The sequence below is a fragment of the Bactrocera oleae genome, chromosome 6 (assembly GCF_042242935.1).
Source record: "Bactrocera oleae isolate idBacOlea1 chromosome 6, idBacOlea1, whole genome shotgun sequence".
Classification (NCBI taxonomy): Eukaryota; Metazoa; Arthropoda; class Insecta; order Diptera; family Tephritidae; genus Bactrocera; species Bactrocera oleae.
In genome coordinates, this window is record NC_091540.1 from 31,053,706 (window position 1) to 31,116,717 (window position 63,012).

The 63,012-nt window shown below is 33.4% G+C and overlaps 2 protein-coding genes across 2 annotated transcripts; both read left to right on the forward strand.

Moving 5' to 3' along the window:
* Positions 1-5,328: 5,328 nt before the first annotated feature.
* On the forward strand, positions 5,329-41,953 carry LOC106620706 (protein I'm not dead yet). Its single transcript, XM_070112055.1, has 14 exons — positions 5,329-5,730; positions 33,808-33,846; positions 33,916-34,054; positions 34,173-34,289; positions 34,347-34,495; positions 34,628-34,742; positions 34,806-34,879; positions 36,586-36,711; positions 36,784-37,116; positions 37,174-37,268; positions 37,327-37,413; positions 37,553-37,746; positions 38,361-38,498; positions 40,730-41,953. Exons 2-14 carry the CDS (start codon positions 33,830-33,832, stop codon positions 40,871-40,873), a joined length of 1,728 nt encoding a protein of 575 aa, XP_069968156.1. The 5' UTR covers positions 5,329-5,730; positions 33,808-33,829; the 3' UTR covers positions 40,874-41,953.
* An 8,853-nt stretch (positions 41,954-50,806) lies between these two features.
* LOC138857958 (protein I'm not dead yet-like) lies at positions 50,807-58,958 on the forward strand. Its single transcript, XM_070112263.1, has 13 exons — positions 50,807-50,851; positions 50,921-51,059; positions 51,178-51,294; positions 51,352-51,500; positions 51,633-51,747; positions 51,811-51,884; positions 53,591-53,716; positions 53,789-54,121; positions 54,179-54,273; positions 54,332-54,418; positions 54,558-54,751; positions 55,366-55,503; positions 57,735-58,958. The coding sequence occupies exons 1-13, from the start codon at positions 50,835-50,837 to the stop codon at positions 57,876-57,878; spliced, it is 1,728 nt and encodes a 575-aa protein (XP_069968364.1). The 5' UTR covers positions 50,807-50,834; the 3' UTR covers positions 57,879-58,958.
* The last annotated feature ends 4,054 nt before the right edge of the window (positions 58,959-63,012 follow it).

Here is a 63,012-nt window from a genome sequence, read left to right on the forward strand (position 1 = left end):
ACATAAATCTAAATAGGTATGCGCAACGATTTCTCATATAGGAATATTCGTTGTGTCTATTTATAGCATTTCGCATATTGTGTGGTGTATTTTTCTTTTTCGAAGTTATACTTTTCGATGTTCCCTCTTGTGGAATTACAAATTAGTACTCAAAAAGTTTTCATTTAACATTTGCTCCTTCTCTACTCATCAACATTCTCTGCTTCGGGTACAAGTTTTTCGTTTATACATATGGTATACATACATATACTTGTAGCATACATATGTATGTATACTTAATCTTCTTCTTGTACGTTTAACCAGAACAATCAGTCAACAGTGCAAATAAAACCTTGCATAAATGCAGTTTAAAATTGACTATTCGAACATATGTACATATGTTTATTATTTTGTATGTACAGACATTTCTTAGGACGAAATGCACCAATTTGGAAAAAAATTATTAATAGCTATTCGCACAATTAATATGGATTCGAAGTACGTATAAAATGAAAGAGAAGCCCAACAGGTGTTTCATACGAGGTAAAGGCAGAGAATGTTTATGAATAGAGAAGGAGCAAATGTTAGCAGTACTAAAATGTTAATTACGATGGAGGAACATCGAAAACGCGCAAATTGGAAAATAAAATTTCACCACAACTATCAGGGTACGAAACGAACTACACCACTCTATAAGCAAAATGTACATACATACATATGCGCAGATGTTCTTTGATATGCGCATAAACAAAAATTGAAATAATAAAAACGAAAGTAATTGACCTCCGACAAGAAAATATAAATAATGAGGGAAATAATACTAAAATAGAATTCAAATATCATTTAATAAAAAAGAGTTATAAAAATAAAAAATAGTATAATATATAAAAATATGATAGGATTTGAACTTAGGCAAAATATTTCACGTTGCAATAAAGAAGTCTGCTATACAAGCAGCACCACAGACAATATTCGAGCTACTTTGTCTAATCTGTGAACTCAAACAGCTATTGCTAATTGCCTTCCTTCATTCGCATGTCCAAATATATTTGCATATATGTACACATATGTACATATACATATGTATGTCCCTCAATATGTCTTTCGCAAAAAATCAAACATTCGCACAAGTGACAAAAAAACGTAGACGCACCATCATCGGCCAATAAAATTCAAGCGAAGTCGCGGCATATTTTCTAAGTATTTCATATTACAACGACAACAAATTCATTCATAAGGAACGTGCGTCTGCTTCAAAGCAAAGTGCGCTCGTTCATAACTCTGCGCCGCGCTATTTTTTCTGTGCGCCTGGTAAACCACATTTGGTTTTCATATAGAATTCCTACCGCAATGCAAATGCGCGAATGAATGAAATTGAATTTGATTGAATGTCTTCAGTAAAGTTGAAGAATCAGCAAAATTTCAATTTTACAATTTGTATCACTGAAAGTCCTACCATCCCCCTCGCATTTGTATGTTGCCCACAAGCTGCTTCCTCACAACATTTGCTAAAAATCAGAAATTGAAGAATTTGTCTGATGTTCACTTCAGAAAGGAGAATTGGCAACATGACCTATTAGCGAGTTTAAATAATATTTATATTTTTGCATATTATGCACTATATATGGCATTAAATTAAAAAATTTATATAAAATTGACATGTATATGAAATCATTAACTACTTCTATATACTCTAAGCACAGTCCATATAGTACTTTTATATGTTTACTTATTATCATTGTTTCATAGTTTTTCGATTTAGCCCATTTTATCTAAATACGACGCTATGAAAATGCAGCCCAATCGGTAATCGCAATATTTCAAAAGAGCATAAGTCAACTTTCAATAGCAAACCACTGCAAAAAGGACAAACAAGACAACATAGCCGACCGACATTGTCGTAAAATTGTCGATTCAAACAAATTTTGTCAACTCCGCCAAATGCGCAAAATTCGGCGTCAATATGTATGCGAGCTCATATGTATATTTGTATGTTTGTCGACAAAATCATCATTTGGTTTTTTTCAACAACACAATGTCCGCGCGAACTCGCCGTTATTTCGTTGCCTTGCCACCATGCACAGAGGCGTTCTAACTGAAGACTCTTAGTATATTATTATGTTGCTTAATTTGTATTGAAAAATACTGATGCATTTATGAATTATTTTCGTACTATAATATATATTATATATATATATATATAAATACCAATAAATTCATACCTATAATCGTTTTCAAACTGAATTCGATAAATAAAATATATATCTGAAATAATTATGTGGCGGTGCGCCCCAATCCCTCCTTGCCTGCGATCGTTCAACTCGCAAAAAGCAAAAAGCGTAGACAAAAGTCATTGCTTGTGCGGGGCAAGAAGAAGCAATCATCAGCGTACGTGTACTTATGAATGTATGTACTTATGGTATGTGTGATTATCACATTTGTGTAAATACGCATAAATAAGGGAATATGCAATAAACCAAACATATTATATTTTCCTGATATATTTTAATTATCTCAGGAAGTAAAATATGCTATTAAAGAAATTGAATTATGAAATGCTTAGACTCCAATTAATAAAATAAAAAAATTAAATAAAATTCGTTTTAGGATTCGAACGTATAGGCTCGTATTCGGATTGTGCTTAACCCCTTCCCACTTACGACCTAAGCCACCACAAAAGTGGAAACGTGGCCGCTTAGCCACCGTTTTATTATTATCATTTGTTTAATAAGCATATTGCTTACGCAACGCACATACATAAGTTGGAAAAATAGCCTACTAAATGTTTATTTTATTATGAATTCTGGGGTTTTTACAGGTAATACAGATTTTTAATTCAGAAGGCTTTTCATAATTATAAATTTGTCATATCATAGAAATTGAAAACATAAATCTAAATAGGTATGCGCAACGTTTTTTCATATAGGAATATACGTTGTGTCTATTTATAGCATTTCGCACATTGTGTGGTGTATTTTTCTTTTTCGAAGTTATATTTTTCGATGTTCCTTCATGTGGAATTACAAATTAGTACTCAAAAAGTTTTCATTTAACATTTGCTCCTTCTCTACTCTTCAACATTCTCTGGTAAAGGTCCACCAAATTAATTCAAATGGTTTCTCTAATCAGGTACATTTCCACTTAAAGAGGCATGTAAACTGGCTGTGATCCTAAAGTAAATAACGCCTTGAATTCACCAAAGGTTACTGATAGTACAGTAAAAAGTTAAACCCCTTCGAAACATTGAACTATGCTCAATGGACCAAAAATATTGAACAATGTTTTTCGCGAGAAAATGCAGAATATTTCACAAATGCCCGCTCTAGGTTACAGTAGCGTCAAAATAACCAAGTGGAATACATATGTATATGTATGCATAGTGATATAAAAAATATAAAATCGCTGTTTGTCTACTTGTTCTCTAAATAACTTTTTTGTCCATCTTGTATATAACTGCTTCAGTTGTAGACCGCATACGGATTTGGTTTAGTGGAAAAACTAAAGTTTTAATAATTTGTTACCAAATTTACAAATGTTCTTACATTCCTAAAGGGTGTTTAATCAAGTATTCGTAAAACAAGTAAGGGAGAACTAAAATCGGGTGTAACCGAAAATTTTATATTCTTGTTGGAAAACTTTATATTAAAAATTAGTGCGAAAAAATTCAACAATCATTGTTCGACGAAATATTAACTAACTTATTATAGGTCATAGATTCAATTATTATTATAAGTATATTTTACCTGTCGTCAGCGAAAATTATATTAAATGAGATATATTTGACATAAGCTCAACCCAAAAGGTAGAATTTGATATATTGTGTTGATGTGGAAAACGTCAACTAGAGGATCGGAATTCAATTTATTCGAGATATGAGGATTGGACCAAGGTCTAATCCAATTCCATTTATATTAACCCGTAAGCCAAATAATTTATAAGAAAACTTGTCCATTTAATTATAATGTCGTTTGACCAACCTAAACGATTCAAAGTCAGGTAAAAAGGAGAAAATCACTATAGGTATATGGTATATTGCACTAATTTTTTACACTGCTTAGGAATACTTGAGACCACATTTTGAAGCAGTTTATAGTTAAATATATAACTCATACACTGACCGAAATATAAGCTTATGGTTTGTTAGAATAACGAAAATCATTATACATATGTAGTAAATAGGTGTAATTCGTAGATGACAATTCACATATTTTCGGCATGAAACTATAGTACATATGTATATCCATTATTATACGCTTAGTTAATTTTGCTAAGATATCTTATATGTTGACTGATATAAACGGTATAAAGGAAAAGGAATGTTCAAAATATTTTATTAGGTACATAAGTATATGGGAAATAAGGGAAAAATATTGACCTGATTTTATTTAATATTGGCAATACCACATATTATTAACAAAAGAAGATGATTTCTAAGTTTCATCAAGGTACCTCACATACTATGGAGTAAATTCAGCCGGACGTTTCAAAATCTTGAACATCAGTATAGGGTATTTATCCATTATGTGCACAGAGATGCATCGTTAGGAGAAAAATACGCTCACACAATTTAGTTAAGATAACTCACATATTGGCTGATATATGGGAAATAAAGTCACCCGAAAATGTTTCTATTAGGTATATTGGACCTAAGGGAAATATAGACCCGATTTGAGCAATTTTTGACACAATATATGCTGTTATCACAAAAATATTCTCCCCGAATTTCATTACTAGACCTCGCAGGTGATAGTGTCAACCTATTTTCACACTGTCGAAAGGTGTCGAAAGGATTTATCCTGTGCAAATATGGTTGTTATAACTTGAATGGTTTAGGATATATAAACGATAAACCTATTAGGTCGTCTCAATTTTTAGATATCCGGGTTTAAACTCGTCTCGTCATCCTGATTATTTATATAACCCTATATCTATGTATCTAATTAGTATCGATTAGTTTAAGGTGATACAAACAACCGTTTGTTGAACAAAACTATTATACTCTGTAGCAACATGTTGTAAGAGTATAAGTTATCCAAAAAAAATACCAAGTTGCTTACACATAGGTATATGTATAGGTATTTTTTAATAAATATGTAGATATGTATATATGTATGCCGGTTTCAAGTACAAATATTCATACACAAATATTCCTGTACAAAAACAAACAGAATCATAACGTTATCAAAGTGACTCGAATATATGTACTTACGTACTTATACTATATGTAAGTATGTATTTTTTCTTTTGCAGCTCTCTTGTGAGAAATTTTCGCGCACTCTCGAAGCAACAGCAGTGACAGCTGACAGCAAATGCCGCGTTAATGTCATACCTCCACTGCTGGTTACACCAGTGCCACCAGTTAGTACTTTGCTAACTGTCATCGCCTTCGCAGTCGTTGATATTGGTGCCGACAACGAATCACCGCCACCATCGGCCAACTCGTCCGCGTCCGTTGTCTACCTGTACTTTTATTACGATTATTATTGCACTCAACACTCAAAAGATTTAATTATAGGGACATTTTCTTGTTTGCATTTTTCTATTCAAGTGGTTTAAAAGAGTGAAGCATTTTCATTGCTTTATTTTGGAGCATTCTGCGTTGCCACTGAAGTGAACGAAATTTTCATATTTCCTCTTTCCAAAATTTTAGTAAAATTGCATTTCCTTGTTTTCCAAGTTGGTCGAAATATTGTGAAAAAGTGCAGTGATATTTGTGGAGTACACATTCGTTAGCATCAATACCTACGCGACGTAAGTATAATTTGCAGGGACAAATGCTTAATATCATGACTAGTAAAGTTAAAGAAAACGTGCAGTTGATCTATAAAAATGTGTAAAAAGCTGTTCTTAGCTATGGGATGTGCTTCTTGGCCGCCCAGACAGTGTTGAATGTAAAATAATGTATATGGCAATAAATTCTTATTTGATGAAACAAAAGAAATACATTGCTGAGCATTTTCAACAAAACAAATATATGCATACATATTTACATATGTGTCTACATAGCAAGTATGGGAAGTTTTGATCAGATGCCATAGTTTATGTGTTATAATGTGTTGTAATTAATTGATATGACTATTCTTATTTTAATTGAAATATTACTTTGCATTTGTATCCTCTATTTATCTGAATGAATCATATAATGTGGCACGTGTATGCAGGCACATAACCACACAAATAATTATTTATGCATATCTATACATACCTATACTTGCATATCGTAAAAATTGATATACATATGTATATATATGAATATATGTATGTACATACATAGACCTACACCCAAATATACAGTAAAGAGACTTAGCAGCACATACTATAGAATACTTTGAATTCCGTTAAGTGCTTCCATAGCAAATGGATAAGTAATATGTGTGCATGTTAGTAAAAAGAATATACCTTTAGATTTAATAAGTTCATCCAACTGGTTACTACTCTATATTATTACAAATTTTTGTAAGCAAATACAGCAGAGATCGTTAATGTTTATATTTGTACATTTGTACATACACACTATGCAACATAATTATACACGCCTCAAACCACATACGTAAATTCTGGAAAAAAGTTATTAGAAAATTAAAAATTATACATCTTATTTACTATGTTTAAACATAGCAAAAGCAAAATCTTAGGAGTTGAGTTCCAGATTACAATTCGTTTATGCGATATATATTATTATCTTTTCATTAAGTAACCCAATTCAGTTATGTTGAAACTTTCTATCACGTTGGAATGTTAAATGTGTACTGAAATCAAACCGGAATACTGTAGCAAGTGTTATGAAGCTGAGGTAAATTTTGCATATGACATTGATATTTCAAGCCAGATTGCCAAGTCGTATTAGATCTGCTGGATATAATGGAAAACCCCTATTAGAGAGCCTTTTGTTTTGAAAAACATCAAAAACTTAAGCTTAAATGGGCACGAAAAAAAGCCACGTGGACTTTGAGAAAATGGAATGGAAAAAAATAACTTGGTCTGATGAAACCAAAATCATGTTATTAGACTCTGACAGCATTAAAGACCTGGAAGAAGCAAGGCGGAGGCGGACTGCTTGCCCCCTACGGTAAAACATAGCAGAGGTGAAATTTTAAGTTAACCAAATTTATAGATGGTATTATGAACAACAACTCGTCTCAAGTGTGAACGATATGGGCCTTTCAGAGTCATTTACGGTTCTACATGGTGAAAATCCGAAACATATACCCAAATCTGTCACCCAGCGGCTTTGACAAAAGCGAATCATTTGAAAAAAGAAGTTGCAAAACAAACGTCATTAAATATTGCTCATCTGAAACAAATTATACTTCGGGAGTGGAGCAATATTTCATCGGACTTCTTAAAAAAACTCGTGAAATCAACGCTTAGGCCCTGTGAAGCCATAATTAAAACAAAAGGAGGACATACGCGGTATTAATGAGATGATGTGAATAATTTTGTTGCAATGCAATCTCTATCGTGAATTATATTGATTTAATTTATTTTAAAAACAGATCCTTAGAAATATAGTTATTTTCTTCATTATAATGAAGTTAATAAAATGCAGTGCGCTTAACTTTTCTAAATGTTGCTGTTACAAAGTTATTTCTTAAACTGTGCTATCAACATACATACATACATATATAGGGTTGTAAATAGTAATGTTACAGAGTGTACTTACTTACAATTCTCCGATTATATTGAAAAGCGTTCTGCGGCGATTCGTGGGGTAGCGATACGCAAAAGTATTTAAGTTCATATATACTATCTATTTGCATATGTATGTATAATAAAAGTATCCCTGCAAGAAACTGCTGATGGGTTCACCAACACATTCACATATATTATGTCAGTACTGGCAGTCATATGAACAGTAAAATGACTGTCAATATTAACGATTTTTCCAAAAGCAAATTCTGTATACGTCGAAAAGAGACTGCATTTTCAAAGAAGTTTCGAGAAGTTGTGAAATACCTACATTCATCTATAGGTGTTATTTCGTGCGATAAACCAAAAGTGTTTTGTGCTCCTGTGCAAAAACTCTTTTTGTGTTAAAAAAACAAATAAATAACGAAGGAGTTTTCAAATATATATAATATACGTAAGTTATTAAGTTTCAAATAAAATTATATCTTTAGTTAATTTTCATTTTTATTTATACATTTTTAAATTTCTAAATGTTCATGAACTGGAGAAATACGTACAGCAGAGCTTTTGAGCAGGAACAAGCATGGAATTAAGTGAAAATTTCTTTTCATAATTTATTATTTAATTATATTTTTGTTACACTCTCTTTTTTATATTTATGTATATTATTATAACCAATTTATTTAAAAGTTTGGAATTTATTAAAGAAATAAAAAATATATTATCTACTGCGCAAAACATTTTTTTACTTGTGATAGCGTTTCAGTCATAACTGACAATTTTCAGTTATGATGGATTTATGGTCAGCAATGTCTCAGAAAAAGACATGAGAGTGAACAGTATAGATATATAGTGAATCAATTCCGAATACCTATGTGTTAAAGAGAGATGCAAACTCACACACATGCGTTTGTTTACATCAGTTTTTGTACAAGGCTCTCAAGAAAATGATAGAAACATTGTTCTGCGCGCTGACAAAATCTTTTCAGCTGTGATGACTGTCACTGTTCTTGTAGGGATAGTACAAACGTTAGCAGTTACGCATAATACATACAGTTGCCAGGCAAGTAGAAGATCATGGTGTGAATCCATGAACTGTGTAAAGAAAACTACTCCAGTATTCGTTGAACTTGCTTTGTTTCAGAGTTTAATTTTTTTTAATTTGTATAATTTTAATCGTTCATTGTGAACTCTAGTGCAATACTTGGTAAACATTTTGTACTTATTAATTTTAGCTCCATTCGTTCCATTGACAGGCATAATTTTATACAATAATTCGTTCCCGTAACTTACAGGGATCGATATCAAGGTCAAAAGCCGCTGAAGCGCTGACTTAGTATTTTATTAAAGCTTTTTAGTGATATTATTTTTTAAATTTTACAATACATATAGCTATATAATAAAAAATAACAGCGAGCGGTACAACACTTTAAAATATTATTTTGCATTAAAGTATGCTCAAGTATTTGCACACGTAATTTTAAACTTAAAGTGGCCTTAGACTTTTGTAGTATTTTGAACATTTGTCTTATAGGTACTATCATCCAACTTATTATTTTTTTCAATTATTGATCTTATTAGTAATGTGACTGTCATAAGCATACTCAATTACGGCAAGACTCATCATTAATTTACTTTATACATACATATGTACTTATATATGTAGGTTATTGAATCCTTGAAAAATATTCTGAAGAATTGTAGCCAATCTGTTATCTGTTTTAATAATTACACTGCTGTTTCAATATTTATCAGCAATAAACGGAATTATTAAGTATTAAAAAATTATTTTCTTAACGGTGGCGTAAAAGCGTTCGAAAACCACTGAGGTTAAACAGTGGATTAAATGGTTCTATAAAACCTTTCATACAATTAAATAAGAGCAGCTAAATTTGCAATTGGAAAATAAATATTGATGCAAATGTGTAGTGTTTTTGACATCAACTGTTTGTATAAAATTATAATATATATATGTTTTATATAAACATACTACGTATATTTACATACATTATATGGTTGCAAAGATTCAAGGTAACTGATTACATTTAGACATTTTGAAAATATTACTGATAATTCAGTCAAAAGTTTTATATCGCGAAAAAGCCAGTTTTTGACATTTGACCCGAGTAAACTTTTTCTATCTTATCTAACGTTGAGAAGTTTTAGTATGAACAAATTTTATTGGTCGTTCACTAAGTAATTTCGTTTTTTTAGTGCAATTTAAACACAATTTTTTTATTCTGTAAAACATTTTATGAAATTATATATTCTTTATTTTGATCCAATACCTTTTGCCATCTTTCGGGCAAGGGATTAATTACACGCTTACAAAATGTTTGATCCTTGCAGACAAAAAACTGTTCTAAGAGGTTTTTTACGTCTTAATTTGACGTGAAGGTTCTCTTATCGATCCATCGAAAAAATGGTGGGTGTGGTAGCATATCCCATTCAAGCTGCAAAACCTTTTGGCGAAACATCAAACTTGTATGAAGTCTCACTTTATGCTGATAAAAACTTACTCTTTTGTTTGAGTGAATCACTCAATTTGTAAAAGCTCATAATAATCGATTCTTTTGAAACAGACAACATAACATTGTTTTGGTGACTATCGGCCTTCGAAGTGGTTTGAACTGGTTCATCCTTTTTAGACCATGATTTCTTCATGCGCTTCACATTATTGTAAACAACTCATTTTTCGTCGCCAGTAACAATGCGCTTCAAAAAGAACATGAGGAACTCATATCGATATTAATCCTAGACTTTTCAATCTCTCGAGTTGTTATTCGACGATTTGCATCGACCAACGACTTTAACATATTTTATTCACAGCGGCTTCAAGATGCCTTCCAGGACGTGGTGTATCCTCATTATCGTAATTGCCGGAACGAAATTTCGCAAACCAATTTTGGCATTGTCGTTCGGTAAACACATCTTCTCCTTACACATCACATAATTTTCGCCTTACTTGAAGTGCATTTTTACCTTTTTGATAATAAAGCAGTAAAATATGCCGAATATGATGTTTTCGATCTTCCATATTTGATAGAGCACCAAACAAAAACTATTTCAAAGAATTTAGGAAAAATTTTTACAAACAAGCCATGCTATATCGGCTGCTCAAATATATAACAGTAAAGCGGTTAAGCATGAAGTTGGCTGCGAATAAATTCAATATGATCAGCTGTTGTCATCATACAAAATTACTTAGCGAACGACCCAATAAATTGACCCGACTATTGTAGTAGTGCTTTGCTTATACTTTTATATTATATACTCTTATACTCGTACAAGTATAATCATTATACTTTAAGATCAATTATGTATTTCGAGCAAATTATGATAATTCAATAGCTATTAGGGTAGGTTTAGGTAAGGAACTGTCCATCAACAATACTTCGGGTGCATATTTCAACGAAAACATAGCAAGCATTAGTGTTTAAAAATACATAAGTATGTATAGTTCAGACGTTGAACTTCAGTCGCGGTTAATTATATTCGCAAAGGAACTCAAACCTTTACAGTGCTTTATACATACATACATATGTACATAACAGGGCACAGCTTAAAGTATTGATGTGTTTGAATATTGATCCCTTAACAAAATGTTCATGAAGATTTTTAATGCACATACAATAATGAACGGTTTAATACAAACAAATGTGTAATTACCGCATACTTCATTCGAATTCACTATCAGAACCTCATCACTTTTTTTGTATATTCTTTATCAATTTTGTTTTATAAAAATAAAAAGTAAAGGATTGTAGTGTAATTACAGTACACAGCATCTGTTTGAGTGGATCTGTACATAATGCATACATATACATATATGTATGTATGTAGTGCATGCATACTACAGTTGCCTTCTTGATATTTATATTTAGTAAGGTTCCATGGATATGTACATTCCTGTACACATTATGCATACGTACAAATAACCGCTCAAATACATTCAGTGGAGAGCTATACTGGTCGGATGTTTGTCTAAATTCAACGTAATATGCAAAGTAGTCAATAATTGTTCAATTTGCTTCAAATTTTTATTTATTTCTTTAAACGTAAAGTAAAACAAGTAAGGAAGGGCTAAGTTCGGATGTAACCGAACATTTTATACTCTCGCAAAGTCAAATGGTATACTCGTTTGAAATTTCTTTGTGGATTGACTGATATTTTCGGTGAAAGGTCAACTATAGGCACTGGGGTCCACATCTTTAGCACTTAGGGGCTTGAACAGTTTTGGTTCGATTTAGACAATTTTTGGTCACAAGGTGGCATACTTTAAACGTATTATTCACGCAAAGTTTTACCCCGATATAATCATTATTGCTTGATATGCATAGTGGAAAGTGAAAGAATCAGATAGAATTGAAAATGGTGTTATATGTGCCACGCCCCATTAGTGCTTGATTTATCGGGGTTTTAGTAGTTTTTAACCGTACCGTTATATGGGGAGTGGGCGGAGTTGCCACCCGATTTCACCCATTTTCACACTGTAGGTAAAGGTTCTAAAACATTTGATTCCAGTGAATTTTGTTATTATTGCATTAGCGGTTTAGGAGATATGCACATTAAACCTATTAGGGACGGGACCACGCCCACTTAAAAAAAAATTTTAACTGCAGATGCCCCTCCCTAATGTGATCCTTTATACCAAATAAGAGTCTTGTATCTTGTTGTGGAGCTTAGTTATGGCAATTTATTTGTTTTTGAATAATGGCGTTTTGTGGGCGTGGCAGTGGTCCGATTACGCCCATCTGCAATACCAACCGTCTCACGGTATCAAGAAACATGTCAACCAAGTTTCATAAAGATATCTCAATTTTTACTCAAGTTACAGCTTGCACGGACGGACAGACAGTCACCCGGATTTCAACTCGTCTCTTCATCCTGATCATTTATATATATATAACCCTATATCTAACTCGATTAGTTTTAGGTGATACAAACAACCGTTAGGTGAACAAAACTATTATACTCTGTAGCAACAGGTTGCGAGAGTATAACAAAAAATAAAAAAGGCAGTATAAACCAATAGTTCATTAGAAAAGCAAACGAAACTCATGCGTCATTTTATCATTTCATCATTTTAATAAAAGATTTACTGTTATTTTTCCGAAGAAGACAATGAATTTTTAGTTTAGTTTAAGAATTTTAAGTATCGTACTAAAGAGCGTCGTTCGTACATTGTCAATTGTGCTATTTTTTTTAAGAATTAAGTTTTGGAAAAATGGAGACAATTTCAAAGGATTTAGAAAACCGTATCGTTTTGTTATCTCAAAATAAAAAACCATCCAGGGAAAATTAACCCATAAGAAGACTACTTAAGTCATTAACAAGCCAGCAAAGTGGATATCAAATTGAACAATTATTAAGATTTTTGTAGCATCTTACGTTGAATTTTGACTAACATCCGACCAGTATTGCTCGCCTCTACTTGTACAATATATTGCATACTGTTTCTAAAGAAAACTTACGGCTTACATATGTATGTACTTATATACATAAATAGTATAATTCTTAACCCAATAATTTGCCTTCACTTTGCAGATGTACAGAACCTTAAGTAGAACGCTCGTAAAATACTGGTTTCGCTTTTTATTTTGTGTTTAAGCACTTTTTTGGAATATTATTGTCATGAAATTTAATCATTAACGCTGAGCGTATCAAATCAATAATGATGAAATAGGGAAGCATTATCTCCCATGAATGTCACTCACTTCTGTTGTCATATGAGCCCAGAGGTACTCTCATAAGGTTGATGACACATTTGCTTCCATATCCATGGTGTTGATTGTCCCATTAGACAATTGTATAATTTAAGATAAAATATACTTTCTATGTACGTATATACATGAATCATCTTAAAATACATTAAACGGCCAGATTTCATCCAATATAGCATAATTACGCAATTCAATATTCGTTATTACGCCACACATTAATTTGTTGAGACAGATATCAGTATTTTATCTACCTTAGTTATTTATAGAGATGTTCTTTTTGATTTCATTATCTTTAAGGAACGAAAAATATGAGAGATTTTGCGTAGTTTTACGGAAGAAAGTTGTATAGTTCTGACTGCAAACTTTCTTAATAGAACTTTTAAACCTAATATAATTGCAATAATTCTATAGATAATTGTTTTTTGTTTTGCAATTTGAATAAAAAAATCTAAACCTACATTTGTCTATATTGAGAAATATTTTTTAGTTTATTTGCTAATTTTATGTGTTTTTTTAATTAAATTGCGTGATGACCTACCAGTGAAATAAATTAGACGAGCCGTTTGCAAACAAAATAAATTTAATATAATTTCGGGTGTAATCGAACTTTTCATACTTTTGCAACTTGCAAGGATCAAATATGGGAAAATTTCTTTAATTAATTAATTTTATAAATATATGTAAAACTTACATACTGATCGACATATTGAGCACTGTATTTGTTAGAATAACGAATTTCATTATATTGTACATACTTATTTGGTATATGAGAGTTAGGGCATTAAACTATAGTATGTCAATATTATCCGTTCAATTAATTTTGTTAAGATATCCTACATATGACCGCTATACGGTATTAAGTCAATCAGAAGTTTGGAAATCTTATATTAGGTATATGAGAAATAGGGGTAGTATTGAACAGCTTTTATCTATTTTTGCCATTACCACAGAAAAAGATGATGTGTGAGTTTCATTAAGGTACTTCACATACCATCACAAAAATGCGGGATAAAGTCAACCGGATGTTTTAAAATCCTGATATTGGTTATATGGCGGCTAGGGCAAGTTTTAAACCGATTTTATCCATTCTATCCATAAAGATACATTGTCATAAGAAAAATAAGCTCTTTTAATTTCATTAAGATAACTCGCATATTGCCCGATATTTGTGGTATAAAGTTAGCCGGAAGTTCGAAAAAATTTCAAATAGGTATATGGGGACTAAGGAAATTATTGATCAGGCATATTGATATAAGATAAAGATTCAATTTGAGTTTCTATAACATATCCCACAGATTGATAGGTATTTTTGATAAAAAGTTCGTAATAGGAGTTGGGGTCCATATATTCGATACCTAGGGGCTTAAACAGTTTCAGTTCGATTTGGAAAATTTTGGATCATAAGCTGGCATCATTCGTGCACGGTTTTATCCCGACACATTTATTGGTGTTTGATTTGCGTACTGGAAAAAAAAAGAATCAGATGGAATTTAAAGTTGTGTTATATAGGAAGTGGGTGCGGTTATAAACCGAAGTCACCTATTTTCGTACTATGACATAGGAATGACAAAGGAATGTTATGTTATGAATATAATTTAAATCGGTCGAGCGGGTCCCGAGATATTTAATTTCATCTAAAAGTGGGGGGTGCCACGCTCATCGTCCAATTTCGACCGCGGCTCCTATAAAGTCCTCTCATACCATCCTGAGGGTAAAATTTAATATCTCTTGCGGATTTCATTCATTTGTAAAGTGTTGATAGAGATGCATAAGGGATTTGTCCTGAGCGAATTTGGTTATTTTAGCTTGAATGGTTTCGGAGATATGAACATTAAACCTCTTATAACCCACAGTTCTCTAACTTAATTTATTGCTTAGTTATGTCATTTTATAGGTTTGTGTTTAATGGCGTTTTGTGGGCGTGGCAACTCGTTCTTCCTTTTTTACCAAGAAACACGTCTATCAAGTTGCATTGCTATATCTCCATTTTTACTTACGTTACAGCTTGTACAGAGAGACGGACCTTATATCTATCTCGATTAGTTTTAGGTGATACAAACAACCGTTAGGTGAACAAAACTGTTATACTCGCAAGGTAAAGTGATATACGGGATTTTCGTATATATTTTAATTAATACACACACCGCACAATCCCCCGATCGCAATCCAATTGAGAATTCGTGGGCAATATTAAAAAGACGATTGGGAAAATATGAGAGAGCACTTGAGAACAAAGACGAGCTATGGCAAAAACGTGTTAAAAACGTTATTAAAAGTAAAGGACTCTGGACTAAGTACTAAAAACACACAAAACTGAGAAAATAAGTATCTCTTAAGTTTCTTACTTATTATCTGTTTATATTTTAGTTTTTAAGTTATTTGGAAAACATTTCTTTACAAAATAATTAAAGAATAAAACACTCAAAATTTCATTGAATTTGGTTGGGTTTAGTGTTCTTGTACAGCTTTAAAATAAAATGTTTTTGTGGTTTTGCTCGGTACTGTATGTATCTCTGTATACTTCTTAGTTTTAAAGTCTTCGTAATCATCTGTAAAGAAATTAATTTACAATCTTATCAATGAATGCGTTGGCCGCATAATTAAAAGTCTTGAAAATAAAATACTTTGCTGTGTTAGCAACAATAGAAAAAATTGATTTATTAATATTTCGCCGAATTTATTATTGATTGCGTATGAGGTGATATTTCAATCACCAAAAATTTGCATGCACAACCTTTAAAAACTTTAAAAAATGCACGTGCTCAACTTTATTGCATAATACTTTGCGCGTAGAATTAATGAAGAAGATAATAAATTAAATTTCAAATGATTTTTTTCTTATCTCGTAATTTTATCAAAAAGAATTTATTAAATGGAGTGAGATATTTCTATGTTTGTTTGTTGTCTAATTTATTTTTAAAAGACTTTGGAAGAACGCTTTTGATCGGCATGACGGTGGCAATATTGCTTCTTAATTAAGGTATGATATAAATAAGAAGGCAATTCTCAATCTAAATTTTTCTACTGACTCGTTATCAATCAATAGTTTCTTCACATCGGTGAAAAGGTTAACACATTCTAAACATTTACTGGTCATACCATTATATTGATTTAGAATTTTTCGATTCTACAAAAAGTACAGACATTGGAAGGCAATGTTATTATTTTTCAATCTGCAGTCAATCTGTCTTAATTTTATTTCATAATAAGTGAAATAATATATGAAATTAATCATAACATTTCCGCTCGGTGTGCGCACTGCTCCATTAATAATTTGTGCTTTATCTCAATGGTATAATAATCCATCTAAAAGTAGCAGTTGGAGCCCAATTTGAAGAAAGAAAATTCTCACTTCGTAATTTTTATTTAATATAGTATGAACACATGCAAAATGCTTAGTATGGACTTCATTGATTTACGAAACTTAATTCCGGGCTTTTTTATACGTTTTTATCGTTTGTTAGCACAGCAATGTTTGCATGTTAAAAGGTAAGTACTCGGCAGATAAAAGTTACTACCAATGGCATGGTTTCAATTAGTAATTGTTTAACTTTTGAAGTGACTTGAAATTGCTCATTACAATTCTGTTACCAATGACCAGTATAAAGTTCAGATTTCGTATGAAGTAAACGTATGTATGTACATGTATATATAATATAATTCAATATAAATATTTTTGTAGCTCCATAAAGAAATATGAATATTTTATATTTTTGTATAAACATATGTTTGTACGTGTGTATATGTATATACTGCCAACAGACAGCAGGCATTTTAAATTCTTTCAAAAGCAATCAAAAATGTCGTGCCATAAAAGCACTCAGTTGGTTTTTAAATTTTAATGATTATTAAAGAGGTCGCAATTGAGACTGATAACTGAACTGAATTGCATATATGCCATATGTCTATAAATACTAATATTTGTTTGTGTCTTCGTCGGTATGCGCTGCCGTTCATCTGATTTCGAACACTTTATTTGTATAATAATATAATAAAACTTTGATTATGCTATATAATGTTATTATATATATATTACTATATAAAATTCATCCCTAGTTATTGGTATACATTTTTTATTGCCCAACTATCATTATTATTTTTGGGGGATTTGACCCCAAAACCACCCCGTCGATCCGCCACTCTAGTAGATCAAAAAAAGATCGTTAATTTCGTGAGACTGTAGATCTCTTACTAAATAAGGTATGAAAGTAAAAGAAATTTATGTGAACGATTGATCGCTAAGATTGGCGCAAAATTATATAATTAACACATGTAAGGACTTGCTAAGTTCGGATGTAACCGAAAATTTTATAACCTTCCAATTTGCGCTATTATCAGAAAAACATTCTCTCCGAACTTCTATTGTGTTATATGGAACGGAGGCGTGGTTATAGTCTGAATTCGCTAACTTTCACATTGTGACATAGGAATGTCAGGATAGTGTTAGTTACCGAATTCGGTTGATAAATTGATTCCGGAGATACGTGATTTCACCTAAATGTGGGCGGCGCCATGCTCATCGTCCAATTTTCTCTTTGGATTCTATAAAACTCCCTTGTACCATCCCGAGTGTGTGAGGTTATAATCCGATTTCACCTATTTTAACAATGTCGCAAGATGTGTCGAAATAATTTATTCTGTGCATATTTGGTTGATAAAGATTGAATTATTTGGCCGTTTATAAGTTTTCTATTAATAGCATATTGTGGGCGTGGCAGTGGTCCGATTACACCCACAAAAAATACAATACAATACTTCTTATAGTGGCTAGGAACATGTATAATAAGTTTCATCAAGCTATCTTAATTTTTACTGAAGTTTCAGCTTGCACGGACGGATAGAGAGACAGACAGTCACCCGGACTTCAACTCGTCTCGTCATCTTGATCATTTATATACATATATAACTCTATATCTATCTCGATTAGTTTTAGGATGCTTTAAGCATTTAGCTGCATAGTTTTAAGGTTATTTTTTTTTGCAGGGCCTATCAAACTGTGTGTGGTAGAAATGGATGAGTAACCACATACTAAATTTAGTTAAAATTGATCAGGTGGTTCCTGAGATACATATAAGATTTCTCCTATTGGTGGGCGGTGCCACGCCCGTTGTTCAATTTTTATACCTACTCCTGTAAAACTCCTCTGCACCATCCTGTCTGTGAAATTTAATATTTGTGGCGCCTTTATTCAGTGAGTTATCGCATTTTTAGAAGTTTTAAACATAACCGTTATGTGGAGAGTGGGCGTGGTTATAATCTGATTTTACCGCTTTTCACAGTGTAGTAAGAAGTACTACAAAGACTTCCTCTCAGCAAATTTGGAAGATATGTAGATTAGACGATTATGAGCTCGGAGCCAGCAGCTTTATTTTAGTACCGTGATCCCCTGTACCAAAAAAAAATTCGGTATCTAAGTTTAGTGCTTAGTTATGGCCTTTTTTTTACGTTTTCGTTTAATGGCGTGGCAGTGATCCTATTACGTCCATCTGCAATGCCGACCTCTCTTAGGTGTAAATGAAGCAAGTTTCATACTCAATTTTTACTCAAGTTATCGCTTGCACAGACAGAAGTTACAAACATCCAGAAGAAGCTAATAAAAGCGTTTTAAAAAAGAGACCAATTATGGTTACAATTAAAAGCTGGAGAGCGTTTCTTAGAGGTGTCTACCAACCAATTTTTCGGAGTACCAAGCGAAAAAATTCGGTTTTTTACCCACCCTAATGTACATATCTATACTTAACTATGTAAATACATATGTTTTCTGTCGATTTAGTTGCCCTTTTAAAATTTACAATAAAGTTATCATTTTTTATTATGATTTATCGTACGAGCTCACACTGACAAAACAACACGATTCGAACACAGAAAAATTCAGGTTAATTGAGCTGTCAATAATATGTCGAAATACTACTAGTGCGATACCTCACTAACTAAATACGTCAGAAGTATAAAATTTCACATCCTATATGATACGGATGGGCTTCATATCATCGCATATCAAAGTTGAACAATGACCTTGGCCACGCCTACCTCTATGTGAAATTCAATATCTTAGGAATTACTAAACCAATTTTAACCAAATTTGGTGTGTACCAATTTTTTCACGTTCCTATATTACGGTGATCGGACTACAATCATATATAACAATTTTAAATTCATCTGATTCTTTCAATTTACAGTATATAAATCGAGAGCCACAAATACTGCCTTCTAAGTATTTCATCCTACGCAATACCAAACTGGATAAAATCGGGTCAACATATTCCTTAGGTCACATATCCCTATATTAAAGTTTATAACTTCCGGTTGGTTTTACACCGTGTATTATGATCAATATGTATGATATCGTAACAAAATTAAGTAAACGTATAATATTTAATATACTTAAATTTAATGCTAAAAATGTGTGAAACCGGTCCACGAATTACCTCATATAATGATTTATGTTGCTCTAGCAAAATTTAATGCAAAATATGCCAGTCAGTGTGTGGATTAACTTCACGAAATTGGGTGAAAACATGCTCTCGATCCTAGAGTGATGTCCAACGTTAATGCAATCAGTTAGAGGTTCCCTTAGCCCCAATATACGAAATATAGTGATTTAGACTAATTTTTACTTTCCATCTGACTTACAGCGTTTATGTTGGTCAATATGTGTGATATTTTAGTGAAATAAAGTAGATAATTTTTCATAAAAATTATGTGGTTTAGCGTGAATATGAATGAAATTGGTCTAGATGGTCTGAACCTCATATACTCTTTTCTCTTATATTCCATACATTAAATGTAACCCCTTTGATTAAGTTTATATTATATCATATAAAAATATCTCATTTGAGTTAATTAGTTTGATTTTAATATAGGGTGATTCATTTCGAGGTTCCTTACTTTTCTAAAGAAAAAAACACAGAAAATTCAGATTTAATGGGGAATGGTTATTATCATACGAAAGAACATTCTTTGACATTTATTTTTTGAAGAGTATATCTTTTAAATATTGGCCGCGGCTACGTCTCAGATGGTCCATCCGTTGAGTCCAATTTTCGATGACTCGCGTGATGTTTTGCTCCAAGGCCTGCATCGAAGTGGGATTTTCCGCATAGACCTTAGACACATCCCTAGGCAAAAGTCCAATCGACCGGCACCAAATGTGAAATTATCTACTCATCGAAGTGTTCTCTCAATAAATCCATTGATTGATGCGATGTATGGGAAGTGGCGCCGTCTTGTTAAAACCAAATGTCCCCAAGATCACGAGCTTCAATTTCAGGCATCAAATAATCGGTTATCAATGCGCGATAATGGTCGCCATTGACGGTTATATGGATAAAATGGCAGCTCTTGAATCTAGAGCGAAGCGATGTCGCTTGGCAAGGTCGAGCGGCTTAGGTTCTCGTACAAGCTGTATTTTGTACGCTTTCAATTTAACACCTCGACGTAAAATGCGCCAAGTCGTTGCATACGTCAGTCCGAGTTGCTGCAAACTCTACTCTCTACGGTCTTCGTGTACAGTCTTAGCTATGGCCGCTATATTCTATTCACTACGTGCTGGACGTTGTCTATTCGGTAAAATATTTTCCAATCATGAAAGCTGGGTCTCAAGATGGGTGATGGTGATGGCAGTAGGCCGATTACGTTGACCATAAGTTGAGCGAAGCACGCGAAACATATTCTCAAAGAACGTGAATTTTCGTAATAAAGTTGAACGATTTTTAAACGATGTTCAGACGTAAGTCTTTCCATGATGAAATACCAAACAATACTGAACAAAAATAACATGAAAGCTTGACTCGACTTAAGTGTGATCTGTCAAAAAAAGGCTATTGAAGAACGCACCTCTACTTGGATAATGAATATTTGAATTATAAATATTGCAGACAAGCAAAATGAAAAATTCTTACGGAACATTTTCTAATAAAAAATTTTTCAACACCTGAAAGAATTTCCCAACTCTGATCTTTACAAAATTGTTTGGTTACACCCGAACTTAAATAGTCCTTTCTTACTTATGTTGACTATGTTTTAAATGAATATTGTTCAAAAAGTACATAACTGACAATTTCTCTTTGCATTTCGCAGCTATTGGTTTTCGTTTTCGTAAATATAATACAATATAATAACCCAACGATTACCCTCCTCTCAACAGCTAAGATTTAAAATTATGTTATAATAAATTGTTACAATTTTATTTATAAAGACAAAGCAATATAGTCTTTTACATTTTAAAAAGTGAGTCAGATAAATTAAATAAAGGTTCGTTAAGTTCAAAATATTATATGATCTACAAGATTTTAACAGTAAAGAACAGACAAGAGAAAAGAACTGCAAACTGTTCCACTCAGGCCAAATTCCAATATAGGCCTAACCAAAGTTGTATAAAAAAATATGTTAGTAACGTACGGATCTCTAAATTTTTTAGACCAGCGTTTAACAAAACAAAGAATACCTTTTGCTTTCAAAACCGTGGTATCAATATGAAGAATAAAATTAAGTTTAGGGCCCATAGTAAATCCCAAATCAGCAAAGTTAAAAACTTGCTCTGGTCTATAGTTTTTTAGTACATAGGGAGAGGAGTGCACAAATCTACGGGAAAAGCACATCGTTTAAATTTTTTGAAATTTACATTACGATTTTGAGATAACGTTGATCCATTTCTATCACAACAAGCAACCAAATTGTTTAATTGCATCTAAAAGAGTATCATAAATATCACTCGTTGTGTTCTAATATAAATATAAGAATGTCCATTGAAGAAATCTTGGATGAAAGCTAAGAAGATCAAGTTTATGTACAGAATGTATGAGGACAAAAAATTTATGAAGAAATCGATAAAGTTAATTGGTCTGCGATGTTAGCTTAAAAAGTTTAGGTATTGCTGATAGTTTTGCATTACTCCTAAAGTTTTCAATATATGACCTAAATCCACTTTTATGCTTATATAAATGACTGTTTACATATTAATGGAAATATTCCTTATTTAAGTGAGGAATTAAATATCCTTTTCAAAGGCAAGTAGATATGTATATTTGATTAATTAATTAAAAGATTTATTTAAATTAATAAGGCATACATATACAACAGAAATAGCTGGAGCGTTAGTTGAAGTATTCAGACTTCGGATTCTTTACTTTATTTATGTAAATGTTATATTGTTTTTTGTAGGTCTGAATACTGCCAACGCAATGCAGAATATTGAATAAAAATTAAGATATCTTGATGAAACATGGTACACATGTTCCATATAACCACCATAAGAACTTTGGTATTATAGATGAGCATAATCGGACCACTGCGATGCCCACAAACCGTCATTAATCGAAAACACATAAAATGCCATAACTGAGCCTTAATTAAGGTATAAACCTGTAAGTTGGTACGGGGAATTGCATTGGGGAGAGCCATCTATGATTGAAAAAAATTGTTTAAAGTGCCCATGTACCCGCCATCTTACAAGAATATAGAATACATATTTTTGACTCTTCCTTCGACAGTGTGAAAATGAATGAAATCGGATGATAACCTGGCCCCTCCCCATTTAACGGTTTTGTTAAAAACTACTAAAAGTGCGATAAATCAATAACTGAATGCGCCAGAGACATTAAACTTTACATCCAGGATGTTACAGGAGCCGATGGGCATGGTACTGCCCTCAATTATGTGAATCACATATTTCCGGAACTACTTGACCAATTCGGTATATAACATTATCCTGACGATCCTATGTTACAAATGGGCGAAACCGGACTACAATCACGCCTACTTCCCATTAAGCCATTTCCAGTTTACAAATCAAGCACCAAAGAACAGGTACACCATCTCAATTCAAAATTTCATAAAAATTCAAAATCAAAATCAGACCATAACTGTTAAACCCCCCAGTTACCGAATATGGTTAGCTGGTGCTAACTTTTTAACGGAAATACAGGACAGGTTCTTCTAAATGCCATTTTTTTTAATTTGTAAGAACATAATCACCACTTCTTAGTGCTTACAGTTATATTTTAAATAATAGGATCTAATCCTAGTTTATATCGTAAATTTACAAGCTTCAAAACCTTAAAATATTATAAAAATTTCACCAAATAAATTCAATATTATTTTAACTTACACTGAACAAATTTTATTTGCATTATTTGTGTAACCGCGGCTGCTGGCACAAATTTAGTTAATACTCTATGAATTTACTATTTCCAAGTTTCATTGATTAACTGAAGCTATAATTAAATTTCAGTTATTACTAAAATAAACAAAAATACACGCAAAAACTTACATATAAAATAATTCAATGCATTACTTTTATTTTTTTTAATGTATATCGAATTACATTTTATTTTATATAATTTTTAAACATTTTGGACCGCAAATGACCTCCATGCTCAGCCACGTATGTATATGCGACACCTAATTAATTTTTATTATCGATTTAATAGACTGCTTCAATTCAGTCAGCTTTCTGGGTTATGTTTTTTAGCCCTTATGCTTGACATATCCCCATAAAAAAGTCTGGTGCAGTCAAGTAAGGTGCCCTTGGGGCCCAGCGGAAAGTGGAATTTCTTGATATTAATTTGTTTTCAAATTTACGTTGGAGCTCCGCAATAATCGGTTTGGTTATGTGTGCAGTTATTCCATCTTGCTGGAACCAAACGCTATTGAAAGGGATACATCTTCGACACAGTTCTGGGTAAAAGAACGTATTCAACATCTTTAAATAACGGCGTCCATTGACAGTTCCTGTTACACCGTTTTCTTCAAAGAAGTATGGCCTAACAATACACCTTGATGAAACTGCGCACCACACAGTGACTCGTTCTGTCTAGTGAATTATTTCTCGATTTTATTCACTCAATATACGGCAATTCTGTTTGTTTAGATTTCCGTTTAGATCAAAATGGGTCTCTTTAGACATAAGCAAACAATTTATCAAGTTATTGTCTTCTTCGGCCATTTTAATCCTTTTTTGGCAAAATTCGTGGTGAATAGGCAAATCTAGAGGGTTTAACCGGCTTGTTATTTGAACTTTGTACGGAAGCAGGTTTAAATCATCATGAATTATCCGTTGTAATGACCGTCTGCTAACTCCTAATTGCGCCGATAAGTTGCGAGTTAAAACTCTTGAATTTGCCGGCATGGTACCGCTGGACTATCCAAACCTGCTTTCGGTATCCCAAGCAGTCATTTTTAAAAACTTAAATAAAAGCCTGCCAAATAAAAAAAACGTAAGTGGATTACTCACACAGAAAAAAAGTTATTACGGCTTGCTTTTGTAGCACGATTCGTGAACCATCCTCTATTAATAAATAAAAACTTTTTATTAAGTAACTCGCCAACTATAAATACAATTATATAATAATATTTAGTATATAAAATAGACCCCCTTATTTCACAAATTTTATTTTGTAAATTTATTTCAAAATAATTCTAGTGATATAATAATACTAAATAAACTATTAATAACTAAAAAAAATCTATAATTGAAATAATTATTAAATTACAGAATGAAAAAAATGAAATTAATGAATAGGAATTTAATTAATATAACAATTTTATATATTGTTTAATATATTACATTTATAAAAGATTAAATTTATTTATAAATATTCAATCAAATATATTTGTAATACTCTCGCAACATGTTGCACAGAGTATAACAATTTTTTTCACCTAACGGTTTTTGTACATATGTTCCTTGGCATCCAATAAGAATTCGTATTATAGATGAGCGTAATCAGACCACTGCCACGCCTTCAAAACTCCGTTAAACGAAAAATGTCATAACTAAGCTTATAATTAAGAAAAAAAGTGTTTTTTGATTTAGTACAGGGGAAAGCAGTGGTGAAAGGCACGTGTGAACTAAACATTTTTTTTAAAGTGCCGTGGCCCCACTCTCTAAATGTTTAAATATACATATCTTTTAAACTACTGAAGCTTACTCAATCAAACTTACTGAGAAGAAGTATCTTCAGCATCTCTTCACTATACACTGTGATGGGATCAGATAATAAATACGCCCACTTCCCATAAAACGGTTATGTAGAAAACTACTAAACGTGTGAGAACTAACTGAATAAAAGAGCTTCAAATATTAAATTTCACAACCAGGATGGCAGGGAGATTTATGAGAGCCGGTGTAAAAGTTGGACAATGGCCGTGGTAATGCCCGCTTTTAGGTGAATTCCTATATCTTAGTAACTATTTGACCAATTCCAACCAAATTGTGTGTGAAGTTATCCAATTATTATTATTGTAAACTATAGAAATGGGCGAAATCGGTTGACAACCACGCCTACTTCCTATATAACAAACTTTTAAATTCCTTATGATTCTTTCACTTCACAGTATACAGATCAAGCATCAATGAAGTTATTAGAGTAAAACTTTGCTCAAATAGTGTCTTCCAAAAGCTATCGAAATCGGACACCAGTGCATATGGTTTATTTTTTGCCGAGCATATCAGTCAGTCTGTGAGTTCTAGTATTGAAATTCGGGAATAATATTTTTGTGACAATAATATAATATTATTGTGGTATGTCCATGTGCCAAAAATGGGTAAAATCTGGTAAATTATACCCTTAGCCCCATATACCTAATATAAATATTTTCGAACTTCCGATTGACTTTATACCGCATCATCGGTCAGAATGCAAGAAATCTTATTGAAATTCCGAAATATCTTTCTAATAACAGTGTATCTTTTCTGGATGAAATCACGGCGATACTTTTTTAGTTTGATATAAAGTTTGGCCAAAACCTGAAGGTGTTCCTCCACCTTTGTTCCTTTCAAGTTGCAAGAATATGAAATGATCGAATACACTGGAACTTAGCCCTTCCTTACTTGTTAATTTATATAACTCTTTCGGGAACCAAGTATTTGTACATATACTTTTATCACCAATTAGTAACATATTTTTCAAATAAAAGCGTAATAGTTTTATTAAAATACGAGATTCTAAATTCAATATCTCCATTGTAATCAGGCCAAGTTAAAGCAGAAAGTTTCCTTATTAACTTTTTAAAGTTAGTTATTGCAAAGTTATACCGTGTACAAAAGATAGAAGTATGATTGATGACTATTATCCAGTACATTGCGCATGATTTCAGACATTTCCAATGCAGAATGATACGAGTCTTCTGGTAGAACAAGAGTACATTGCGCATGATTTCAGACATTTCCAATGCAGAATGATACGAGTCTTCTGGTAGAACAAGAGGACTGCTCTGAATAACGGAACACTATAACTATAACTAACGGTATCAACACATACTAAATCTAAGAATTTACCAAATTTGTTTGGAATTCAATAAATAAATTTCAGTTCAGAGCCGACTTTGGCATTATTTCTAAAAACTCCTTAAAGTATGAAAATGTTGTAATTAAAGAAAATACATTGTTTCGTTATAGCTGACATTTATTCAATACTTGCTATAATCTCCAGTAATGTTTATAATAGTTTGAAAATTTTGATGGCAACTTGAAACTAAATTTTCCGTATATTCCACAGGAAGCGAACTTCAGGTATGTTGTAGTAGCCGAATGAAATCTTTTTTTGGCGTTAAATGTTTTCTTGATATTTTGCCTTTCATTAAAACCCAAACATTCTCTATTGGATTTTCGTGTGATTACTGTGATGGCAAATCTAAAGTAACAGTATGGTTTTCTGGTTTCTATTGAGTACAGACGCTGCTTCTATACCTCGAATCATTGTATTCTTGCAATATCCACTCATGGTTATTTTTGCCGTAAAGCATTTCAGCTGACTGCGTTCAGATTTTCCGTAAAAACTCCAATTTCATTAGCAGAGAAGCATCCATAAACAAGCACCTTTTGAGGGTGCTGAACACTTTTTTGAATAAATGATTGTATTTTCTTAGCCTAACGCGTATCAAGGGATTGAAGTATACAAAAGTTGACTCGTCTTTAAGTATTGCAAAGTGGTTTCTTCTTAAAAAGAAGAAGCATAGCTTTGTCCTCAAGTTAAAGCAGAAATAGCTTTGTGCTCCATTTAAAATTTCCCGTCATTCATCCCGTTATCTACGTTTCCAGTTTCTCCATAAGCCACCTCTTCATAAATATACAACACGTATTTAAATACTTTGCAGTTTTTTAATAGTCCATTTGGGACCTTTAGAATACACTTCGTTAGAAAGGCTGCTCCAAAACGTTTCTTATACTGATCACTACTCATTTTTCCAAAAATAATATAATCTATTAACAGACCCCAACGCAGTTAAACTTATTTAGCATCTTATATACTATATCCAATTCGAAGTTTTCATAGATGCCAGATGAAAAGTCATTAAACAATTCTAACATAACACGTGTGGGCAGACGTACTTTAGTTACATACACCCAGGATACATTATGGACATGGAGATGAATGAGTTTAACACTCCAGTCTGTCTATATTCAAACTAGACATTTGATTGTACCAATAGAAAGAATCGAATATACATACATATATGTATGTATACTAATATATCTCCCATACAAACGATTTTCCACGTATGGAAAAATGTTCAAAGAGAAAATTCCACTGGTCCACATGCGCATAAGTGTTGATATAATCTTTAAACAAAATCCTCCTGCATTTTCCTTTCTTAATGCAGATCAACACAACGTATGTATCGCGGCATCAATTCCAGTATCATATACATATGTATGTATATGTATGAATGTAACACGTTTAAAAATAATTCATTACACTTTATATATTGAACCAGTATACAAAAAAATACTCGTACATATTTGTGCGCTGAATGCTTATGCATATGTATTGTATGATGCGAAAGAAACGTTAAGCTGGGCTTAAAGGTCAGCAGAAAATATGATTGCATTTTCGAATGCTAATTTGATTTTATATACATACATATTTGTTTTTCGAGACTTTTATAAAACAATGTACTTGTCGTGAGTATATTCATTTGGAATACAAGTAAGTTAACTTGAATTGTAAATATAAAAGTTGAATGAAGTTATAATTTCAATATCTTCAAGTCAAATTAAAGTAACTATACAAGTAAAGGAAAAAATGTCTTTTATGAAGATCTTTATGTTGATTTTGATCGGTCAGTTCGATTGGCAGCTATATGCTATATTGGTCCGATCTGAACAATATGTTCGGATATTGTAGCGCTGTCTTGGACAACATTTTTGAAAATATATTGTCAAATACAAAAGTTTTCTATACAAGGATTTGATTTGATCGATCGGTTGGTATGACAGCTATATCCAATAGTGTTTCGATTTCGGCGGTTCCGACAAATAAGCAGCTTTTTGGGAAGAAAAGAACGTGTGAAAAATTTCAGATCGATACCTCAGAAACTGAGGGATTCGTTTGCCTATATACAGACAAATGGACGGACAGACGGATATAGCTAAATCGACTCAGCTCGTCATTCTCATCATTTATACGTATATGTATATACTTTATAGGGGGGACGACATCTCTCTTTGGGAGTTACAAACTTCGTGGCAAACCTAATATACTCTTTTCAGGGTACATTAAGGGGTTACATGGGCTTCAAGGCTTCACGGCTTCAAAAATCGATTTGATCCGAGTAATAGTTTTGAAGATACAGCCTCGTAAAGTTGCGCGCTCGGGGACTTTATAAGCGCTTTTTTCGAAACTGTGTTTTCAAAGTCGGTTGTCTAACTTTCTCGCGAACTACTCTGCCGATTTTAATGAAATTTTGCACAGGTCTTCGAGATATAAATTACAAAATTTTGATCAAAGGATTCTTTTTTTTCAATTATACTTTAAAAAAAACATAGAGTTTTAAATATTTTCCTTTGAAAATTTCACAAAATCTTTATAAATATGTGTTGAACAAAAAATTTAATTTTTTTTATGAGAAACAAAATTATTGAAAACGGACCGTTTTTCGCTCGGGGAAACCCATATGACCCCTTAATACAATTAAGATTCCGTTTATTTATAATGATTATGAATACATAATATTTTAATAGTCTTTCTATTTTTGTTTTGTATTGTGACACTGTTGAAACCTGGGTCGAATAAGGGTTCGTGAAATGATCCATTCTTCGAGAATACGTTCTTTAATTCCCCAAGAGAGGGTTTCTAATGAATTATTTATTTTTATGGTATCTCTTTGGAGAAAAGTTTCCGCTACGAGGATGAGACCCTTTCATTTCTTTATTATCGTTGCTTATTAAGCGGCAAGCATTGAGTTAACGAAGACAAGACTTGCTGCATCCATCATTTTGCTGAAACCCCTATTTTTAAATAAATCGATAGAAAACATCTGGTAGTGTAGCAGAAAATGTCTAAATACATTTTTATTCGCTGCTGAAGTAGTTTTTTCCAAATTCTATACCCTTTCGTATATAGAAGGCTTTTCGTCTTAGCTGAATGATGCGATTAGCTGATCTTGCATTTGGTTACCTTTCCAATATCTCACTTCCCATGATTCAAATGTAAACGCACTTTTATTGCTATATACATATGTATGTATATATGTATAAGTTCTAGCCTTCTTAACACTTTACAGCGATCCGCACCTAATTGGAAACACTGCGAAGCAAAGTGCATTCTATTTTTAGTTTCTTTGCATATTTAACCGAACACACCCTCTGCACATATTAGCCTTTTTTGTATCGATTCATAAACCGATTTCCAAAACAATATCTTTGCATTTTTTAACAAGCAGACAACAGCCATATGTATTAACACATACTTATGTACATAAATATATATAAGCATGTATATTTAGTCATATGCGTATAGATGTTCCGATGGGCATTAGCATTCTACAGTTACGTAACCCGTTATGACGCGGCTATCTAAATACATTCACTATACCCCCAGCAGAAATATAGCAACTAATTGTCCTCGCTGCTAGCGGTGAATGTTCTTAGGTAAGTGTTTTCGATCTGTTTTTATACGTTTGTCCCCGTCGTCGATTGATTATATAACCATGCAAAATAAAAATAAAAATATAAGTGTACGTACAGTGTATTTTGTACACTTATATGAACATATTTATGTATATATGGTATACATATGCATGTGCATATAAATACTTCCATATTTATACCCTGATCAGGGTATATTAATTTTGCCACGAAGTTTGTAACACCCAGAAGGAAACGTCGGAGACCATATAAAGTATATATATTATATAAATGATCACCGTGACGAGCTGAGTTGATTTAGCCATGTCCGTCTGTCTGTCCGTCCGTCCGTCTGTCCGTCTGTATATACGCGAACTAGTCCCTCAGTTTTTGAGATATCGATCTGAAATTTTGAACAGTTTTTCTCCCCAAGAAGCTGCTCATTTGTCGGAACGGCCGATATCGGACCACTATAGCATATAGCTGCCATACAAACTGAACAATCGGAATCAAGTGTTTGTATGGGAAACTCTTTCATTTGACGAGGTATCTTCACGAAATTTGGCAGGGATTATTAGTTAAGGCAACAATGTAATCTCCGAAGAAATTATTCAGATCGGATGACTATAGCATATAGCTGCCATACAAACTGAACAATCGGAATGAAGTGCTTGTATGGAAAACTCTTTCATTTGACGAGGTATCTTCACGAAATTTGGCATGTATTATTATTTAAAGCATTAATTTAATGTCCGAAGAAATTGTATGGATCGGATGACTATAGCATATAGCTGCCATATTAACTGAACGATCGGAGTAAAGTGCTTGCATGGAACATTTTTTTATTTGACGAGATATCTTCACGAAATTAGGCACGAGTTATTGCTTAAGGCAACAAATTATTCTCCACAGAAATTGGTCAGATTAGATCACTATATCATATAGCTGCCATATAAATTGAACGTTCGGAATCAAGTTCTTGTAAGGGGCCTTTGTTTTTGTGAAGGGTATTATAGCTTCGGCGCAACCGAAGTTAACGTTTTTTCTTGTTTAATATACTTATATATATGTACATATGTGAGTATTTTAGTAGCTAGGGCGTTTTGAAAACTCACTCGTTATTAGAAGCGTAAGCAGGTGTCAACAGATATGCACATCTAAAATATATATATGCTTATACAATATATTGGAGCCGATGGGGCGACTATAATGGTCACGCGCTGTACGTATGTATATACACGTGTACGTATGTATGCATACATGTAAATATGTGCAAACACAAATGTGAATATGAAAGTGTATTTAGCTGACTTACCACTATGCCTTGTTCATATGTATGTATGTACATCTGGCAACTAGCACGAAACAAATAAATTCATATACATACATACATATGTACCTAAATGTAATGCATATAAAAGTGAAATATTCATTCGGGCACATCGGTTTTTTTTAATAAAATAGTGCTTTCAATTATCACTAAATGGAACCACATACGTACATACATACATATATTTATATGTATTTATGTATGTAGTTAAGTTTCTTAAACCTTATGCATACATTACATGTGCGTTTAGATTTGTTCTGATATTCTTTACCGCTGGTCGCAATTAATAAATTGTTTTGTGATTGAAAAAAGTGGCAGTCAATTGCCCAATTAAGACGACCTTAATGAATAATTGTGGGAATTTGATTTTATCAACACATAAAGCAACATATGCGTACATATGTATATAAGTATAAGTTTAAATATATAAGTATGTATGTATGACTCCGACGAACCTAACGAACCTGTTTGGTTTGTTTACTTCCTAATATGTGCAACAATTTTTATATACTTTGTTATTCTTCTTGCCAGTCAGTCAAATTAGTTTCTGCGAATTATGTCAAAATATCATTTAAACCATCCTAGTAGTCCATTGTATTTACGATAAATTCCAATATATTATTAATAATTTTTTCATGAAATATCTTATTTAACATTTTTTTTAGAATATGGTCTTTTCTGGGCATTCTGTTAATATTTCCGACAAAATCGAATAACAACTTCAATATTTGAAAGTCATACCAATTACATACAAATGTATGTATGTATTGTATGTAAATCTTTAAACTGTGAACTATTTTCAAACTTTTCTGGTTTTGCATTAAATGCCCATTTTTAAGGAACTAGATAAAAATCACCAATAATCAAAACGAAAAATCGAAAGAAAATTTACAAAACATTTAATATCCTCGATAATAACATCTATTGTTTCGCAAATTCTATTGAACACCATTTTTTGATTGAAATGGTGAAAACCGGGAGGTTTGCATCAATCTTAAGGAGTTAGGTAAGTCTGCGAGCAAAAAGGCGTAACTTTGATAATTTATTTTAAAAGTAAGCAAAAGGGAATCGAGTCCCTTCCTTTCATACATGTAAAATGGGTATATACATATGTATGAATAATATAAAAAAAATTGTATATTGCCATTTTGATTTAAAAAAAATGGTGGCTGCTGGCCCAATCTTCGAAACCATATTTTTTAAGAAGATCTCGACGAGTAACGATGATTATAGAAACTCGTGTCATCTAAAATAAGATAAAACTCAAGATCTTTATCTACCTAAGATTCGCTAGTACATATAGAGTACTTTCGTTTTTCGCTTTGTATCAACTGACGGACAGACAGCCACTCGGAATTTAACTCGTCTCCACTACTGCGAGTATTTCGGTCGAAAATAGCCAAAAATAGTGTTTTAGTGTTAAATTAATCATTAACTAGTAGTTAGTTCTTTTATTTACAATCAATATTAGTTGACAACAAATGAAGTTCTTTAACGCTGTCTGCGTCTTCTTCGAGCGGACTTCAATAACAATTGTAAGAATAAGATCGCAAGATTATTGAACACACAACACATTCTCTGCAGAGAGCATGTCAATCAACATTACTCGAAATTATAACTTTATATTCATCAAGTTTAACGTCAATGCAATGTTAATATTAGGCGGCATGATTTTGCATTTCAAAGCATTTATAAATACAAGATCTTGAGAGTTCACTTGCATTTTCAGTCAATATTAGGTTGTTACACGGTTAATAAAATTTTTTTTTTTGAAAAGTTATCTGATGGGGAAAATAGTTCTGTAGCAACATTTTCCGAGAGTATAAAAAGCAATAATAACAAAGAATTGTATTCAAACAGATGCGTGTGATAGTCTTCAAGTACCATCCTCACCCGATTGTGCCCGAAAAAATACGGTTTATTGTTTTATATGTTGAAGTTTACTGACTCAAACGTTTTGACACAGCAGCAATTATTAATGTTTTGCGATCCTACTGAAGTTTAGTTTATGCCAGTGATATTCTTGGAGTGTGTGCATTTAACATGAGAGAATGAGATATTTAATTTTGCCAAAATTCGTTTACAAAGGTCATTTAAAAAGTTGTTGAACACCACCATGTTTTAAAGTTGCTTTTTTATTAGTTTTTTTGTTAAAAAGAAAAGGAAATTGAAAAACTATAGTAATATTATAACTAACTCAAGTAATCAACTAAACTTTACCAACTACACAAATAATCATATGCTTTATATAAATTGCATTCAATATTTAATAATCTAAATGTTCTTTCTATTTTTAGGACCAGCACCTGGGGATTATAAATGCTCAAGATGGAAATGTAATTTTCGCTTTTGTTTTACTTTTATCTCAAATAAATATTTAAATGTCAATTACAATTTGTTAATAGTGAAGTGGGGAATCCCACAACACCCCCAACAACATATAGCGAAAATGCCAAAAATTTCTTCTCGTTTCACTGGAAGGGTTTGGTCGTATTCCTAACACCACTCCTTGCCCTCCCTGTCATGCTGATGGACAACACGCCCGTAAGTAAATTAAAGGTTAAATAATGTGCTCTGAAAATAGAATTTTCATTTTTAAGAAAGAGCATATTTTAACTTGATTTCAAAGTACTTAATAATGAAAACAACTCAACTCTTCTAGGCATATCGTTGCATGTATTTGCTCTTGGTCATGGCAGTTTATTGGGTTACTGAGGCACTGCCACTTTATGTCACCTCTATGATCCCAATAGTCGCTTTTCCCATTATGGGAATAATGGTAGGTGGTATCCACAAAAAGTTTATGTGATTGCTTCATAATTCGTTTAAATTCTAGAGCTCCGATCAGACGTGTCGATTATATTTCAAGGATACCTTAGTGATGTTTATGGGTGGCATTATGGTGGCACTTGCAGTCGAGTATTCAAATTTACATAAACGTTTGGCATTACGAGTTATTCAGTTGGTTGGTTGCAGTCCAAGAAGGTTTGTATGTGTATGATATAATCAATAAACTTGTATAATACGAAAATGTATTAAATGATAACTCAAATAAATCAAGTGGGCGTCTGTTAGTAAGAAATAAATAATTTTAATGTTTAAACAACTTATTTACAGATTACATTTTGGCCTTATTGCGGTAACAATGTTTATATCGATGTGGATTTCCAATGCTGCCTGCACAGCAATGATGTGTCCAATTATACAAGCTGTTTTGGAAGAACTTCAAGCGGTAATACTTGTTGAATAAAAATTAATACTTAATATACATATCTATTTTGGATTTCTCAAACAGCAAGGATTATGTAAAATGACACAGGAACCTAAATATCAGATTGTCGGAAAGAAGAACAATACCGCAGAAGAAGAGTAAGTTGCAATATTTTTTTATACTCTCGCAACTTGTTGCTACAGAGTATAATAGTTTTGTTCACCTAACGGTTTTTTCTATCACCTAAAACTAATCGAGTTAGATATAGGGTTATGTATATATAAATCATCAGGATGAAGAGACTAGTTGAAATCCGGGTGACTGTCTGTCCGTCCGTCCGTCCGTGCAACTGTAACCTGAGTAAAAATTGAGATATCTTCATGAAAATTGGTGCTCATGTTTCTTGGTACCGTAAGACGATTGGTATTGCAGATGGACGTAATCGGACGGCTGTCACTCCAACAAAACGCCATTAATTAAAAACAAAGAAATTGCCATAACTAAGCTCCGCAATAAGATACAAGACTGTTATTTGGTACAAAGGATCACGTTAAGGAGGGGCATCTGCAGTTAAAATTTTTTTTAAAAGTGGGCTTGGTCCCGCCTTTAATAGGTTTAATGTGCATATCTCCTAAGCCTCTAATGCAATAATAACAAAATTCACTGGAAGCAAATGCTTTTAGCACCTCTATTGACGGTGTGAAAATGGCTGAAATCGGCCCGCCCACTCCCCATATAACGGTATTGTTAAAAAATACTAAAAGCACGATAAACCAAGTACTAAACACGCCATAGACATTAAATTTTATCTCTCGGATGGTATAAGATGACTTTATAAGAACCGCGTTCAAAATTAGTCAGTGGGCGTGGCACCGCGGCTTTTAGGTGAAAACCCATATCTTGGGATCTGCTTAATCGATTTCGACCAAATTCGGTGCATAACATTCTTTTCATATTCACAATCAATCATTATTAAGTTTTGTTGTTATCTAAATATATGACATAATCATAGCACTGAAAATTCGACTTAATATATTAGTAATTGGTTGTTCAATTTGTACCCGTAGAGTTACCTTAAATCATATGCTACTAAAGTTGGAGTCGCGTTTCTAGTGTTTGTGTGTTTAAATCAAGGGGAAATATTTCGAAAAGTTATTGTAATTATCATCGATTGATTATCAATTTTATTCTTAAACCAGATAAACTATTGTAACAATACATAATTTGGTTCAGTAACGGTAAAACTTAAATAAATATTTTCTTAAGCATATCCAAATTATTCATAATTTTATGAAGTACTACCAGATTACTCCATCTCATCTAGACAATAAGATGGAGCCAACTGGGCAAGTGAGCCGCACCGCACTTTATTTCATGACATTGACTCTCCTCCATTGACTCAATGACGCCTACAACACATATTATGTTGCAGCCTAGCCAAGCGGGTCGCCGCTCACCACGAAACTCTTTTCTAATACTTATTTTAATAATAATTCATTTTGCTAAGGATTAAGACTAAGGAAAAAAAATAAATTTAGCTTCCCAACGGTGAAAAAATTCCGTCAAGTAGCTATGGAGCCTATTCAATTCAAACAAACTTTTCTCTTTATATTATTAGTATAAATAGATTATAAATTGAAAGTACATATGCATGTATTTGATAGTTACTTTCAAATTTATTATATTTCATTTTTTCCCTCAGGTAACTAATTTTATTAATATTATGGACATTCTTGAATGTATTATACTAGTCTAAGTACTCTTCTTAGATATTTTAGATATCTACTGATTTAATGTGTTTTAGTTAGTTGTATAGGTGTGCGTAGTACAGTATGTTTAAATATTTTTTATATATAACTTTCAGACCACCATATCCATCGAAAATGACATTGTGTTACTTTTTGGGCATCGCTTATGCTTCCTCTATGGGAGGATGTGGCACAATTATTGGCACAGCAACAAATTTAACTTTCAAAGGCATCTATGATGGGTAAACATTGCATGTTTAGTCTATTTTTGAAATCATTTTTATTTATAATTTTTGAAAATGTCCACTTCTCAGTCGTTTCCCAACATCTACGGAACAAATGGATTTCCCAACATTCATGTTCTATTCAGTACCCTCAATGTTGGTATACACAGGCCTAACATTCGTTTGGCTGCAATGGCACTTTATGGGATTGTTCCGTCCAAAAACCAAAGAAGCTGAGGAAGTTAGAATGGGTCAGAATGGCGCCGATGTTGCCAAAAAAGTTATCGATCAACGTTACAAGGAATTGGGTCCAATGAAAGCGCATGAAATACAAGTTATGATACTTTTCATCTTCATGGTTGTTATGTATTTTACACGTAAACCCGGAATTTTCCCGGGTTGGGCGGACTGGCTGAACGCAAAGTAATTGAACGTTTGCATATAATAAAAAATTGCCTAAATATATTTTTATTTCCTTAGAGATATTCGTAATTCAATGCCAACGATATTTGTAGTCGTCATGTGCTTCGTTTTACCAGCAAATTATGCTTTCCTACGTTATTGTCTATGCAAACGTATGTTAATTTGTTTCTTTTTACATAAATATACTTTCAAGTCCTTTTTGATTAACAGGTCCGTTCACTACTGCTCCCACACCATCATTGGTTACCTGGAAATTTATTCAATCAAAAGTACCGTGGGGTCTTATTTTCTTGCTTGGTAAGTTTTTAGATTGAAATTATAGTTTCCAGAATATTACTTACCATATACGTAATGAAATGAGTGATGAATAATAAAACCAATTTTGGTACGAGTATTTAAAATATCATACTCATATAAACCTACGTATATTTCATAGGTGGCGGTTTCGCACTCGCTGAGGGTAGCAAAGTCAGCGGTATGGCATCCATGATTGGCAACGCCCTGGTTGTGTTAAAGAGCCTTCCCCACCCCGTTCTCCTGTTGGTAGTGATTTTAGTGACTGTATTTTTGACAGCGTTCAGCTCTAACGTAGCCATCGCAAATATTATTATTCCCGTGTTAGCTGAAATGGTAAAATCGTTGATCTGCTTAAAGGGCACACCTAATATGACAGCCTAAAAAGGCGATTTTTGGAGTTAAAAAAACTATTATTCTATAGTTTCAAGAAAATAATTATACATATCTTAAGAATACATACTATAACTTTTTCGAGGTATATGAGGCGCTAAAAGAGAGTCCTCGCTGCTGCAGTAATTCCGGCCTTCTCCGTGGATGAAACCAAAAAAAATTAATCGACTAGAAGATATTGTCCGTGCGTTAAAAAAAAAAGTTTAAATTAAACACATAAACAAGCTGGTAGGGCGTTGTAGGGAAAACTATATACAGAACAAAGCTATATAAAGAAAAAAATGGATAGTGATCAGATTATTTATTTTCCAGTAATCACAGCAGCAAATTAAAAAAATGCTGTTTTGAGAAAAACGCGTTTAATAATAACTGATTGCTAACTCTAACTCCAACATATTTGAAATATTAATTTAAAATTTTAGTATGTTATTTTTGGAGGCATAGACTATCGCTATATAAAAGAATAAAAATTAATTTAATTTATTCGAAATTTCACACTAGGTGTGCCCTTTAACAAATTATAAATTTTTAAGTCTATAAAAATTTTATCTTTTCAGTCAGTGGCAATTAAAATTCATCCTCTGTACTTGATATTGCCTGCTGGTCTTGCCTGCAGTATGGCATTCCATTTGCCAGTGAGTACACCGCCTAATGCACTGGTTGCCGGCTACGCAAATATTAGATCAAAAGACATGGTAAGTAATTAAAAGTATCATAACACATGGGCTGAAAATGATCGGGACTCACACATACATAGTTTTATTGAGTTCTCCTAATTTTCAGCAGAGAACGTATATTATAGAGAAAGTTCAATTGCAGACCAGCGTGTGAATTGTCAAAACTGGCAAATAATAGTAGTAGTATTTTAGTAGTGGATTTCACCTCAACTCATGGATAAAATGATCCGAAACTCTTTGATTCGAGAAAGCGCTGTCAAAGTCCACATTTTTTATAACATTTGACAGTGGTGCCACTAAGGAAAGAAATAAGTTTTGAGATTTTTTAATGTATTTCTGAGGTATTTTTCGGTTTCCATTTTACAGAAAAATATACATAATTAAAATTAGTTTAACAAGCTAGATATCCTATATGACTTCTAAATATAAGTATATGTATATTTTAATCACAAAAAATTTTCAAAATTAACGTTTAAAACTAAATTTAACAAAATATTTTAATATTTCAAAACACACAAGTTTTAAATAACCTAAACATGATTCTTATTTCTTTTAAATATACTCAATAAACAAATATCTTTTGCTAATTTATTCGGGAGTCAAAGTTTACATAACATTTGCTGGGAATTCTAACCAAAATAAGTATATACGTTGATAATTAGTACTGCTAAGCAAAACAATACTCTGCGACAAAATACCGCTCTTTCCTAAAAACAAAACTATATTAAATCTCTTTAAATAAAGATTAGAAATATACGTAAAAGTCACCAAAAAATCTGATTTCGCAATTTATTTCTGCGGGATTCTTAGTGGAAGCTCATTGTCTTGCTTGTCATCTGTTCACTAGCTCATGAACTCGTGGTTTTTTGGCAGCACTGAAAGTTCATGAGCTCTCTCAGAAGGCAAAGAGAGGAGTCTCGGATCATTTTATCTATGCCTCAGCTAGCTCGGAAGGAGAAATTTTAACAGTGGAGAGTGAACAGAGCTGATCATTCAATGAAAATTATGCTCAGAGACTTGCTTTGATATTACATCTGTATGTTGCCGGTAAGAAATTTCGCTCGAATGAAGAGGTTATCACTGAAATTGAGTCCTATTTTGAGGCAAAAGATAAATCATTCTACAAAAGTGGTATTGAAATCTTAGAGCTGCACTGGAATGATTGTTCATTATATTGATGAATAAAGCCAATTTCGAACAAAAAAAAATCGTTTTTTCTTTGTTAGGCCCCGTCATCTTCAGCCCATGTGTTATTAGTATCATTATTTAACGTAACTTGTGTTTCACACAATATTAATAACCCTTTAAACGAAATGTTATTTCATTTAAGTAAGCACAGCACTAAAATAGAGCACAAACATTTACTTTACAAATCGAACTTTGCGAGTGCTCTGTAATTAAGCTTAGAAATTCTAGTTTATCGTAGGAAGATAAACTTCTGGATATCACTCACAAAGTTCGATGAAAACTTACCTTTTCTCACCAACTCGGGTAATAACTGCGTCCATCCTCGTAGCGTAGTACTGTTCAATCTTAGGCATACGTAGGTTGATACAAAAATTATACTTTGGTTGTGATAATGCCTACTTCCAGATAAAATTTCGTGTCTCACAAATTGTAAAATTATTTTCTTTTAATTAAATTTTGTACGTTCTGCTCCCATCTTATATCAACCAAACTTAATTTATGTTTCCACAATATAACAGTAAGCACGTTAATCTTTAACGAACAGGTCTAAGTATTATAACTTCAGTTTATCTAAAAGAATTATAGAGCAACCTTTCATGTGAATTTGCTCTCAAATAACCTAATTTGGTTGGACCAAATTTAGCATCTCTCTCTTGACTCTTTTTTAATGTTCGCCACTACGCCCACTTCCACTGTAATGCCATTTTTAATTTAATTGAGATACAATTTTGATAATAATGAACATTTAATTCATACGCAAAATATTATTTTAAAACTTTATTGTTAAAAATAACATTTACTAGGCCTTCCTTACAATTTGCGTAAATACCTAATGTTCGGCTGCCCCAACTTAGCCCTTCTATACTTCTTGTTTGAATACCTGATTAACAATATGTTCATATTGGTTCATAGTTCATCATTCCATTGTATAACTGTACAGTTTAATGTCAACTCTGAATAAATTATGATATACACATATTATAAGAATTTGCGTTTTCTATATCCTACAATTACGCAAAATGTGTTTAGATTAAAATTAATAATTATTTAAATTTTTACAGGCAATCGCTGGTATTGGCCCAACAGTCATCAGTATAGTCGTATTGTACGTTTTCAGTCTCACGTGGGGCGCGGTGGTGTACCCTAACTTGAATTCATTTCCCGATTGGGCGATCACACCGGTTTTAAATGCAACAACACATTAATCGTCTGAACTGCCTTTTGGGTATAGAATTTATAGTGTGCGATGTATATTATGTAATATTTCAAAAGTCAAATATACAGAATGTAAAGTCATTAAGTAACTGAAAGAAAGTAAATAAGTACAGAAAGCATTAGCCTCTGCTACCGTATAAACAAAAGTGCCTGCATTTTGATGCCTCTTCACGATAACTATGAAAATAATCCTTAGACAAACTAAGTTAATACCGATTACGCTAACAATTTTGAATGTGAGATTTTCAAGTTCTTAAGTTCAGATAAAACAAATCGATATCCAAATTCATAAAAGTAAATTTTGATGTAAACGCATTGTAAAAAATATTTCCCTACAAATTTGCCACTCACAAAGCAATTAAATATATATTAAGTATATTTTATGAATTTGGATACTTAAATCAAAGTTAAACTCATACCGATATTTACATATATGTATGTATATTTAATATTATTATATAATATTGTATATGTATGAAAAAGTTGTTCTGATATATCTACATTCAGTTTTTAAATCAAAAAAGAACAACGTCAACAAATTGTGACTTCTGAAAACCTCATATCAATGTAACTTATGCGTTTACACTGCATTTACAGTAGAAGGAATTGAAAGTACGAATAGTTTTATAAATAATAGTCAAATGTAAAAATATAGAACAGAAAATATACAATATTTACATTTTATATTAAAAACTAAGGGATCTTGGAATTGACAACATTCAACAAATCTACTAATATATTGGCAATATATACATATGTATGTGCCTGTTGGAAATATTTATATGTAGACTGTATATGTATATAAAAACAGACTGACAAATTGTCATAACCTCTATTTCCAATTGAAGAAAAGAATGGTGCAAAAGAGTGTAAAATTGGAAGATATTTGTTGTAGTGCACATAAAATTATTTTATTTTCGCACATGATTATTTTATTTTCGCACAACATTGTACTTATACATCTTTGTCGAAAAGTGTTAATTTGTAAGTATTGTAATCGTTATACCATATATTCAGTCCGAATATTAAACATCAAATAAATGCACAAAAATTTGCTATTTTTCAAATTACTTGCTCAGAATTATTTCTTTAGTTCATCGGAGTATAGAAACAAGAAATAAAAGATATAACTCGTGACTGTAAAATACCAGACACTATAAAGCTTCATCTGACAACAAATAATGTAAACATTCATTGAGTAAACAAGTAATGGGTTAAGATTATTTTTAACCGAATATTCCATATTCTCACAATTTGCAAGAATCAAAGCCAAGGAAGTGGATCTTGACTAAGTTTTAATACTTAAAGATTAGGAAATTCCTTTTATGAATTTGACCTTGGAAATATTATTAGCATACCTTCTGGTGAATTAGGGAATTCCCGACTTAAGTATTTCTTTGAAACTATTAAGCGGTTAGGTATTATGCATATTGTTCTACCACATTCATGGTAATTCATTGCAAGCGAAATGCCCTACAAGAAAAGTGACAGTCACAGCTGAAAAATTTTGTCAGCGCGCAGAACAAAGTTGTGAAAAATTCTTTTGCGCAGACGATAATATAATTTTTATTTCTTTAATAAATTTTAAACTTTTAATCAAAATTATTTATAATAATTGCATACAATTAAAAGTATTGCAACAAAAAGTATAATTAAATAATAAAATATGAATGAAATTTTCACTTGATGCCATTCCCCCCTCCCCCCTAAATTGCTCTGCGTACGTCTTTCCTTAATCAGTGGATATTTCTGAATTTAAAAATACAAACGGAAATTAACTAAATAAATAGTTTTATTGGAACTTATTTAAGTATATTTGAAAACTCCTCTCCTTTAAAAAAATGTATATTTTTGACACCAAACCCAAAAGAAGCGTGCAACACTTTTCGTTTGTGGCAAGAAGAACACTAAAAATTGTTTTGCGCAGTTGTTGAGTAAAGTATTCAGTAATTACATTCTTGCACATGTAAACAATATGATTCGAAGATGTCTCTGTTTAACAATAACAGTGACGGTCAGTGGATAAGTAAACTGTCCGTCAGACGGCTTTTACATTGGGACTCTTTTGACCCTCATATTTTTCAAATTCTCTTTTGGTGTCGCTCTGTACATTCACACGGTCAAAAAGAAGCCAGAACACTTAGAGCGTGTTGCATTTCATTTGTATGTTGAGATGTTTGTCACACATTTTGCTTGCAATGAATTACCATGAATATGGTAGAACAATATGCATAATACCTACCCGCTTAATAGTCTGAACACGAGTGGCACGGTCCCTTCGTCTTTCCTCGTCGTCCCCTCGCCCTCAATAAACCGGTTTGGGTTACAAAAGAATCTGTACGTAAAAGTAGAGTCAGTACTAACATAATAAATGTGAGTGTATTGGTGAACCCATCACCAGTTTCTTGTAGGGTGTAAGACCATCATCACTGCCAGGCCTCAGGAGCATATCCCTTGACGGCAGAGTGGTGGAGATGGCCAACACGGTCAAATATCTGGGCCTCACGCTGGATTCCACACTACGATGGAAGCAGCACGTGGACCAGACCTTAACCAAAGCCACAAAAGCAATCATGGTGTGCAACCGACTTGCTGGGAAATCCTGGGGGTGCTCCCCAAGGACAATCAGATGGATGTACACCATGATTGTGAGACCGATTATCACGTATGGAGCAGTATCGTGGGTTGCTAAAGCAATGCAGACTTCGGTAGGACTCAAACTGTCGAAGCTGCAAAGACTTGCCTGCATCTGCGCGTCGGGAGCAATGCGAACGTGTCCGACCGCAGCACTGGAAGTCATGCTGGAACTTTCACCGCTACATCTGGTAATCAAACAGACAGCCAAACGAACTCTACTCCAAATGACATTAGAGGGAGTTGGCAAAGGGAAGGTAATCTCATCCTAGCAGATATAAGCGCTAAGTGAGGAAATACCATTAGCCCTTCTTCCAAGGGACAGCATTACCAAAGTAGTAAACTTCAACAGGAAGTTTAAAGTCACCCTTGGCAGCAAGTCTGAATGGAATAATTCATCACTAGACCTGCTGCTACGGGAAAGTACTATCAAGTGGTACACCGACGGGTCAAAAACAGAGGAGGGGATTGGTGCAGGGGTCGCTGGGCCAAGCCCCAAACTCTCCATTCCCATGGGAAGCTTCCCGAGCATCTTCCAAGACGAGGTCTATGCTATAAGTCGGTGTGTAGAGATAAACCTCCAACGCAACTATCGCAATAAAAGTATTGCTATACTTAGCGATTGCCAGGCGGCACTAAGAGCGATCTCTGCCTATGAGGTCAGATCTCTTCTAGTGCTGGAGTGTATAGAACGGCTGAACAGCCTATAAGAACACAACCGAGTGCACCTTATTTGGGTGCCTGGCCACAGGGGTATAGCCGGAAACGAACTGGCTGACGAGTTGGCCCGCTCTGCGGCCTCCACAAAAATGATAGGACCGAAACCATTCATAGCGGTTGGTCCACATACAATCAAAGAGCTCCTCCGTAGGGAGGAAAGAGTAGGTAGGGAGACACATTGGCAACAACTTCAGGGCATGCACCATGCCAGACTGCTAATGGGGGGTTACGACCACAAACGGTTCAAAACCATAATTAATCTCCCAAGGAACAAATTCCGGCTACTTGTCGCTTTCTACACCGGCCACTGCAGGCTTAAGAAGCACCTCTTCAACATGGGCATAGCTTCTTCTGCAAACTGCCGGTTCTGCGACATAGAGCCGGAAACCCCTGAACATCTGCTGATGAATTGCACAGCAGTCGGCAGACGCAGAATCAAGGCCCTGGGATCCATGTTTCCACACAGGGATTGTATCGCCTCACTAGCACCCAGCAGAATTTTGGAATTTATCAACATGCTGGGCCTAGATGATACGATATGACTTAGGGGAGGGCACAATAGACCATAGGTCGCGGTGCATACCTCGAAATTAATCTATCTATCTATCTAAGACCATCATCCCAACATACAAATGAAATATGCTACACACTCTAAGTGTGCTTTTACATTGGGACTCTATTGACCCTCCTTATCGGCAAATTCTCTTTCGGTGTCGCTCTGTGCATACACACGAACAAAAAGAGTCCAGCAACTCGAATCGAGTTTTCTGTCATTCCTTTTCATAAAATTTTCGCAAATGTTTGTGCGGTTCGGCTACGCGACACATAGAGTTGCATATTTCATTTGGGGATGAAGGTCTTACATTTTGCTTGCAATGAATTACCATGAATGGGGTAGAACAATATGCATAATACCTACCCGCCTTATATATTAGTTTCAAAGAAATACTGAAGTCGGGAATTCCATAATCCACCAGAATGTAGTGAATACCAGCTACTAATATTTTCAAGACCAAATTTATAACAGGAATTTAATAATCTTTAAATATTAAAAACCCATATATTTTTCATTCCATATTTTTTTCTATTCATCAAATTAAAGTAACTATACAAGTAAAGGAAAAAATGTCTTTTATGAAGATCTTTATGTTGATTTTGATCGGTCAGTTCGATTGGCAGCTATATGCTATATTGGTCCGATCTGAACAATATGTTCGGATATTGTAGCGCTGTCTTGGACAACATTTTTGAAAATATATTGTCAAATACAAAAGTTTTCTATACAAGGATTTGATTTGATCGATCGGTTGGTATGACAGCTATATCCAATAGTGTTTCGATTTCGGCGGTTCCGACAAATAAGCAGCTTTTTGGGAAGAAAAGAACGTGTGAAAAATTTCAGATCGATACCTCAGAAACTGAGGGATTCGTTTGCCTATATACAGACAAATGGACGGACAGACGGATATAGCTAAATCGACTCAGCTCGTCATTCTCATCATTTATACGTATATGTATATACTTTATAGGGGGGACGACATCTCTCTTTGGGAGTTACAAACTTCGTGGCAAACCTAATATACTCTTTTCAGGGTACATTAAGGGGTTACATGGGCTTCAAGGCTTCACGGCTTCAAAAATCGATTTGATCCGAGTAATAGTTTTGAAGATACAGCCTCGTAAAGTTGCGCGCTCGGGGACTTTATAAGCGCTTTTTTCGAAACTGTGTTTTCAAAGTCGGTTGTCTAACTTTCTCGCGAACTACTCTGCCGATTTTAATGAAATTTTGCACAGGTCTTCGAGATATAAATTACAAAATTTTGATCAAAGGATTCTTTTTTTTCAATTATACTTTAAAAAAAACATAGAGTTTTAAATATTTTCCTTTGAAAATTTCACAAAATCTTTATAAATATGTGTTGAACAAAAAATTTAATTTTTTTTATGAGAAACAAAATTATTGAAAACGGACCGTTTTTCGCTCGGGGAAACCCATATGACCCCTTAATACAATTAAGATTCCGTTTATTTATAATGATTATGAATACATAATATTTTAATAGTCTTTCTATTTTTGTTTTGTATTGTGACACTGTTGAAACCTGGGTCGAATAAGGGTTCGTGAAATGATCCATTCTTCGAGAATACGTTCTTTAATTCCCCAAGAGAGGGTTTCTAATGAATTATTTATTTTTATGGTATCTCTTTGGAGAAAAGTTTCCGCTACGAGGATGAGACCCTTTCATTTCTTTATTATCGTTGCTTATTAAGCGGCAAGCATTGAGTTAACGAAGACAAGACTTGCTGCATCCATCATTTTGCTGAAACCCCTATTTTTAAATAAATCGATAGAAAACATCTGGTAGTGTAGCAGAAAATGTCTAAATACATTTTTATTCGCTGCTGAAGTAGTTTTTTCCAAATTCTATACCCTTTCGTATATAGAAGGCTTTTCGTCTTAGCTGAATGATGCGATTAGCTGATCTTGCATTTGGTTACCTTTCCAATATCTCACTTCCCATGATTCAAATGTAAACGCACTTTTATTGCTATATACATATGTATGTATATATGTATAAGTTCTAGCCTTCTTAACACTTTACAGCGATCCGCACCTAATTGGAAACACTGCGAAGCAAAGTGCATTCTATTTTTAGTTTCTTTGCATATTTAACCGAACACACCCTCTGCACATATTAGCCTTTTTTGTATCGATTCATAAACCGATTTCCAAAACAATATCTTTGCATTTTTTAACAAGCAGACAACAGCCATATGTATTAACACATACTTATGTACATAAATATATATAAGCATGTATATTTAGTCATATGCGTATAGATGTTCCGATGGGCATTAGCATTCTACAGTTACGTAACCCGTTATGACGCGGCTATCTAAATACATTCACTATACCCCCAGCAGAAATATAGCAACTAATTGTCCTCGCTGCTAGCGGTGAATGTTCTTAGGTAAGTGTTTTCGATCTGTTTTTATACGTTTGTCCCCGTCGTCGATTGATTATATAACCATGCAAAATAAAAATAAAAATATAAGTGTACGTACAGTGTATTTTGTACACTTATATGAACATATTTATGTATATATGGTATACATATGCATGTGCATATAAATACTTCCATATTTATACCCTGATCAGGGTATATTAATTTTGCCACGAAGTTTGTAACACCCAGAAGGAAACGTCGGAGACCATATAAAGTATATATATTATATAAATGATCACCGTGACGAGCTGAGTTGATTTAGCCATGTCCGTCTGTCTGTCCGTCCGTCCGTCTGTCCGTCTGTATATACGCGAACTAGTCCCTCAGTTTTTGAGATATCGATCTGAAATTTTGAACAGTTTTTCTCCCCAAGAAGCTGCTCATTTGTCGGAACGGCCGATATCGGACCACTATAGCATATAGCTGCCATACAAACTGAACAATCGGAATCAAGTGTTTGTATGGGAAACTCTTTCATTTGACGAGGTATCTTCACGAAATTTGGCAGGGATTATTAGTTAAGGCAACAATGTAATCTCCGAAGAAATTATTCAGATCGGATGACTATAGCATATAGCTGCCATACAAACTGAACAATCGGAATGAAGTGCTTGTATGGAAAACTCTTTCATTTGACGAGGTATCTTCACGAAATTTGGCATGTATTATTATTTAAAGCATTAATTTAATGTCCGAAGAAATTGTATGGATCGGATGACTATAGCATATAGCTGCCATATTAACTGAACGATCGGAGTAAAGTGCTTGCATGGAACATTTTTTTATTTGACGAGATATCTTCACGAAATTAGGCACGAGTTATTGCTTAAGGCAACAAATTATTCTCCACAGAAATTGGTCAGATTAGATCACTATATCATATAGCTGCCATATAAATTGAACGTTCGGAATCAAGTTCTTGTAAGGGGCCTTTGTTTTTGTGAAGGGTATTATAGCTTCGGCGCAACCGAAGTTAACGTTTTTTCTTGTTTAATATACTTATATATATGTACATATGTGAGTATTTTAGTAGCTAGGGCGTTTTGAAAACTCACTCGTTATTAGAAGCGTAAGCAGGTGTCAACAGATATGCACATCTAAAATATATATATGCTTATACAATATATTGGAGCCGATGGGGCGACTATAATGGTCACGCGCTGTACGTATGTATATACACGTGTACGTATGTATGCATACATGTAAATATGTGCAAACACAAATGTGAATATGAAAGTGTATTTAGCTGACTTACCACTATGCCTTGTTCATATGTATGTATGTACATCTGGCAACTAGCACGAAACAAATAAATTCATATACATACATACATATGTACCTAAATGTAATGCATATAAAAGTGAAATATTCATTCGGGCACATCGGTTTTTTTTAATAAAATAGTGCTTTCAATTATCACTAAATGGAACCACATACGTACATACATACATATATTTATATGTATTTATGTATGTAGTTAAGTTTCTTAAACCTTATGCATACATTACATGTGCGTTTAGATTTGTTCTGATATTCTTTACCGCTGGTCGCAATTAATAAATTGTTTTGTGATTGAAAAAAGTGGCAGTCAATTGCCCAATTAAGACGACCTTAATGAATAATTGTGGGAATTTGATTTTATCAACACATAAAGCAACATATGCGTACATATGTATATAAGTATAAGTTTAAATATATAAGTATGTATGTATGACTCCGACGAACCTAACGAACCTGTTTGGTTTGTTTACTTCCTAATATGTGCAACAATTTTTATATACTTTGTTATTCTTCTTGCCAGTCAGTCAAATTAGTTTCTGCGAATTATGTCAAAATATCATTTAAACCATCCTAGTAGTCCATTGTATTTACGATAAATTCCAATATATTATTAATAATTTTTTCATGAAATATCTTATTTAACATTTTTTTTAGAATATGGTCTTTTCTGGGCATTCTGTTAATATTTCCGACAAAATCGAATAACAACTTCAATATTTGAAAGTCATACCAATTACATACAAATGTATGTATGTATTGTATGTAAATCTTTAAACTGTGAACTATTTTCAAACTTTTCTGGTTTTGCATTAAATGCCCATTTTTAAGGAACTAGATAAAAATCACCAATAATCAAAACGAAAAATCGAAAGAAAATTTACAAAACATTTAATATCCTCGATAATAACATCTATTGTTTCGCAAATTCTATTGAACACCATTTTTTGATTGAAATGGTGAAAACCGGGAGGTTTGCATCAATCTTAAGGAGTTAGGTAAGTCTGCGAGCAAAAAGGCGTAACTTTGATAATTTATTTTAAAAGTAAGCAAAAGGGAATCGAGTCCCTTCCTTTCATACATGTAAAATGGGTATATACATATGTATGAATAATATAAAAAAAATTGTATATTGCCATTTTGATTTAAAAAAAATGGTGGCTGCTGGCCCAATCTTCGAAACCATATTTTTTAAGAAGATCTCGACGAGTAACGATGATTATAGAAACTCGTGTCATCTAAAATAAGATAAAACTCAAGATCTTTATCTACCTAAGATTCGCTAGTACATATAGAGTACTTTCGTTTTTCGCTTTGTATCAACTGACGGACAGACAGCCACTCGGAATTTAACTCGTCTCCACTACTGCGAGTATTTCGGTCGAAAATAGCCAAAAATAGTGTTTTAGTGTTAAATTAATCATTAACTAGTAGTTAGTTCTTTTATTTACAATCAATATTAGTTGACAACAAATGAAGTTCTTTAACGCTGTCTGCGTCTTCTTCGAGCGGACTTCAATAACAATTGTAAGAATAAGATCGCAAGATTATTGAACACACAACACATTCTCTGCAGAGAGCATGTCAATCAACATTACTCGAAATTATAACTTTATATTCATCAAGTTTAACGTCAATGCAATGTTAATATTAGGCGGCATGATTTTGCATTTCAAAGCATTTATAAATACAAGATCTTGAGAGTTCACTTGCATTTTCAGTCAATATTAGGTTGTTACACGGTTAATAAAATTTTTTTTTTTGAAAAGTTATCTGATGGGGAAAATAGTTCTGTAGCAACATTTTCCGAGAGTATAAAAAGCAATAATAACAAAGAATTGTATTCAAACAGATGCGTGTGATAGTCTTCAAGTACCATCCTCACCCGATTGTGCCCGAAAAAATACGGTTTATTGTTTTATATGTTGAAGTTTACTGACTCAAACGTTTTGACACAGCAGCAATTATTAATGTTTTGCGATCCTACTGAAGTTTAGTTTATGCCAGTGATATTCTTGGAGTGTGTGCATTTAACATGAGAGAATGAGATATTTAATTTTGCCAAAATTCGTTTACAAAGGTCATTTAAAAAGTTGTTGAACACCACCATGTTTTAAAGTTGCTTTTTTATTAGTTTTTTTGTTAAAAAGAAAAGGAAATTGAAAAACTATAGTAATATTATAACTAACTCAAGTAATCAACTAAACTTTACCAACTACACAAATAATCATATGCTTTATATAAATTGCATTCAATATTTAATAATCTAAATGTTCTTTCTATTTTTAGGACCAGCACCTGGGGATTATAAATGCTCAAGATGGAAATGTAATTTTCGCTTTTGTTTTACTTTTATCTCAAATAAATATTTAAATGTCAATTACAATTTGTTAATAGTGAAGTGGGGAATCCCACAACACCCCCAACAACATATAGCGAAAATGCCAAAAATTTCTTCTCGTTTCACTGGAAGGGTTTGGTCGTATTCCTAACACCACTCCTTGCCCTCCCTGTCATGCTGATGGACAACACGCCCGTAAGTAAATTAAAGGTTAAATAATGTGCTCTGAAAATAGAATTTTCATTTTTAAGAAAGAGCATATTTTAACTTGATTTCAAAGTACTTAATAATGAAAACAACTCAACTCTTCTAGGCATATCGTTGCATGTATTTGCTCTTGGTCATGGCAGTTTATTGGGTTACTGAGGCACTGCCACTTTATGTCACCTCTATGATCCCAATAGTCGCTTTTCCCATTATGGGAATAATGGTAGGTGGTATCCACAAAAAGTTTATGTGATTGCTTCATAATTCGTTTAAATTCTAGAGCTCCGATCAGACGTGTCGATTATATTTCAAGGATACCTTAGTGATGTTTATGGGTGGCATTATGGTGGCACTTGCAGTCGAGTATTCAAATTTACATAAACGTTTGGCATTACGAGTTATTCAGTTGGTTGGTTGCAGTCCAAGAAGGTTTGTATGTGTATGATATAATCAATAAACTTGTATAATACGAAAATGTATTAAATGATAACTCAAATAAATCAAGTGGGCGTCTGTTAGTAAGAAATAAATAATTTTAATGTTTAAACAACTTATTTACAGATTACATTTTGGCCTTATTGCGGTAACAATGTTTATATCGATGTGGATTTCCAATGCTGCCTGCACAGCAATGATGTGTCCAATTATACAAGCTGTTTTGGAAGAACTTCAAGCGGTAATACTTGTTGAATAAAAATTAATACTTAATATACATATCTATTTTGGATTTCTCAAACAGCAAGGATTATGTAAAATGACACAGGAACCTAAATATCAGATTGTCGGAAAGAAGAACAATACCGCAGAAGAAGAGTAAGTTGCAATATTTTTTTATACTCTCGCAACTTGTTGCTACAGAGTATAATAGTTTTGTTCACCTAACGGTTTTTTCTATCACCTAAAACTAATCGAGTTAGATATAGGGTTATGTATATATAAATCATCAGGATGAAGAGACTAGTTGAAATCCGGGTGACTGTCTGTCCGTCCGTCCGTCCGTGCAACTGTAACCTGAGTAAAAATTGAGATATCTTCATGAAAATTGGTGCTCATGTTTCTTGGTACCGTAAGACGATTGGTATTGCAGATGGACGTAATCGGACGGCTGTCACTCCAACAAAACGCCATTAATTAAAAACAAAGAAATTGCCATAACTAAGCTCCGCAATAAGATACAAGACTGTTATTTGGTACAAAGGATCACGTTAAGGAGGGGCATCTGCAGTTAAAATTTTTTTTAAAAGTGGGCTTGGTCCCGCCTTTAATAGGTTTAATGTGCATATCTCCTAAGCCTCTAATGCAATAATAACAAAATTCACTGGAAGCAAATGCTTTTAGCACCTCTATTGACGGTGTGAAAATGGCTGAAATCGGCCCGCCCACTCCCCATATAACGGTATTGTTAAAAAATACTAAAAGCACGATAAACCAAGTACTAAACACGCCATAGACATTAAATTTTATCTCTCGGATGGTATAAGATGACTTTATAAGAACCGCGTTCAAAATTAGTCAGTGGGCGTGGCACCGCGGCTTTTAGGTGAAAACCCATATCTTGGGATCTGCTTAATCGATTTCGACCAAATTCGGTGCATAACATTCTTTTCATATTCACAATCAATCATTATTAAGTTTTGTTGTTATCTAAATATATGACATAATCATAGCACTGAAAATTCGACTTAATATATTAGTAATTGGTTGTTCAATTTGTACCCGTAGAGTTACCTTAAATCATATGCTACTAAAGTTGGAGTCGCGTTTCTAGTGTTTGTGTGTTTAAATCAAGGGGAAATATTTCGAAAAGTTATTGTAATTATCATCGATTGATTATCAATTTTATTCTTAAACCAGATAAACTATTGTAACAATACATAATTTGGTTCAGTAACGGTAAAACTTAAATAAATATTTTCTTAAGCATATCCAAATTATTCATAATTTTATGAAGTACTACCAGATTACTCCATCTCATCTAGACAATAAGATGGAGCCAACTGGGCAAGTGAGCCGCACCGCACTTTATTTCATGACATTGACTCTCCTCCATTGACTCAATGACGCCTACAACACATATTATGTTGCAGCCTAGCCAAGCGGGTCGCCGCTCACCACGAAACTCTTTTCTAATACTTATTTTAATAATAATTCATTTTGCTAAGGATTAAGACTAAGGAAAAAAAATAAATTTAGCTTCCCAACGGTGAAAAAATTCCGTCAAGTAGCTATGGAGCCTATTCAATTCAAACAAACTTTTCTCTTTATATTATTAGTATAAATAGATTATAAATTGAAAGTACATATGCATGTATTTGATAGTTACTTTCAAATTTATTATATTTCATTTTTTCCCTCAGGTAACTAATTTTATTAATATTATGGACATTCTTGAATGTATTATACTAGTCTAAGTACTCTTCTTAGATATTTTAGATATCTACTGATTTAATGTGTTTTAGTTAGTTGTATAGGTGTGCGTAGTACAGTATGTTTAAATATTTTTTATATATAACTTTCAGACCACCATATCCATCGAAAATGACATTGTGTTACTTTTTGGGCATCGCTTATGCTTCCTCTATGGGAGGATGTGGCACAATTATTGGCACAGCAACAAATTTAACTTTCAAAGGCATCTATGATGGGTAAACATTGCATGTTTAGTCTATTTTTGAAATCATTTTTATTTATAATTTTTGAAAATGTCCACTTCTCAGTCGTTTCCCAACATCTACGGAACAAATGGATTTCCCAACATTCATGTTCTATTCAGTACCCTCAATGTTGGTATACACAGGCCTAACATTCGTTTGGCTGCAATGGCACTTTATGGGATTGTTCCGTCCAAAAACCAAAGAAGCTGAGGAAGTTAGAATGGGTCAGAATGGCGCCGATGTTGCCAAAAAAGTTATCGATCAACGTTACAAGGAATTGGGTCCAATGAAAGCGCATGAAATACAAGTTATGATACTTTTCATCTTCATGGTTGTTATGTATTTTACACGTAAACCCGGAATTTTCCCGGGTTGGGCGGACTGGCTGAACGCAAAGTAATTGAACGTTTGCATATAATAAAAAATTGCCTAAATATATTTTTATTTCCTTAGAGATATTCGTAATTCAATGCCAACGATATTTGTAGTCGTCATGTGCTTCGTTTTACCAGCAAATTATGCTTTCCTACGTTATTGTCTATGCAAACGTATGTTAATTTGTTTCTTTTTACATAAATATACTTTCAAGTCCTTTTTGATTAACAGGTCCGTTCACTACTGCTCCCACACCATCATTGGTTACCTGGAAATTTATTCAATCAAAAGTACCGTGGGGTCTTATTTTCTTGCTTGGTAAGTTTTTAGATTGAAATTATAGTTTCCAGAATATTACTTACCATATACGTAATGAAATGAGTGATGAATAATAAAACCAATTTTGGTACGAGTATTTAAAATATCATACTCATATAAACCTACGTATATTTCATAGGTGGCGGTTTCGCACTCGCTGAGGGTAGCAAAGTCAGCGGTATGGCATCCATGATTGGCAACGCCCTGGTTGTGTTAAAGAGCCTTCCCCACCCCGTTCTCCTGTTGGTAGTGATTTTAGTGACTGTATTTTTGACAGCGTTCAGCTCTAACGTAGCCATCGCAAATATTATTATTCCCGTGTTAGCTGAAATGGTAAAATCGTTGATCTGCTTAAAGGGCACACCTAATATGACAGCCTAAAAAGGCGATTTTTGGAGTTAAAAAAACTATTATTCTATAGTTTCAAGAAAATAATTATACATATCTTAAGAATACATACTATAACTTTTTCGAGGTATATGAGGCGCTAAAAGAGAGTCCTCGCTGCTGCAGTAATTCCGGCCTTCTCCGTGGATGAAACCAAAAAAAATTAATCGACTAGAAGATATTGTCCGTGCGTTAAAAAAAAAAGTTTAAATTAAACACATAAACAAGCTGGTAGGGCGTTGTAGGGAAAACTATATACAGAACAAAGCTATATAAAGAAAAAAATGGATAGTGATCAGATTATTTATTTTCCAGTAATCACAGCAGCAAATTAAAAAAATGCTGTTTTGAGAAAAACGCGTTTAATAATAACTGATTGCTAACTCTAACTCCAACATATTTGAAATATTAATTTAAAATTTTAGTATGTTATTTTTGGAGGCATAGACTATCGCTATATAAAAGAATAAAAATTAATTTAATTTATTCGAAATTTCACACTAGGTGTGCCCTTTAACAAATTATAAATTTTTAAGTCTATAAAAATTTTATCTTTTCAGTCAGTGGCAATTAAAATTCATCCTCTGTACTTGATATTGCCTGCTGGTCTTGCCTGCAGTATGGCATTCCATTTGCCAGTGAGTACACCGCCTAATGCACTGGTTGCCGGCTACGCAAATATTAGATCAAAAGACATGGTAAGTAATTAAAAGTATCATAACACATGGGCTGAAAATGATCGGGACTCACACATACATAGTTTTATTGAGTTCTCCTAATTTTCAGCAGAGAACGTATATTATAGAGAAAGTTCAATTGCAGACCAGCGTGTGAATTGTCAAAACTGGCAAATAATAGTAGTAGTATTTTAGTAGTGGATTTCACCTCAACTCATGGATAAAATGATCCGAAACTCTTTGATTCGAGAAAGCGCTGTCAAAGTCCACATTTTTTATAACATTTGACAGTGGTGCCACTAAGGAAAGAAATAAGTTTTGAGATTTTTTAATGTATTTCTGAGGTATTTTTCGGTTTCCATTTTACAGAAAAATATACATAATTAAAATTAGTTTAACAAGCTAGATATCCTATATGACTTCTAAATATAAGTATATGTATATTTTAATCACAAAAAATTTTCAAAATTAACGTTTAAAACTAAATTTAACAAAATATTTTAATATTTCAAAACACACAAGTTTTAAATAACCTAAACATGATTCTTATTTCTTTTAAATATACTCAATAAACAAATATCTTTTGCTAATTTATTCGGGAGTCAAAGTTTACATAACATTTGCTGGGAATTCTAACCAAAATAAGTATATACGTTGATAATTAGTACTGCTAAGCAAAACAATACTCTGCGACAAAATACCGCTCTTTCCTAAAAACAAAACTATATTAAATCTCTTTAAATAAAGATTAGAAATATACGTAAAAGTCACCAAAAAATCTGATTTCGCAATTTATTTCTGCGGGATTCTTAGTGGAAGCTCATTGTCTTGCTTGTCATCTGTTCACTAGCTCATGAACTCGTGGTTTTTTGGCAGCACTGAAAGTTCATGAGCTCTCTCAGAAGGCAAAGAGAGGAGTCTCGGATCATTTTATCTATGCCTCAGCTAGCTCGGAAGGAGAAATTTTAACAGTGGAGAGTGAACAGAGCTGATCATTCAATGAAAATTATGCTCAGAGACTTGCTTTGATATTACATCTGTATGTTGCCGGTAAGAAATTTCGCTCGAATGAAGAGGTTATCACTGAAATTGAGTCCTATTTTGAGGCAAAAGATAAATCATTCTACAAAAGTGGTATTGAAATCTTAGAGCTGCACTGGAATGATTGTTCATTATATTGATGAATAAAGCCAATTTCGAACAAAAAAAAATCGTTTTTTCTTTGTTAGGCCCCGTCATCTTCAGCCCATGTGTTATTAGTATCATTATTTAACGTAACTTGTGTTTCACACAATATTAATAACCCTTTAAACGAAATGTTATTTCATTTAAGTAAGCACAGCACTAAAATAGAGCACAAACATTTACTTTACAAATCGAACTTTGCGAGTGCTCTGTAATTAAGCTTAGAAATTCTAGTTTATCGTAGGAAGATAAACTTCTGGATATCACTCACAAAGTTCGATGAAAACTTACCTTTTCTCACCAACTCGGGTAATAACTGCGTCCATCCTCGTAGCGTAGTACTGTTCAATCTTAGGCATACGTAGGTTGATACAAAAATTATACTTTGGTTGTGATAATGCCTACTTCCAGATAAAATTTCGTGTCTCACAAATTGTAAAATTATTTTCTTTTAATTAAATTTTGTACGTTCTGCTCCCATCTTATATCAACCAAACTTAATTTATGTTTCCACAATATAACAGTAAGCACGTTAATCTTTAACGAACAGGTCTAAGTATTATAACTTCAGTTTATCTAAAAGAATTATAGAGCAACCTTTCATGTGAATTTGCTCTCAAATAACCTAATTTGGTTGGACCAAATTTAGCATCTCTCTCTTGACTCTTTTTTAATGTTCGCCACTACGCCCACTTCCACTGTAATGCCATTTTTAATTTAATTGAGATACAATTTTGATAATAATGAACATTTAATTCATACGCAAAATATTATTTTAAAACTTTATTGTTAAAAATAACATTTACTAGGCCTTCCTTACAATTTGCGTAAATACCTAATGTTCGGCTGCCCCAACTTAGCCCTTCTATACTTCTTGTTTGAATACCTGATTAACAATATGTTCATATTGGTTCATAGTTCATCATTCCATTGTATAACTGTACAGTTTAATGTCAACTCTGAATAAATTATGATATACACATATTATAAGAATTTGCGTTTTCTATATCCTACAATTACGCAAAATGTGTTTAGATTAAAATTAATAATTATTTAAATTTTTACAGGCAATCGCTGGTATTGGCCCAACAGTCATCAGTATAGTCGTATTGTACGTTTTCAGTCTCACGTGGGGCGCGGTGGTGTACCCTAACTTGAATTCATTTCCCGATTGGGCGATCACACCGGTTTTAAATGCAACAACACATTAATCGTCTGAACTGCCTTTTGGGTATAGAATTTATAGTGTGCGATGTATATTATGTAATATTTCAAAAGTCAAATATACAGAATGTAAAGTCATTAAGTAACTGAAAGAAAGTAAATAAGTACAGAAAGCATTAGCCTCTGCTACCGTATAAACAAAAGTGCCTGCATTTTGATGCCTCTTCACGATAACTATGAAAATAATCCTTAGACAAACTAAGTTAATACCGATTACGCTAACAATTTTGAATGTGAGATTTTCAAGTTCTTAAGTTCAGATAAAACAAATCGATATCCAAATTCATAAAAGTAAATTTTGATGTAAACGCATTGTAAAAAATATTTCCCTACAAATTTGCCACTCACAAAGCAATTAAATATATATTAAGTATATTTTATGAATTTGGATACTTAAATCAAAGTTAAACTCATACCGATATTTACATATATGTATGTATATTTAATATTATTATATAATATTGTATATGTATGAAAAAGTTGTTCTGATATATCTACATTCAGTTTTTAAATCAAAAAAGAACAACGTCAACAAATTGTGACTTCTGAAAACCTCATATCAATGTAACTTATGCGTTTACACTGCATTTACAGTAGAAGGAATTGAAAGTACGAATAGTTTTATAAATAATAGTCAAATGTAAAAATATAGAACAGAAAATATACAATATTTACATTTTATATTAAAAACTAAGGGATCTTGGAATTGACAACATTCAACAAATCTACTAATATATTGGCAATATATACATATGTATGTGCCTGTTGGAAATATTTATATGTAGACTGTATATGTATATAAAAACAGACTGACAAATTGTCATAACCTCTATTTCCAATTGAAGAAAAGAATGGTGCAAAAGAGTGTAAAATTGGAAGATATTTGTTGTAGTGCACATAAAATTATTTTATTTTCGCACATGATTATTTTATTTTCGCACAACATTGTACTTATACATCTTTGTCGAAAAGTGTTAATTTGTAAGTATTGTAATCGTTATACCATATATTCAGTCCGAATATTAAACATCAAATAAATGCACAAAAATTTGCTATTTTTCAAATTACTTGCTCAGAATTATTTCTTTAGTTCATCGGAGTATAGAAACAAGAAATAAAAGATATAACTCGTGACTGTAAAATACCAGACACTATAAAGCTTCATCTGACAACAAATAATGTAAACATTCATTGAGTAAACAAGTAATGGGTTAAGATTATTTTTAACCGAATATTCCATATTCTCACAATTTGCAAGAATCAAAGCCAAGGAAGTGGATCTTGACTAAGTTTTAATACTTAAAGATTAGGAAATTCCTTTTATGAATTTGACCTTGGAAATATTATTAGCATACCTTCTGGTGAATTAGGGAATTCCCGACTTAAGTATTTCTTTGAAACTATTAAGCGGTTAGGTATTATGCATATTGTTCTACCACATTCATGGTAATTCATTGCAAGCGAAATGCCCTACAAGAAAAGTGACAGTCACAGCTGAAAAATTTTGTCAGCGCGCAGAACAAAGTTGTGAAAAATTCTTTTGCGCAGACGATAATATAATTTTTATTTCTTTAATAAATTTTAAACTTTTAATCAAAATTATTTATAATAATTGCATACAATTAAAAGTATTGCAACAAAAAGTATAATTAAATAATAAAATATGAATGAAATTTTCACTTGATGCCATTCCCCCCTCCCCCCTAAATTGCTCTGCGTACGTCTTTCCTTAATCAGTGGATATTTCTGAATTTAAAAATACAAACGGAAATTAACTAAATAAATAGTTTTATTGGAACTTATTTAAGTATATTTGAAAACTCCTCTCCTTTAAAAAAATGTATATTTTTGACACCAAACCCAAAAGAAGCGTGCAACACTTTTCGTTTGTGGCAAGAAGAACACTAAAAATTGTTTTGCGCAGTTGTTGAGTAAAGTATTCAGTAATTACATTCTTGCACATGTAAACAATATGATTCGAAGATGTCTCTGTTTAACAATAACAGTGACGGTCAGTGGATAAGTAAACTGTCCGTCAGACGGCTTTTACATTGGGACTCTTTTGACCCTCATATTTTTCAAATTCTCTTTTGGTGTCGCTCTGTACATTCACACGGTCAAAAAGAAGCCAGAACACTTAGAGCGTGTTGCATTTCATTTGTATGTTGAGATGTTTGTCACACATTTTGCTTGCAATGAATTACCATGAATATGGTAGAACAATATGCATAATACCTACCCGCTTAATAGTCTGAACACGAGTGGCACGGTCCCTTCGTCTTTCCTCGTCGTCCCCTCGCCCTCAATAAACCGGTTTGGGTTACAAAAGAATCTGTACGTAAAAGTAGAGTCAGTACTAACATAATAAATGTGAGTGTATTGGTGAACCCATCACCAGTTTCTTGTAGGGTGTAAGACCATCATCACTGCCAGGCCTCAGGAGCATATCCCTTGACGGCAGAGTGGTGGAGATGGCCAACACGGTCAAATATCTGGGCCTCACGCTGGATTCCACACTACGATGGAAGCAGCACGTGGACCAGACCTTAACCAAAGCCACAAAAGCAATCATGGTGTGCAACCGACTTGCTGGGAAATCCTGGGGGTGCTCCCCAAGGACAATCAGATGGATGTACACCATGATTGTGAGACCGATTATCACGTATGGAGCAGTATCGTGGGTTGCTAAAGCAATGCAGACTTCGGTAGGACTCAAACTGTCGAAGCTGCAAAGACTTGCCTGCATCTGCGCGTCGGGAGCAATGCGAACGTGTCCGACCGCAGCACTGGAAGTCATGCTGGAACTTTCACCGCTACATCTGGTAATCAAACAGACAGCCAAACGAACTCTACTCCAAATGACATTAGAGGGAGTTGGCAAAGGGAAGGTAATCTCATCCTAGCAGATATAAGCGCTAAGTGAGGAAATACCATTAGCCCTTCTTCCAAGGGACAGCATTACCAAAGTAGTAAACTTCAACAGGAAGTTTAAAGTCACCCTTGGCAGCAAGTCTGAATGGAATAATTCATCACTAGACCTGCTGCTACGGGAAAGTACTATCAAGTGGTACACCGACGGGTCAAAAACAGAGGAGGGGATTGGTGCAGGGGTCGCTGGGCCAAGCCCCAAACTCTCCATTCCCATGGGAAGCTTCCCGAGCATCTTCCAAGACGAGGTCTATGCTATAAGTCGGTGTGTAGAGATAAACCTCCAACGCAACTATCGCAATAAAAGTATTGCTATACTTAGCGATTGCCAGGCGGCACTAAGAGCGATCTCTGCCTATGAGGTCAGATCTCTTCTAGTGCTGGAGTGTATAGAACGGCTGAACAGCCTATAAGAACACAACCGAGTGCACCTTATTTGGGTGCCTGGCCACAGGGGTATAGCCGGAAACGAACTGGCTGACGAGTTGGCCCGCTCTGCGGCCTCCACAAAAATGATAGGACCGAAACCATTCATAGCGGTTGGTCCACATACAATCAAAGAGCTCCTCCGTAGGGAGGAAAGAGTAGGTAGGGAGACACATTGGCAACAACTTCAGGGCATGCACCATGCCAGACTGCTAATGGGGGGTTACGACCACAAACGGTTCAAAACCATAATTAATCTCCCAAGGAACAAATTCCGGCTACTTGTCGCTTTCTACACCGGCCACTGCAGGCTTAAGAAGCACCTCTTCAACATGGGCATAGCTTCTTCTGCAAACTGCCGGTTCTGCGACATAGAGCCGGAAACCCCTGAACATCTGCTGATGAATTGCACAGCAGTCGGCAGACGCAGAATCAAGGCCCTGGGATCCATGTTTCCACACAGGGATTGTATCGCCTCACTAGCACCCAGCAGAATTTTGGAATTTATCAACATGCTGGGCCTAGATGATACGATATGACTTAGGGGAGGGCACAATAGACCATAGGTCGCGGTGCATACCTCGAAATTAATCTATCTATCTATCTAAGACCATCATCCCAACATACAAATGAAATATGCTACACACTCTAAGTGTGCTTTTACATTGGGACTCTATTGACCCTCCTTATCGGCAAATTCTCTTTCGGTGTCGCTCTGTGCATACACACGAACAAAAAGAGTCCAGCAACTCGAATCGAGTTTTCTGTCATTCCTTTTCATAAAATTTTCGCAAATGTTTGTGCGGTTCGGCTACGCGACACATAGAGTTGCATATTTCATTTGGGGATGAAGGTCTTACATTTTGCTTGCAATGAATTACCATGAATGGGGTAGAACAATATGCATAATACCTACCCGCCTTATATATTAGTTTCAAAGAAATACTGAAGTCGGGAATTCCATAATCCACCAGAATGTAGTGAATACCAGCTACTAATATTTTCAAGACCAAATTTATAACAGGAATTTAATAATCTTTAAATATTAAAAACCCATATATTTTTCATTCCATATTTTTTTCTATTCATTATAAAACATCCTTGAATTAGTTACAATTCTTGTTTTAAATAATGATAAATAATGAATTTTGAGTATCTTAATTTTCTCCTTATTTACAATTTTTCAAAATATTTCAATTATTCTATGCATACATATTTGCATATCACATACAAAAAATAGATAACAGAATTCAAATTTGTGAACGAATGGTATATATTAATTTGAAACCGAGCGCTCTTGCTACCGTCCAAAGAATTTGAAAGTGAAAAGGAATGCTAAAAAGGGTAGCAGCCAGTTGTTACGAACAAGAACACAAAGCGTGCCACCTGAACACGAGTGGCACGCACCCTTTATCTTTCCTCGTCGTCCCCTCGCCCACAATAAACCGGTTTGGGTTACAAAAGAGTCTGTGTGTAAAGTGGCACTAAGTGTCGCGTAGCCGAACCGCACAAACATTTGCGAAAATTTTATGAAAAGGAATGACAGAAAAACTTAAGAAGAAATTTAAGTTGCTGGACTCTTTTTGCTCATGTGAATGCACAGAGCGACACCAAAAGAGAATTTACCGATAATGAGAGTCAAAAGAGTCCCAATGTAAACACTGTAATATTTGCTGACGTGCAGACAAAAATTTAGTATTGCCGATTATTTGCATAAATTGCGTGACAGTAGAACGTGATGCTGTTGCAAGTGTTGCCTAAAATTCA

Excerpts from the sequence above, each read along its gene's own strand:
- LOC106620706 (XM_070112055.1), top strand. Across the intron at positions 37,117-37,173 it reads GCGGACTGGCTGAACGCAAA|AGATATTCGTAATTCAATGC; the intron begins GTAATTGAACGT and ends TTATTTCCTTAG. Across the intron at positions 37,269-37,326 it reads ACGTTATTGTCTATGCAAAC|GTCCGTTCACTACTGCTCCC; the intron begins GTATGTTAATTT and ends TTTGATTAACAG.
- LOC138857958 (XM_070112263.1), top strand. Across the intron at positions 51,501-51,632 it reads GTTGGTTGCAGTCCAAGAAG|ATTACATTTTGGCCTTATTG; the intron begins GTTTGTATGTGT and ends ACTTATTTACAG. Across the intron at positions 51,885-53,590 it reads AACAATACCGCAGAAGAAGA|ACCACCATATCCATCGAAAA; the intron begins GTAAGTTGCAAT and ends TATAACTTTCAG.